The following is a 72089-nucleotide window of genomic DNA, read 5'->3' as shown; positions in this document are numbered from 1 at the left end:
AGAAAATCAGGGGCCTAAGAATGTTCTTTGAAAACATTAATGATAGTATTATAATAATAAAAATTATTGATAACTTCTGCCAAGACATATAAGTACCTATAGAGAAGCATTTCTCTTAAATAAAGATGAAAAATATCTTCAATATTATACTAGCAAAGCTAATAGAATTACATATAGAAAAAATACCACAACATAACTGAATGATGTTTATTCCAGGAATGGAAAGTTTGTTCAATATTTCAGTCAATGTAATCTATCATATTAACATAATAAAGAAAAATCACATGATAATGTCAATTGACACAGGAAATGAGCTTGACAAAATTCATCATCTATTCTTTCATCATAAAAACTCATCAACCTGGGAATATAAGACACTTCCTCCACATATTAAACAATATTTACAAAAGCCTACCCCAAATACCACTTTTAAAGTAAGAAACTGAGGGTTTTCCAGGTGGTAGTAGCAGTAAAAACCTGCCTGCCAATGCAGGAGATGCAAGAGATGTGGGTCCAATCATCAGTCAGTTCAGTCGCTCAGTCCTGTCTGACACCTTGCAACCCCATGAATCGCAGCATGCCAGGCCTCCCTGTCCATCATCAACTCCCGGAGTTCACTCAGACTCACGTCCATCGAGTCAGTGATGCCATCCAGCCATCTCATCCTCTGTAATCCCCTTCTCCTTCTGCCCCCAATCCTTCCCAGCATCAGAGTCTTTTCCAATGAGTCAACTCTTTCCATGAGGTGGCCAAAGTATTGGAGTTTCAGCTTTAGCATCATTCCTTCCAAAGAAATCCCAGGGCTGATCTCCTTCAGAATGGACTGGTTGGATCTCCTTGCAGTCCAAAGCACTCTCAAGAGTCTTCTCCAACACCACAGTTCAAAAGCATCAATTTTTTGGTGCTCAGCTGTCTTCACAGTCCAACTCTCACATCCATATGTGACCACTGGAAAAACTATAGCCTTGACTAGATGGACCTTTGTTGGCAAAGTAATGTCTCTGCTTTTGAATATGCTATCTAGGTTGGTCATAACTTTCCTTCCAAGTTTTAATTTCATGGCTGCAGTCACCATCTGTAGTGATTTTGGAGGCCAGAAAAATAAAGTCTGACACTGTTTCCCCATCTATTTCCCATGAAGTGATGGGACCAGATGCCATGATCTTCGTTTTCTGAATGTTGAGCTTTAAGCCAGCTTTTTCACTCTCCACTTTCACTTTCATCAAGAGGCTTTTGAGTTCCTCTTCACTTTCTGCCATAAGGGTGGTGTCATCTGCATATCTGAGCTTATTGATATTTCTCCTGGCAATCTTGATTCCAGCTTGTGCTTCTTCCAGCCCAGCATTTCTCATGATGTACTCTGCATAGAAGTTAAATAAACAGGGTGACAATATACAGCCTTGACATACTCCTTTTCCTATTTGGAACCAGTCTGTTGTTCCATGTCCAGTTCTAACTGTTTCTTCCTGACCTTCATATAGGTTTCTCAAGAGGCAGGTCAGGTGGTCTGGTATTCCCATCTCTTTCAGAATTTTCCACAGTTGATTGTGATCCACACAGTCAAAGGCTTTGCAATAGTCAATAAAGCAGAAATAGATGTTTTCCTGGAACTCTCTTGCTTTTTCCATGATCCAGTGGATGTTGGCAATTTGATCTCTGGTTCCTCTGCCTTTTCTAAAACCAGCTTGAACATCTGGAAGTTCACAGTTCATGTATTGCTGAAGCCTGGCTTGGAGAATTTTGAGAATTACTTTGCTAGCATATGAGATGAGTGCAATTGTGCCTTAGTTTGAGCACTCTTTGACATTGCCCTTCTTTGGGATCAGAATGAAAACTGACCTTTTCCAGTCCTGTGGCCACTGCTGAGTTTTCCAAATTTGCTGGCATATTGAGTGCAGCACTTTCACATCATCATCTTTCAGGATTGAAATAGCTCCACTGGAATTCCATCACCTCCACTACCTTTGTTCATAGTGATGCTTTCTAAGGCCCACTTGACTTCACATTACAGGATGTCTGGCTCTAGATGAGTGATCACACCATTGTGATTATCTTGGTCGTGATGGGGAAACAGTGTCAGACTATTTTTTTTGCGCTCCAAAATCACTGAAGATGGTGATTGCAGCCATGTAATTAAAAGACGCTTACTCCTTGGAAGGAAAGTTATGACCATCCTAGATAGCATATTGAAAAGCAGAGACATTACTTTGCCAACAAAGGTCTGTTTAGTCAAGGCTATGGTTTTTCCAGTGGTCATGTATGGATGTGAGAGTTGAACTGTGAAGAAAGCTGAGGGCCGAAGAATTGATACTTTTGAACTATGGTGTTGGCGAAGACTCTTGAGAGTCCCTTGGACTGCAAGGAGATCCAACCAGTCCATTCTAAAGGAGATCAGTCCTGGGTGTTCACTGGAAGGACTGATGCTAAAGCTGAAACTCCAGTACTTTGGCCACCTCATGCGAAGAGTTGACTCATTGGAAAAGACTCTGATGCTGGGAGGGATTGGGGGCAGGAGGAGAAGGGGACGACAAAGGATGAGATGACTGGATGCCATCAGCGACTTGATGGACATGAGTTTGAGTGAACTCCGGGAGTTGGTGATGGACAGGGAGGCCTGGTGCGCTGTGATTCATGGGGTCGCAAAGAGTTGGACATGACTGAGCAACTGAACTGAACTCATAGGCTGTTGATTAGATGAAAACATTTCCTAGATCTGAAAGCTGTTGGAGATTTTGTTGCAATTATAAAGAATTTTTTAGACTCTCTGGTTTCTCAAATAGGGTAGTTATTTAGCTACGATGCTATCTCATGCTTTGGGGTTGGGTAGACAATCTCAGGAGGACATTTTAGCTCTGAAATTCTTAAGCATTTATAAATGTTTCCAGTCCTCTTAAGTGTCATTGTAATAATCAGAATTTCATCTCTTTCCCTAGATACAGTTCAGCAGATTATTTTTATACTTTGACGTTATCAGTGTAAAGATCTATTGTCAGAGTGTCACTTAAGATTAAAAGCACATTATAAAGGCCAATGGTGTAATATTCTAAGAACTGAACTATCTCTTAACATTACTTCTAATTATGCTTGTAATATACATCTCCCCCAAGTCCAAATCAAAAATTGAATTGTGAGTAAATATTTGAAGTAGATATCAAAATGTGGTACATAGATCACAATTTTACTCTCTAAACGTGCTACTAGTAAAAGTTACCCTCTCTATTTGCTACTAGTAAGTTTAAAACCATGTGGGCTGTCCCTGGAAGTACTCTTTGTTATGCTTTTCAATTTTTGATCTTACATAGAACTAGATCTCAGTAATGGTAATAACACTGCATTAAATGATACTAAAATTTAACTTTCCATCAAATTCCCACTAAAAGTGACACTCCTAGTTAATTCTTTGTTCTTATGAAACATGCAGTTTTTATAAGGATGAGCTTAACTTGAACCATTATAACACTGCTAACATTATAATGCTGCTAATAATTGTAATGAAAGCTGCTATAACCTCTTATAATTGTTATATTGTACTTAACATGCTGAACCACAGATCATAAGTAATAAAAATTAGATGGTAGGTAGAGTAATTATTTTTATTATTATTTTGCTTCAGGGAGAATCTATTTTGCAATATACAAAATTTATCTGAAAGTGAACGTGCAGAGGCAGTCCACTATGCTGAGTTTAAAATGCTGTCATCTCAAGGACCTTCAGAAATTTTGTAAATTCTAGTGCACTTGAAAATATTTTATTTTTTAATACATGAAAGTAAACTTCTTATGATAGAGCATTGTTTACTAGAAGGATACGAAGTAGAGCAGGAGATTTCAGGTTAAGATTTTAGTCTGACCCACAGCCTCAAACTTGGCTTCAGAAAGTGCTGGAAGCTATAAGAGGAAGACATGAAAACCAGGTTCCACTCAGTCCTAAAATTGCCATTCCTTTCATCTGCCAGAAGCTTTACTTTCTCCCTCTGCTGACTTTGGTTTTCAGCATGAATAAGGCAGAATTTTTCTTGTTGGTAATAGAAGAACATTTTTTAACAGGATTTGTTCCACTTCTTATTTATTTTGTTTTGGGTGCCAGAAAATGAGTTAACTAGTATATTCTAGGTTTCAGGTATGAAGGTAAGGTGCTGGAGGAAATTACCACCATGAGTCTTCTTTCCTATGCAACAAATCCATATTCCTATCAATATGTATTTAAACTAAAGATATAATAGACAACTAAGGTGATGGCACCCCACTCCAGTGCTCTTGCCTAGACAATCCCATGGATGGAGGAGCCTGGTGGGCTGCAGTCCATGGGGTCGGGAAGAGTCGGACACGACTGAGCGACTTCCCTTTCACTTTTCACTTTCCTGCATTGGAGAAGGAAATGGCAACCCACTCCAGTGTTCTTGCCTGGAGAATCTCATGGACAGGGGAGCCTGGTGGGCTGCCGTCTATGGGGTCACACACAGTTGGACATGACTGAAGTGACTTAGAATAGCATAGCATGGTGATTCTTTAAATGACTGCAAGCAGCTGAAATTTTTTTCAAGTTTCTAATGTGCTTAAATACATAGTAACTATGGCAGTGATACAAGCTAAATATGGTATAAATAAAATAATATTAAGAAACTATAGGGAATCAACCCTGAATATTCATTAGAAGGACTAACACTGAAGCGAAGTTCCAATACTTTGGACACCTGATGTGAAGAGCCAATTCATTGGAAAAGACCCTGATTTGGGGAAAAGAGAGGGCAGGATGAGAAGGGGGCAACAAAGGATGAGATGGATAGATGGCATTGCTGGCTCAATGGATATGAGTTTGAGCAAAGTCCAGGAGATAGTGAAGGACAGGGAAACCTGGCGTGCTGCAGTCCATGGGGTCACAGAGAGTCAGACATGACTTAGCAACTAAACAACAAACAAAAACATGAAAAAACTTTATTTACAATTACTTCAAAACGCTGAGTAGAATTCTAATGATGAGATATAACACTTAAATTTACTCTTGTAGCATTACCTAACTTTGTAGAACAGAACTCTGAACTTTCACCTAAAGGGTAAGCCTGCCTGATATGAAATACTTTTAATTAGATTGAGCCAGATCCACAGGGTGTCTGAAAAAAAAAAAGAGGAAGAATCTTCCTCAGAGCTTTTCTTCCACCACTGTCCTCCTGAATAGGCCTAGAAAATAGCCCAAATTTTCTCCTCGGGACAAAAACATAAAGACGTACCTTGGTTTCACGGTCTTAACATGATTTTCAACTCTATTTTCCATTTGGTAATGAACTGACTTATTAGAAGTCATTCTAAATGAAGTATAACAATGGGATTCTACATAAAAGACATTCTGGATTTCTCAATGGGCACCAAAAAGAATTCACTTGAAATGATTAAAAGTAGAATTTCTATAATAAATCTACCTTGTAGATCAAGTATGAAGATGTTTTGTTGGTTTCTGTTTCAACCATGACTTGCTGAAGACATTTATTCCCTCTGAGGACTCAGGGTTATTGCTTAAGTTAGGACTTATAATACATAAACCTTCTGACAAAAGATACAAGTCATTCTCCATATTACACAGATGACTAACTCCAACCTTATTTGGGAATAGGGATTTTTGCAGAAGTAATTAGACAAAATGAAGTGATTCTGATTAGGGTGGGCCCTAAATCCAATGATTCATGTCCTTGTAACAAGAACAGTCTGGGTCACAGAGATTTACATGAAAGGAGGATGCCATGTGAAGACTGAGGCAAAGGTTGGAGAGTTTCCTCCACAAATCACAGAACGTCAACAACTGCTCACAGAGAAAGCCCAAGAGAAAGGCTTGGAACAGATTCTGTGTCTGAGTCTCAGAAGAAACTAGTCCTACTGACGCCTTCATTTTTAGATTTTAATCCTCCAGCCCTGTGAGAGAATAAATATCTGTTGTTTTGAGCCACCCAATTTGTAGTAATTTGTTATGGGACTCCTATAAAATTAATGTGATTCCCAATTATTTTTATAACCAAAATCTCCCAAGCCTCATTAACATTTGGGCAAGTAAAGAGTCACACAGGTAGTCATAACTCATTTAATTGAGAATTACTCACACTTTCTGATGCAAGGTACTCAGGCCCTTTGGAAAGATTTCCCCTTCCTCACAATCCAAACCTCGTATTCTGGGCACCTCCAGGGAGAGTTTCCTGCGTATGCACAGATGTCTGCCCTCAAAAGACCTTTCCATGGCTGCTGTGGATATCTCTCTTTGCCTGTGTGTGCATGTGTACTCAGCTGCTTCAGTTATATTTGACTCATTTGTGACCCTATGGACTGCAGCCAACCAGGCTCCTCTCTCCATGGGATTTTCCAATCAAGAATACTGGAGTGGGTTGCCATTTCCTACTTCAGGGGATCTTCCTGACCCAGGGATTAAGGCCATGTCTCTGCTTCTCCTGCATTGCAGGTAGATTCTTTACCATCTGAGCCACTGGGGAAACCCCTCTGCCTGTACTGTCATTGAAAAACTGAAGATGCCAAATTTTCCAGGAGTCTGTGACACTGGAGGTGGGTAATCCTCTCAAACTCTTACGTGTTTCATTGAGATAAAGGAGTTCTAAAACATTACTGATTCAGTAGAATAGCTTTTTAAATTTCTACGTATGCCTTTCTCTCTCTCTCTAGAAACTAGACAAGGGGTTATGAAGGAAATAGGAAAAGTTCAAATAATATACATCAGACTGAACTGATGATTGACTTCTTCATCAGTTAAGGAATTGAATCTGGTCAGCCCATCATTCTCTCTTGGGATCAGTTTTCTCTAGGTTTTTCATCTCCTATCAAATGGATCTTGGTCAGTCCACCTGCCAGTTCGAGTATATCCAAATTTTAAATGTGAATGAATGAGATGAAATCTTCCCTGAATGTTTGGGTGATTCTAGAGTAAATTCAATGTTTCCTTTCCTTAGCATAAAATGTTTAGGATTCTCTTCTATTTTCCATGTTTTCTCCCTCTATGAGATTTTATAGAGTTCCTGTTTTAATATTGTGGCAGGTTTCTTTTTTTGACCTGTCCTGTTTCTTGGGGCTGGTGGTGGGTGGGAAGTTGAGTGAAGAGAGAAAAAAAAATAGGTCAACTCTTTTTAAAAAGGTCACAGTCATTATTATAAAAGTAAATATTACCTCAGGTACAAGCTCTGTTGCTGCCACTCACTCACATCAGCTGCCCCTCTGCTCCTCCACAGCAAACATGAGAGCTACTGTTACTGCCCAGGGAATATTCTGTAATAGTTGGTCTTGCTGATTTGTTCTCTTACTGGTGGCTCAGATGGTAAAGAGTCTGCCTGCAATGCAGAAGACCTGAGTTCAATCCCTGGGTCAGGAAGATCCCCTGAAGAAGGAAATGGCAACACACTCCATATTCTTGCCTGGAAAATCCCATGGATGGATGAACCTGGTGGGCTACAGTCCATAGGGTCAAAAAGAGTCGGGCAAGACTGAATGACTTCACTTCAACCTTCAACAGATAGTACTAGACATGATCGAAAAGATGCTGAAGAGATCACAGTTCTATACTAATCATTACTTATAATTTTAACAACTCCTTTTCAGCATGTTAGCAGCTGAGGAAAATGGCCTATATGTGGTTGTGGTAGGTAACTCAGATAGGTCTGAAAATGGAAATGTGCACAAGAGAGAGTGCTAAGGCTTTGATCCTTCTTTCAGTTTCTACTGTATTTGATTCTGACTCTTTCTCTTCTTAACTCCAACCTCTAGACTCTGTGTAATAATGACCCCATCTGTACTATGCAGTCCCCTCTAGGATACAAGTTTCTATATACCCACAGCATTGAGACTGAATATGGTAAGAGGCAGACATGAGTTTCAGTTCATTTTCATAAGTGCCAGTTGCCATTCTGTGTCTTCTATTTTTGCAAGTTCCAGTTTGTCCTTGCTCTCATTCAACATCCATTTTTCCCACTGCCCCGCTGGCTAACTATTGTGACTTGAAGCTCACCATTAAACACAGAAACAATAGGCTGCTTCAACCACTCACACAATTTTATGATGTCCAATCCCTAAAATAAATTAATCATTCTAGATACTTGTAGCAGTTCTGTTTTTATGATGTAACCCTGACTGATATATTCTCTAATTAGGTAAATTTAAATATGCTTTAATTTCTAAACTAAGGGTATGTCCTTGATTTATATTTATTCTAATTGTTTTCATGAGAATCAGCAAATAATTCTCATATAAAAAATTTGAATAGTTATATAACATACAGATGAAAGCTATATGTGGGAGGGACAGAAACATGTATATATTTTTACATACTAATTAGTATATTGTCAGTGAGTTTTACTTTACTTAGGAATAAAATATTTTTAATTTAATGAAAGTTTTAAAGGCTCAAGTTAATTTTAAGACTTCGAAACAAGTGCCCTAAGCAATGTACTTGACACATGCAAATAATATTGAAAATAATTATGGAAGATAATGAAATGCTATAGAGGTGTCTGGAAATGTAAAATATTATTCAATTAAAATATTTTTTTCTTTTTATATAAATTTGACTTTGCAAACTAATTGCACTCAAGTTTTGATTTCTGACAATAAGAGACAGCCAGTCTTCCTGAATTTTCCTTCCAAGACTTTCTGGAAAATAATCAAAATCCAATTTGTCTGATCTCTTGTCTGTCCTGAATGGAAGAAATGAGAAATCTTTGTAATTGCTTAAAGTCAGAATGAGCACATATTGAAGGTCCTCTTTGCATGGCATATGATTTATAATACATAATGTTTGTTGAATAAATAAATGGATGGATGAACCAATCAATAAGTGAGAACATGGTCTGCACATATTGATCCCTTCTTACATTGCAGAAGAAGGGAAAGCACCAAACTTCTGATGAATTCCTGCCTCATTTTCTAGGTGGAAACTTTTCATAGACTCACTGTAGTTAACCTGGTCATAGGGTAAGACTAGAGACAACTGTGCCAAGTAGTACTCCAGTTAACAAAATAGGCCATAAGACTAAGAGAAGTTGATAATAGCAATATTTTATTTTCTTTGGTTTCTCCTTTATGTAATGAATTACACCTACTAAGATTCATCAGTGGCTTTTGTCTAATAATATAAAATATTGAGATGAGAGGCCAGACTATGTACATTTGATGATCTGGAGAATTTCATGAGTGTGAGCTAAAGGTAGTTTAGAGTCAGATGACTTTTGAATGAAAAGATAAAGGTCCTCCAAAATGCCAGTTCCTCTAATTCTAACTACCTGGATTTTTCTTAGTGTGAGGGAGTCAGAACCATAGAAGAATTTAGTTACTCCTTAAACATATAGGTAGATCTGATTCTGGCCAATTGTGTTAGAAGTTAAAAAGTGGAAATGAAACTGTGCTCTCATTAAAGGAGTAAAATTCAAGACAAGATAAAGATAGATAAAGGAGATCTAACCAGTCAATCCTAAAGGAAATCAAACCTGAATATTCATTGGAAAGTCTGATGCTGAAGTTTCAATACTCTGACTACCAGGTGTGAAGAACCAACTCACTGGAAAAACCCAGAGCAAAAGGAGAAGGGGGATGAAGATGGTTAGATAGCATCACTGACTTAATAGACATGAATTTGAGGAAACTCTGGGAACACACTGAAACCATACTCACAGAAAAGTAGTCAATCTAATCACACTAGGACCACAGCCTTGTCTAACTCAATGAAACTAAGCCATGCCCGTGGGGCAACCCAAGATGGGCGGGTCATGGTGGAGAGGTCTGACAGAATGTGGTCCACTGGAGAAGGGAATGGCAAACCACTTCAGTATTCTTGCCTTGAGAACCCCGTGAACAGTATGAAAAGGCAAAATGATAGGATACTGAAAGAGAAACTCCCCAGGTCAGTAGGTGCCCAATATGCTACTGGAGATCAGTGGAGAAATAACTCCAGAAAGAATGAAGGGATGGAGCCAAAGCAAAAAGAATACCCAGCTGTGGATGTGACTGGTGATAGACGCAAGGTCCGATGCTGTAAAGAGCAATACTGCATAGGAACCTGGAATGCCAGGTCCATGAATCAAGGCAAATTGGAAGTGGTCAAACAAGAGATGGCAAGAGTGAATGTCAACATTCTAGGAATCAGCAAACTGAAATGGACTGGAATGGGTGAATTTAACTCAGATGACCATTATATCTACTATTGCGGGCAGGAATCCTTCAGAAGAAATGGAGTGGCCATCATGGTCAACAAAAGAGTCCGAAATGCAGTACTTGGATGCAATCTCAAAAACGACAGAATGATCTCTATTTGTTTCCAAGGCAAAGCATTCAATATCACAGTAATCCAAGTCTATGCCCCAACCAGTAACGCTAAAGAAGCTGAAGTTGAACGATTCTATGAAGACCTACAAAACCTTGTTAAATTAACACCCAAAAAAGATGTCCTTTTCATTATAGGGGACTGGAATGCAAAAGTAGGAAGTCAAGAAACACCTGGAATAACAGGCAAATTTGGCCTTGGAATACGAAATTAAGCAGGGCAAAGACTAATAGAGTTTTGCCAAGAAAATGAACTGGTCATAACAAACACCCTCTTCCAACAATATAAGAGAAGACTCTATACATGGACATCACCAGATGGTCACACCAAAATCAGATTGATTATATTCTTTGCAGCCAAAGATGGAGAAGCTCTATACAGTCAGCAAAAACAAGACCAGGAGCTGACTGTGGCTCAGACCATGAACTCCTTATTGCCAAATTCAGACTTAAATTGAAGAAAGTGGGGAAAACCACTAGACCATTCAGGTATGACCTAAATCAAATCCCTTAGGATTATACAGTGGAAGTGAGAAATAGATTTAAGGGCCTAGATCTGATAGATAGAGTGCCTGATGAGCTATGGAATGAGGTTTGTGACACTGTACAGGAGACAGGGATCAAGACCATCCCCATGGAAAAGAAATGCAAAAAAGCAAAATGGCTGTCTGGGGAGGCCTTACAAATAGCTGTGAAAAGAAGAGAAGCAAAAAGCAAAGGAGAAAAGGAAAGATATAAACATCTGAATGCAGAGTTCCAAAGAATAGCGAGAAGAGATAAGAAAGCCTTCTTCAGCAATCAATGCAAAGAAATAGAGGAAAACAATGGAATGGGAAAGACTAGGGATCACTTCAAGAAAATCAGAGATACCAAAGGAACATTTCATGCAAAGATGGGCTCGAAAAAGGACAGAAATGGTATGGACCTAACAGAAGCAGAAGATATTAAGAAGAGATGGCAAGAATACACAGAAGAACTGTGCAAAAAAGATCTTCATGACCCAGATAATCATGATGATGTAACCACTGACCTAGACCCAGACATCCTGGAATGTGAAGTCAAGTGGGCCTTAGAAAGCATAACTATGAACAAGGCTAAAGGAGGTGATAGAATTCCAGTTGAGCTATTCCAAATCCTGAAAGATGATGCTGTGAAAGTGCTGCACTCAATATGCCAGCAAATTTGGAAAACTCAGCAGTGGCCACAGGACTGGAAAAGGTCAGTTTTCATTCCAATACCAAAGAAAGGCAATGCCAAAGAATGCTCAAACTACAGTACAATTGCACTCATCTCACATGCTAGTAAAGTAATGCTCAAAATTCTCCAAGCCAGGCTTCAGCAATATGTGAACCGTGAACTTCCTGATGTTCAAGCTGGTTTTAGAAAAGGCAGAGGAACCAGAGATCAAATTGCCAACATCTGCTGGATCATGGAAAAAGTGAGAGAGTTCCAGAAAAACATCTATTTCTGCTTTATTGACTATGCCAAAGCCTTTGACTGTGGATCACAATCAACTGTGGAAAATTCTGAAAGAGATGGGAATACCAGACCACCTGACCTGCCTCTTGAGAAACCTATATGAAGGTCAGGAAGCAACAGTTAGAACTGGACATGGAACAACAGACTGGTTCCAAATAGGAAAAGGAGTACGTCAAGGCTGTATATTGTCACCCTGTTTATTTAACTTCTATGCAGAGTACATCTTGAGAAACGCTGGACTGGAAGAAACACAAGCTGGAATCAAGATTGCCGGGAGAAATATCAATAACCTCAGACATGCAAATGACACCAGCCTTATGGCAGAAAGTGAAGAGGAACTGAAAAGCCTCTTGATGAAGGTGAAAGTGGACAGTGAAAAAGTTGGCTTAAAGCTCAACATTCAGAAAACGAAGATCATGGCATCCAGTCCCATCACTTCATGGGAAATAGATGGGGAAACAGTGGAAACAGTGTCAGACTTTATTTTTCTGGGCTCCAAAATCACTGCAGATGGTGACTGCAGCCATGAAATTGAAAGATGTTTACTCCTTGGAAGGAAAGTTATGACCAACCTAGATAGCATATTCAAAAGCAGAGACATTATTTTGCCAACAAAGGTTCATCTAGTCAAGGCTATGGTTTTTCCTGTGGTCATGTATGGATGTGAGAGTTGGACTGTAAAGAAGGCTGAGCACCAAAGAATTGATGCTTTTGAACTGTGGTGTTGGAGAAGACTCTTGAGAGTGTTTGGACTGAAGGAGATCCGACCAGTCCATTCTGAAGGAGATCAGCCCTGGGATTTCTTTGGAAGGAATGATGCTAAAGCTGAAACTCCAGTACTTTGGCCACCTCATGTGAAGGGTTGACTCATTGGAAAAGACTCTGATGCTGGGAGGGATTGGGGGCAAGAGGAGAAGGGGATGACAGAGGATGAGATGGCTGGATGGCATCACTGACTCGATGGACGTGAGTCTGAGTGAACTCCGGGAGTTGGTGGTGGACAGGGAGGCCTGGTGTGCTGCAATTCATGGGGTCGCAAATATTTGGGCACCACTGAGCTACTGATCTGATCTGATCTGGGAGTTATTGAAAGACAAGGAAGCCTGGCATGATGCAGTTCATGGAGTCACAAAGAATTGGACACAACAATGGAGGTGAAAGAGGAAAGTGAAAATACTGGCTTTAAACTCAACATTCAAAAAATGAAGACCATGGCATCTGGTCCCATTACTTCATGCAAATAGATGGGGAAACAATGGAAACAGTGACAGATTTTATTTTCTTGGGCTCCAAAATAACTGCAGATGGTGAAATCAGCCATGAAATTAAGACTCTTGCTCCTTGGAAGAAAAGTTATGACAAACTTAGACAGCATGTTAAAAGGCAGAGACATCACTTTGCTGACAAAGGTCCATCTAATCAAAGCTATGTTTTTTCTAGTAGTCATATATGGATGTGAGATTTGGACCCTAAAGAAGGCTGAGTACCGAAGAATTGATAATTTTGAATTGTGGTGTTGGAGAAGACTCTTGAGGCTCCCTTGGACTGCAAGGAGATCAAACCAGTCCATCCTAAAGGAATCATTCTTGAATATTCATTGGAAAGACTGATATTGAAGCTTCCACCTGACACAAAGAACTGACTCGTTAGAAAAGACCCTGATGCTGGGAAAGATTGAAGGCAGGAGGAGAATGGAAAGACAGAGGACGGGATGGTTGGATGGCATCACTGACTCAATGGACATGAGTTTGAGCAAGCTCTAGGAGATGGTGAAGGACAGGGAAACCTGACGTGCCGCAGTCCATGGGGTTGCAAAGTCAGACATGACAGGGCAACAAGCAACAATAATAGCGACTAAACAGCAACAACAAAGAATCTTTACTTTAAATTAATGCTCTTGTTGTGATACCATGATGGTTGTGATGGATGATGAGTAGTGAAATTAATTTGCAATGTACACATAATTCAAGAATTTTACATAATGATATAACATTTAAAGACTGTTCTTAAGGACTGAATGGTACTTCAATTACTTTATTGTCACTGAAGACTGAAACTCCAATCAGGTTTTCAAATAAAAATGACTAGATGAAAAAACCCAAAAGTTTATCTTAATGACTTAGTGTTGTTAAAAACATTTTTATTCGTATCTTGATGTTTTGTATTCCCTTAGGAAGAGATAAAATCAAAATTATTGAAACTGAATAGTCATCAGGATCACATTTATAGCCCATTAATATTAAGCAGCCAAAATGCCCTCTTTCACCTGTTATACTGAATGCATTTTGTGCTGAGTGATAGATATAATGAATTATCCTTTATTTCAGCCCTTTATAGGGGCAAAGAAGTTAACTGTATAATGGAAAAACTCTTCATAGCAAAAGGTCATGTTTTTCACTTAAAGATCATACCACTTAGTGTAATTGATTTAAAATATCAGGCAATGGGCAGAGAAGGGGAATAACTGAGAAAAGCAGAGAGAAGTCTTCACGTATAGGGAAGCTAGATCATTAGCATTTGAGTCCTTGTTTTAGGACGGCAGAAAGGACAAAGACAAGATGGTTAAGATACCCTGCTAAGTTGCTTCAGTCATGTCGGACTCTGTGAGACCCCATAGATGGCAGCCCACCAGGCTCCCCCGTCCCTGGGATTCTCCAGGCAAGAACTCTGGAGTGGGTTGCTATTTCCTTCTCCAATGCATGAAAGTGAAAAGTGAAAGTGAAGTCGCTCAGTCATGTCCGACTCTTAGCGACCCCATGGACTGCAGTCTTCCAGGCTTCTCCATCCATGGGATTCTCCAGGCAAGAACACTGGAGTGGGTTGCCATTTCCTTCTCCAATACATGAAAGTGGAAAGTGAAAGTGAAGTCACTCAGTCGTGTCTGACTCTTAGCGACCCCATTGACTGCAGCCTACCGGGCTCCTCCATCCATGGGATTTTCCGGGCAAAGTACTGGAGTGGGGTGCCATTGCCTTCTCTTAAGATACCCTACGTCATGTTATTTGGTGTTTAAAATTCCATGATATAGCTATTCAAATTAATTCTGTGGCCCTTTCATCCCAAGGTGAGAACTGGATTCCTGAAAAAATTTGTGGGAGACTTAGACTTTGTGGTTAAGAAACTTAAGACCTTATTTAACAAGCATGGTTAAAATAAGCCAAATTAACTGTAGCAGTTTTAAAATACAGCACTCAATTCGTTGAGAGGTGGGGGTGTATATTTCCCCTCTCTCCTTGAATTTGGGAGAACTTGTGACTAGTACTAGAGAAATGATGGTAAGTGACTTTTTAATCTAGATCACAAAAAGAACTGAGACTATTGTTTTGCTCACTGTAGCACTTGTACAAGAGCCCTGAGGTTGTCATGCTGTGAGAAGTCCATAGAGCATGTGCAAAATCACAGGGACAAGCTCCGAGACCGACTGAGAGTGGCCCTGCAGGCACTAGGTACTCCAGCCTCCTTCTCTTCCAGCTCCAGCCACTATTCAAGTGCAGCCTCATGAAAGACACCAAGATAGAACTTGCTGTCATGCTCTCTGGGAATTTCTGACCAGCAGAAATTGTGAGACATAACATAATGATCACTGTATTAAGCCATTAAGCTTTGAACTCATTTTCTGTGGGACAACAGATAATCAGAATATAATTTGGTATCTGGAATTGGGCTGCATTTTTAATATGAACCTAAAACAGCTGGCACTTGCTTTGGAGTCCAGTGGTGAGCATGAGTTGAGTGGACTTGAGGAGACTAAAAAGAAGCTAGGTGCACCTCAAGGAGACTGTTAGTGAAGGCCTAAAGGAAATTGAGAAAAACGTTATTCAAAGCTGGAGGAAAGGAAATTCATTCCATGCAGTGGCATAATGTTTAACAAAGCTCTTAATCATGGAATTATTAAAAAGAGAAAATGTACCTCATGAATTGATAGATCTGGCTAAGATTTGGGGGCAGGATATTGGAAGTGTGAGCTCTTTCAGCCATGCATGGTAAGTTATATTTAAAAACAGATGAAGCACGAAAAGGAATTACTCATTTTCAAACATAACTTGGAAGAAATATAAAGGATTCAGGGCTTTCTGAGTATTAAGGTAAAATCGTTTTTCAGTCCCAGTTTCTGCAGATAGCAAAAATAAAATACTACGATGTTTAAATTAAGAAATAACTTCAGGGCAAAGACTAAATCCAAAGTGAGCCTATAAGATTCCTTGTTAAAGAAAAGAAAGTGTTAGTTGCTCAGTGGTGTCCAACTCTTTGCAACCACATGGACTGTAGCCCACCAGGCTACTCTGTCCATGGAATTCTCCACGCAAGAATACTGGAGTAGATTGCCATTTCCTTCTCCAGGGGATCTTCCCAACCAAGGGACTGAACTTGGGTCTCCTGCATTGCAGGCAGATTGTTTACCATCTGAACCTCCAGGGAAGTCCTAAGACCTCAGAAAAATTTAACTGTGTCACATAAATCCTTTCCTTCCTTGTGCATGCTCAGTCCTGTTTGACTCTGCAACTTTTTGGACTGTAGCCCACCGGTCTCCTCTGTCCATAGGATTTCCCAGGCAAGAATATTGGAGTGGGTTGCCATTTCCTATTCCAGGGGATCTTCCTGACCCAGGGATGGAACCCTGGTCTTATGCATTGGCAGGCGGATTCTTTACCACTGAACCATCAGGTAAATACTTTCAAACAGAGAAACAAGACTTCTAAAGATTTTAAGGGCATCCCTGAAAGACCACCCCACCCCCTGCCTCACTGGTGGACAATAGGTCCCCAAGAATCTTAGGAGTATTTTCTCATAGATTCTTCATAGGGAAATCAAGGTAGAAAAGGGCTTATTGTGAAAAGATTGGTGAGTTTGATCTCTATCTGAAATAATCAGTTATAAATTGCTACACAGAAATCCCATAACATTTTCAAAGTAAGTGTGTCAGTGTGGATAGAATAGGACAAAGGAAACCAAAAATACAAAACGTGTTTGGATCTTTGAATCTCTGCAGGCAAGAGACAGTCTGAGAAAATGACTCAGTTCCATACACAGCCTCCTTTTTATGGGAAAGGATAACTCACATGGCAGAACAATGATCCAACAAGATGGAACCAAGAACTCTGGAAGATCAGCACCAGGTTGCAGCACTGGCTTCTAATCAAGGAACTGGAAATGTGTGACTGACTACCTTTAAATTGCTGTATGTCACTAACCCATGTGCTTCCCATTTCCACCTTCCCTCTCCTTCAGAATAGCAGTGTCTGTGGCATTTATCCTATGCCTAAACTACCATTACATATTTCATGTGTATAGGAGGAAAATAACTTTTCATTTTAATTCACACATCTTAAAATTAAGAGGAGCCACACCTGAAGAAATACATGTAAGGAAACTAACCCAGGGATATTCATGACATCTGTAATGAAGTGCTGGGCCTGAGACTGATGCTGTAATGAGGTCAAACTTGCAGAGACTATCAGGAGAGAGTGATTGTATTTTGAGTGTGGGAATAATGCAAATAATTTGAGGCCAAAGTGAAGAATCTGGAGATTTAAAAACATAACACCATTTTGTTTGGCACTCCACCTACTGAGAAGTGGAATCTATACCCTTTGCTTTAAATATTTAAAGTTTTAAACATTGGAAGCAGTATGATTAGGGCAGAAGTAATATTATGTGATTAACAAGGCTGGGTAATAAAAAGCTTCTGATTGTTCATCAGTTCTTTCATACTGGAGCCCTGAGCTGCCATGTAAGCAGTTCAACTGTCCTGAGCTCACCAGAGCTGGAAGAAAGCCAAATTAATTTAAAAAAGCAGACAAAATGGAGAAGATCTGGAACTGAATGATGAGAGAAAGAGAGAGAGAGATCCCAAGCTTGCCAGCCCTTAGATGTTCCTACTCTCCACTGTTATAGATCCAATTATAGTTTGATGGCTATGTCATGAGAGACCCCTGAATCAAGTCTATTCAGTCTAAACTCTTACAAAGTTCTAACCACAGAGATGATGATAGATGATAATAACATGATTGGTGATGTTTTAAAACACTAAGTCTTGGGATGATTTGTTACATGGCAGTATGGCAGAAAGCAAAGAAGAATTAAAGAGCCTCTTGATGAAAGTGAAAGGAGAGTAAAAAAGTTGGCTTAAAACTCAACATTGAAAAAACTAAAATCATTGCATCCAGTCCCATCACTTCATGGCAAATAGATGGGGAAACAGTGGAAACAGGGACAGACTTCATTTTGGGGGCTCCAAAATCATTGCAGATGGTGACTGCAGCCATGAAATTTAAAGACGATTGCTCCTTGGAAGAAAAACTATGAGAAACTTAGACAGCATATTAAAAAACATTTACAAAGAATCATTACTTTGTCAACAAAGGTCTATCTAGTCAAAGTTTGGTTTTTCCAGTAGTCATGTATGGATGTGACAGTTGGACTATAAAGAAAGCTGAGCGCTGAAGAATTGATGCTTTTGAACTGTGGTGTTGAAGAAGACTCTTGAGAGTCCCTTGGACTGCAAGGAGATCAAAGCTGTCAATCCTAAAAGAAATGAATCCTGAATATTCATTGGATTGATGCTGAAGCTGAAACTTCAATACTTTTGCCATCTGATGTGAAGAACTGATTCATTAGAAAAGACCCTGATGCTAGGAAAGATTGAAGGTGGGAGGAGAAGGGGACGACATAGGATGAGATGGTTGGATGGCTGTAGAATCACCGATTCTATGGACATGGGTTTGAGCAAGCTCTGGGCGTTGATGATGGACAAGGAAGCTTGGTGTGCTGCAGTCCATGGCATCACAAACATTTGGACATGACTGAGCGATTCAACTGATTGAATAAACAACCAGAATGGTCATATAATCAAATCATGGTCAGATAAGTCAAATAATGTCCTTTCATTTGTTGTCCCCTTAAATGCAAAAGCAATAACAGCCTTTTTAAAAATGACATATAGTTAATGTATGATATCATATGTTTCAGGTGTACAACATAGTGATTCACAATTTTTAAAGACTGTATTCTACATATGTGCTGTGCTCAGTCACTCAGTTGTACCCAACTCTTTATGACCCCATGGACTGTGGCCCATCAGGCTCCTCTGTCTATGGAATTTTCCAGGCAAGAATACTGGGGTGGATTACTATTTTCTACTCCAATATTCCACTTATAGTTATTATAAAATGTTGACTGTATCCCTGTGTTGTACAGTATATCCTTGTAGCTTATTTATTTTATACACAAAAGTTTATAGCACTTAATGCTCTATTCCTAACTTAACCCTCCCCCTATTCCCTTTCTGCAGTGGTAACCACTCGTTTGTTCTTGTATCTGTATATTTCTGTTTTATATTCACTAGTTTGTTTTATTTTTTAGATTTCACATGCAAGTGATATACTTATGTGTCTTTCTTTTACTCACTTATTTTTCTTAGCATGTGTATGTGTTTGTGTGTGTATTAGTCTCTCAGTCATGTCCAACTTTGCAACGTTATGGACTGTAACACACTAGACTTCTCTATCCACGGAATTCTCCAGGAAAGAATACTGGAGTGGGTTGCCATTCCTTTCTCCAGGGGATTGTCCCAACCCTGGTATTGAACCTGGGTCTCCTGCATTGCAGGCAGATGCTTTACAGTCTGAGTCACCAGGTAAGCCCTCTCTTAGCTTAATACCCTCCAAGTCCATCCATGTTGTTGCAAATGGCAAAATTTTGTTCTTTTTTATGGCTGAATAGTATTCTAGTGTGTGTGTGTGTGTATCATATCCTTTTTATTTAATCATCCATTGATAGACACTTAGGTTGCTTCTGTATCTTGGCAATTGTAATAATACTGCTATGAACATTGGGGGTGCATGTATCTTTTCAAATTAGTGATTTGGAGTTTTTTTCAGATATATACCCAGGAGTGGAATTTCTGGGTCATATGGTAGTTCTGGGGCTTCCCGGTGGCTCAGTGGTAAAGAATCTGCCTGTGATGCAAGAGCTGCCAGAGACACAGGTTCGATCCCTGAGTCAGAAGATCCCCTGGAGGAGGACAAGGCAACCCACTCTAGTATTCTTGCCTGTAGAATACCATGGACAGAGGAGCCTGGTGGGCTACAGTTCATAGGATCGCAAAGAGTTTGGACAGGTCTGAAGTGATTTAGCATGCATGCACATTGTGGTTCTATTTTTAGTTTTTTGAGACACTCTGTACTCTTTTCTATAGTGGCTGTACCACTTTACATTCCCACCAACAGTATACTAGTGTTTCTTTCTTTCTAAATCCTTTCCAATGTTTATTTATGTTCTTGTTGATGATAGCTATTCTGACAGGTGTGAGGTGATACCTCACTGTGGTATTAATTTTCATTTCTCTGATGATTAAAAATGCTGAGCACATTTTCATGTGCTTATTATCTGTATGTCTTTTTCAGAATGATGTCTATTAAGGTCTTCTGCCCATTTTTAAAATCAGGCTTGTTTGATACGAAGTTGTGTCAGCTGTTTACATATTTGGGATGAAAGTGAAACTGTTAGTGCTCAGTTGTGTCCAACTCTTTGAGATCCTATGGATTATAGCCCACCAGGCTCTTCTGCCCATGTAATTCTCCAAGCTAGAATACTGAAGTGGAGAGCCATTCTCTTCTCCAAGGGATCTTCCTGACCCAGGGATTGAATCCAGGTCTCCCGCATTACAGGCAGATTCCTTACCATTTGAGCCACCAGGAAGGCCCAATGTTTTGGATATTGACCTTTTAATGTGATATCATTTGCAAATATTTTCTCCCATTCAGGTTATATTTTCATTTTGTTGATGGTTTCCTTTGATGTGCCAAAGTTCTGGGTTTAAGTATGTTAGATTTTTTGATCTTTGCTTTATTTCCATTGCTTTAGGAGATAGACCTAAATAAGTATTGCCACAATTTACGTCAAAAGTGTTCTGCCTATTTTTATTTTATGAACTTTATGGACTTTAATTTTACATTTAGGTCTTTAATTCATTTTGAGTTTATTTTTATTTATAGTGTTAGATAATGTTTTAATTTTATTATTTTACATGTAGCCTCCAGTTTTCTCAGTATCTCAAGATACTCTCTTTACTCCATGGTGTATTCTTAACTCTTTTGTCACATATTGACCATAGGTATATATTGTTTATTTCTGGGCTCTCTATTCTCTTCCATTGATTTGTCTGTTTTTGTGTCCATACCATGCTGTTTTTATTATTGTAGCTTTGTGTTGTAGTCTGAAGTCAAAAAGCATGATGCCTTCAGCTCTGTCCTTTTTATCAAGATTATTTTGGCTATTTGAGGTCTTTTCTGTTTTCATAGAAATTTTTAAATTATTTGTTCTAGTTCTGTGAAAAATTCCCTGGGTATATTGACAGTGATAATAATAGGCCATTTAATTAAGAGATTATCAATTGCATTATACATATCTTAAATTAGAAATGCTAATTATTATCTGGGAGATTCCCTGGTGGCTCAGATGGTAAAGTGTCTGCCTGCAATGCAGGAGACCCAGGTTCAATCCCTGGGTCAGGAAGATCCCCTGGAGAAGGAAATGGCAACCCACTCCAGTACTCATGCCTGGAAAATTCCGTGGATGGAGAAGCCTGGTGGGCTACAGTCTATGGGGTCGCAAAGATTATTATTCATCATACATTACTCACTGAAAATGTTTCAGTGTGATGCTGTAAATCCTTTGCAGAACTATGTATATTTTAATGCATGTAGTTCTCCATGCAAATAGTAAATATGTTTATTTGACTTCCTCATTTGGATATGTTAACGACTGATTCAGGTTCTGGATGTCAGAGATAGTAATTTAGAGGTTGTTAATGGAGAAGACATTAAAATATTTGCAAGTAGTATCCCAGTAGAAGTTTCCTGAATTTCAAGTATACTAGAATTGATATCCTCTGAACTGAGAGTCATATAAAAGTTGTGTTTGTTTGTTTGCATAATCTACATTTTTGCAAAAGAGAAATCCAAGGTTACAAAGATATTGAAGAATCATGGCTAATAACAAAGTTTCCAACATTTATATCTATAAATTGTGAAAACTAGGATCCCCATACCTCAACAGTTTCAAGCAGCCCATATCTATCCATGGTTTCCCTTGAAGCAAAAGAGGCAATAGATATGAGATGAGTATCTCAGAGGCATGCAGGGATGAAAGGAGATGCAACTCTGGAGGGGTTGTGGTGTGGTTACATTCTCCCTGGAGAAGTGGAATATAAAACTTTCAGGTTAATATTGTACAGTAATTGTATTTCTTAAAATGTTATCTGCTCCCTTTAGAAATGGTATGATAGCAAATGATGTTGGTCTGTCTTTCTGAGGGACTAATGAGAAGAGGCAAGAGAACATTCCTGTCGGTGCTACTTCATCAAGGACTCAAGAGTCAGTGTGCAGAATGCTACAGAAAAGTGTTACCACAGCAGTGAGAAGTATAATGTGGTTAATGGGTGCAGTTCTCAGTACGAGGGTAAGTGTGATGTTTATGAGATTAATGTAAAGCCATGGGGAAAAAGAGGACTGATATCCTCCCCATCTTAGCTGTATGCCATTGAGCAGAAATAATGTCTGAAGTAGGATGAACATGAAGGAGGGGTCCCAGTGTTTTACCGGTGAATCTAGATGTCAGTTGAAGGAGAACAGGAGGAGGAGAAAGAAAACAAGTAGCTGAAGAATGAATACCTATAGCCCCTTGACTTTCTTGTTGGGCTAGGAAACTCTATGACCCTAACATATAGAGAATATGAATGTTTTTCCTTCTTCATTTTTTAAATGAACTAGAAGAATGGATAGCAAATCCATGGGAAAAACAAAGGGAAAACCTTGGGAAACCATCCACCAGATAATGAGTCTTTTAACATCAAAATTCAGTTTTTCCTTATCAGTATAACTGAAAGTTAGTGAGGAAACTTGCTTTACTGTTTGATGAGTTATTTTAAGTTCCTCTTATTCTTTTTTCCTACTATTATCCTGCTGTGCCTTAGATGTATATAGCAATTTATGTTCACAGAGCTCAAAATATTATATGTTATCTCATTTATCTTCAATCCCTAGAATTTTATACCCATGTGAAATTTTCCTAGGCAGGTCCTATAAATTCAATGATATATATTTGGGCACATTTTACCCAAGGGGCTCTTAGATGTTAAGAACTGTCAGGGGCTATTTTTAGATTACAGGGAATTTAGCATTTCTAAAAATAAAGATTCCACCGACTAGATTCCTCTGCATTGCTGAAAGCAGCCTTTGGAGCAGAATCATCAGCAGGAATTCAATAATCCCTGAGTAGAAAGGCCACAGAGTAGCATGCGAACTGACCTTCTCTCTTAGGAGTTGGTAATGAGGCAGATGGCTCCAAAATTAAAGGCATATTCTGCCCTATATTTCTGCACTGATGCTACAAAGAAGTGGATATATCACTTTTAGGATGACCTCTAAAACTATCTATATACCACAGTTGGATTTCAAATAGCAAGAAGCTAGATATATTAGACGGAGAAGGCAATGGCAACCCACTCCAGTGTTCTTGCCTGGACAATCCCAGGGATGGTGGAGCCTGGTGAGCTGCCATCTATGGGGTTTCACAGAGTCAGACACGACTGAAGTGACTTAGCAGCAGCAGCAGCAGCAGCTACATTAGAAAGAGTTTGGACTTTTGTGAGAATCCATATTTTAACTCTTACCAGCCCTTTTAAAAATGGAACAGATGCAGGAAAGAATGTATCTTATGGTTATGCCAAGGGACCTGAATTACTAGAGCATAGGACAAATGTGGTAAAGGTGAGTGATAAGTTAAGATGGAAAGGTAAGCAATGCCAAGACAATATATGGCATGAGAAAAATTCTGGATTTTATTCTGATATAAGGGAAGTTAGCAGAGAGTTTTCAGTCAGGAAGTTCTGGTCTACCCCTTGGAAACAGAGTCTAGAAAATTGCTAAGAGACATCTATGCCCAGCCCCATGTACACCCTTCACTTCTCCGTGCAAGAGCCTGATGCCCTGCCACCCACAGTGCAGCTGTATGAATAGACCACAGTCTTCAGTGAGTATTCCTTTCTTTGGTTACATTTGTGGAGTTTCTGACAGGCAGTGGAGATTACTGCCAGGCACAGCACAGCCTCTTTGGAGACAGGTGACATACAGAAATTCATCACTGTTTACCAAGAAGCACCCATAATATAAGCTAACCTGGAAAAAGTATTGAACTGAAATCTGCAGAATCTTTGCAATGAGTTCTAATCAAGATGGAATAAAAACGCAGTGTGCTTCCTATCCGTTGCCTTAGGATTACTGGACTGAAGGATTGCTGCTTCTTGTCAGGAAGTTCATTTCATTTCCTATTACTTCCAGCTTCATGCCCAAAGCACTGAGAATTTCAAATGGAGTATATTTAAATAGACCAGTTTCTTTGTGTTATTTTTTTCAATTTGTAATTTTTTTTCATAACCCTATTGGATGAGGGCTGGATGAAGCACAACCTGGAATCAAGATTACCAGAAGAAATATCAATAACCTCAGATACACAGATGACACCACTGTTAGGGCAGAAAGGAAAGAGGAACTGAAGAGCCTCTTGATGAAAGTGAAAGAGGAGAGTGAAAAAGCTGGCTTAAAACTCAGTATTCAGAAAACTAAGATCATGGCATCCAGTCCCATCAATTCATGGCAAATAGATGGGGAAACAATGAAAACAGTGACAGACTTTACTTCTGGGGTTCCAAAATCACTGTAAATGGTGACTGTAGCCATGAAGTTAAAAGACGCTTGCTCCTTGGAAGAAAAGCTATGACCAACCTAGAGAGCATATTAAAAAGCAGAATCATTACTTTGCCAACAAAGGTCTGTCTAGTCAAAGCTTTGATTTTTCCAGTAGTCATGTATGGATGTGAGTTGGACTATAAAGAAAACTGAGCACCGAAGAACAGATGCTTTTGAACTGTGATGTTGGAGAAGACTTGAGAGTCCCTTGGACTGCAAGGAGATCCAACCAGTGCATCCTAAAGGAAATCAGTCCTTAATATTCATTGGAAGGACTGATGCTGAAGCTGAAACTCCAATACTTTGGCCACCTGACTCATTGGAAAAGACCCTGATACTGGGCAAGATTGAAGATGGAAGAAGAAAATGAAGACAGAGGATGAGTTGGTTACTTGATGGACATGAGTTTGAGCAAGCTCTGGGAGTTGGTGATGGACAGGGAAGCCTGATGTGCTGCAGTCCATGGCATTGCAAAGAGTCAGTCATGACTGAGCGACTGAACTGAACTGAACTAAGTTAACATGGCTTAAATAAACCTTCCAGATCCTGTGGAAGTCTCATACAAGAACATGAGATTTCCTATTAAATTCAATCTAACCAATGCAACCTTAAAAATTTTTGTAGAGAAATTTAAGAAGTAAGGATTTATTGCAATAGAATAACACTGCCCTTGTGGATAAAGAAGGCATTCATGTTCACAAATGGCCTTTTGATGATGGTGTCCCACCATCTAGCCAGATTGCTCATGACTGGTTAAATATTTTAAAAAATTAAGCTTTGTGAAAACATGGAAACATGGTTTTTGTGTTGCTACCAATGTGCAGGTCTTAGCAGAGTCCAGTGCTTGTCATCCTGATATTAACTGAAAGTAGAATGAAATATGAGGATTCAGTGCCGTTCATAAAACAAAAGAGGGGGTGGGGATTTTAATAACAAGGAACTTTTGTACATGAAGTATTGTTCTAAAATATGAATGTGCTTCAAAACTCCAATGGCCATAGAAGCAACTGTTGTAATCAATAAAACCAGAATGCCTAATGTTGCCTTAAAAGTGGAATTTGAGATAGGACCTAATTTGCCCTTCTTATTAGCCAACACAGTGGTTTAGTGAATAAGTCTTAGAGAAGCTTCCATAGTAGTCTGAAAAGTAGTTTCACCAAATCACAAGCTTGGCATAATTATAATCTCTGTGTCTCAGTTACAGTCGGCCTATTTTGATACTTAACAAAAGATTCTCATTGTGCAGCATTTAAAATGTACCTATTACTTGTGCCAGTGTGAAATCATGCAGAATTGTGTTGTCTTTAAATTGATTCTCATCCAGAATCTTACCAAAGTATAAAAATTTCGGGCTGCTCCTATCTAACAGTTAGTCTCGTATCAGGTTATAAAATGGAAAGTAAACACTGTTTCCCAGAAAAAAAAAAAAAAAAGTTTGGGATATCAGCTGCCAAAATACCCAAACATGATACTTATGTTTTTTTTTTTTTTTTTTTTTTTTGCAACCCCATGAATCACAGCTCGCCAGGCCTCCCTGTCCATCACCAACTCCCGGAGTTCACTCAGACTCACGTCCAACGAGTCAGTGATGCCATCCAGCCATCTCATCCTCTGTCGTCCCCTTCTCCTCTTGCCCCCAATGCCTCCCAGCATCAGAGTCTTTTCCAATGAGTCAACTCTTTGGAGTTTCAGCTTTAGCATCATTCCTTCCAAAGAACACCCAGGACCAATCTCCTTTAGAATGGACTGGTTGGATCTCCTTGCAGTCCAAGGGACTCTCAAGAGTCTTCTCCAACACCACAGTTCAAAAGCATCAATTCTTCGGCGTTCAGCTTTATTCACAGTCCAACTTTCACATCCATACGTGACCACTGGAAAAACCATAGCTTTGGCTAGATGGATCTTTGTTGGCAAAGTAATGTCTCTGCTTTTCAATATGCTATCCAGGTTGGTCATAACTTTCCTTCCAAGGAGTAAGCGTCTTTTAATTTCATGGCTGCAGTCACCATCTGCAGTGATTTTGGAGCCCAAAAAATTAAGCCTGACACTGTTTCCACTGTTTCCCCATCTGTTTCCCAATGAAGTGATGGGACTGGATGCCATGATCTTCGTTTTCTGAATGTTGAGCTTTAAGCCAACCTTTTCACTCTCCACTTTCACCTTCATCAAGAGGCTTTTTAGTTCCTCTTCACTTTCTGCCATAAGGGTGGTGTCATCTGCATATCTGAGGTTATTGATATTTCTCCCAGCAATCTTGACTCCAGCTTGTGCTTCCTCCAGTCCAGCGTTTCTCATGATGTACTTTGCATATAAACTAACATGACATTGTTTATTTAACAATGTCATGTTAGCTTCTGCTGTATGACAACATGTATCAGCTATATGTGTACAAATATCCTGTCCCTTGAGTCTCCATCCTATCGGCCCCTCTGTGTGTATGAAGTTATTTAAAAACTTATTTCATAACTTCATATGTACCTCCTTTTATATTCTTATGGAAAATCTCCATTTTGAAAATCTACATTGTACAGAAGCACATCTTTAATGACTCCAGACAAAAAAGCTTTACACTTAATCTTCATATTTTATAACACAACTTAATTAACAGTAGGGATTTGAAAAAAAATTGGAAAGGATATTAAATATTTTTCATAAAATGTTACCTTTGTTTTATTATAGAACATATAGCATATGTGCTTTAATCTGATGAATATTTTTAAAAGGTAGAGATGCTTTATCATACCTAAAATAATTTCCAATTATTAAATTTCTGATAGTCATAATTTTCCTAAAACACTAGAAGTTTTTTACCAACTATTACTTTTCTTTGAAGTGTAAATTTTTCCCCCTCTCCTCCCAATCTCTCTTGCAAAAAAAAAAAAGAGTTTTCCAGTAATTGCTGCTGCTGCTGCTGCTGCTAAGTCACTTCAGTCATGTCTGACTCTGTGCGACCCCATAGATGGCAGCCCACCAGGCTCCCCCGTCCCTGGGATTCTCCAGGCAAGAACACTGGAGTGGGTTGCCATTTCCTTCTCCAGTGCATGAAAGTGAAAAGTGAAAGTGAAGTTGCTCAGTCGTGTCCGACTCTTCGTGACCCCATGGACTGCAGCCAACCAGGCTCCTCCCTTCATGGGATTTTCCATGCAAGAGTACTGGAGTGGGGTGCCATTGCCTTCTCCGCTTGAGTAGACATCAAATAATGTGTATATCTTTTGTGTTATATAACCTAATATTTAGATACTTGGTCACTTGCTTTATTTTTAACTGATAAAATAATGATGCATAGTAATGTTCAACCATATGTTTATAGTGTCTGGGAAAGTGTGGTTAGAGTTATGTGGGAGATATCATTTGTCAGTGTTCACCAGCTTGTAAAAACCCTAGTGTAAGAGCTTAGACATCTAATTAAAAAATAAAATGCAAAATATAAAATAAAATGTAAAGAGAGATTCTTGGCATTTATTACAGTGAAGCACTCAAGTTTATTTAATAATTTTATTTTACCCTTCCATTCAGGACTTGACCCTATGGACATGTCCTCTCTAAGGCATATGGATTTGATCTCCTTTTCCTTATTACATCCTCCTATCATGTCTCTTATATTCTGAATGCTCAGCTCTCTGGTACTAATAGAATTATCTGTTCTAAAATTGTAAATTCTTGTTTTATTTCTGTGTTTCCCTTTGGATAGTTTCTCCTCCTATGTCTTCAAGTTCATTAACCTTTTCTTCTATAATATTTAATCTTTAATTCACTCCATGTACTTTTTATCACATACATTGTAGTTTTCATCTATAGAAATTTGATTTGCAACTTTTTATGTATTTTATCTAAAATGCAGTTAAAAATTGTTTTAATATCTTTATCTACTAGTTTTAGCAATTATGTCATTCCTGGATCTTTTGCTATCTCTCTCCTCATTGTTGTAATATTTATGTGCATGAAAATGCATCATTTATTGTGAATTTTGCTTCAGTGGGTGTTACATATATTTTTGCGTTCCTATAAGTCTTCTTCAGCCTTGTTTTGGAATGTAGATAATTTGTTAGGAACACTTTGATTGTTTTAGGTTCTCTTTCAAAGACATGAGGTTGGAACCACAGCATTATTTAGTCTAGAGCTAAAGTGTTAGTTGCTCAGTCATGTCTGACTTTTTGTGACCCCATGGACTGTAGCCCATCAGACTCCTCTGTTCATAGAATTCTCCAGGCAAGAATACTGGAGTGGATAGCCATTTCCTTCTCCAGGGCATCTTTCCAACCCAGGGATAGAACCCAGGTCTCCTGCAGATGCTTTATCATCTGAGTCACAAAAGAAGCCTGTCTATAGCTAATTCGTCCCCAATACTGAAGCAAGATGCTTATGACTACTTCACATAATACTCTGTGAAGTAAGGAAGTGAGATATTTTCCAATCTGGAAGATGGAAATAGGCATTATTCACAGTTTTATATAAGTGACACATACTGTTCCCTATAATCCTTTTCTTCTTAGCTCTTTCCTGAGGCTCAGATAATTTCCTCACATGTGTATTTTAATCAAGACTCTAGGCTGAAAAATTGAGGAATGACCTTATGCAGGTTTACAGTGATTCTTTCCCTGTGCTGCTCTTTCCTCTTTGGTCATTTTTGTGAACTGTAGTTTCTTTAGTTTCTTGGTTCTCAGTTCCAGTTTGAGTTGTCTAGGTAAAGTGACCAGTTATCCCAGTATTTGGGTGGAAGGGGATCATGCGATGCAAAATTTTCATATTTAACACAGGGAGCCCTGCCCAGTGCTCTGTGATGATCTAGAGGGGTAGAATGAGGTAGGGGAAAGTGAGGGAGGCTCAATAAGGAGGGGATAGATGTATATATATATATATATATATATATATATATACATCTATGTATATGTATGTATGTATATATATATATACATCTATCCCCATATATATATGACTGATTCAAATTCTTGTAAGGCAGAAACCAACACAACATTGTAAACCAATTATCCTCTTATTAAATAAATACATAAAATTTAAAAATTAGTGCATAAGACAAAAATTAAAATAAAATTGAGAAAGAAAGTGAAAATGAAAGTCACTCAGTTATGTTTGACTCTTTGTCACCCCATCGACTATACAGTCCATGGAATTCTCCAGGCCAGAATACCAGAGTTGGTAGCCTTTCCCTTCTCCAGGGGATCTTCCCAACCCAGGGATCGAGCCCGGGTCTTCTGCATTGCAGCAGATTCTTTACCAGCTAAGCCACAAGGGAAGCCCAAGAATACTGAGTGGGTAGCCTATCCCTCCTCCAGCAGATCTTCCTGACCTAGGAATCAAACTGGGATCTCATGCCTTGCAGGCCAATTCTTTACAAACTGAGCTAAAATTGAGAAAGTCTTAGGCAAATTGGAACAAATTGGTTACCCTACTACAAGGCTATGTCTTGTTTTCCCTGTGGTTCTACAACCTGGAAACTCTCTCAAAATAATCAAATGGAGTACCTATAGGATGACCTCTTTGTTCCAATGTCTTTATGGTCACTGCCATTCATTGCCTGGTCTCAAAATCCACTGTCCCATATTGTGTCTGTTTATTTTTTCTTTTGATTGTTTCAAATGGGATGTAAATCTTCTATCTTTGCTGGAAGTGAAACTCATTCTGTCTTTATTTCAGTCTATCAGATTTTCTTCACCATCTCTCCCCTGAAAGTGTTCTGATTAGAAGTCACCAATGAGCTGTATGCTACAAAAATGTTATGGTCAGTTTTCAAGTTTCATTTTACTTAACCAATCAGCTGCATTTAACAACTGATTACTAATCTTCTTTGAAACAATATTTTCAGTTGGCTACCAGGATAAAATTGTCTTGGTTTTCCTTTAAGAAGTTATTCCTTCTTAGACTCCTTTGCTGAATCATCCTCATATCCTCAACCTGTAAATGTTATAGTGCCCTGGGGATTAGTTCTAGGACATCTTCTTATTTCTCTCTACACTCATTCTCCATATGACCTTATCAAGTCTCATAGTTTCATATATCTTTAAACACAAACTCCTAATTTTGTCTCTAACTTTCCAAAATTGTGTACTTAAGTGGCTACTCAAAATTTACACATGGAGAAGGTATCTCAAACTTAATATTTCCAAAACTGAACTCTTAATTCTCCCCAGTTCCTGAAACTGTTACTTTCAGATCCATCTTATTCTTAGTAAATGGCAGCTCTGTTATTCTGATTTCCTAAGCCAAAGTCTTGCCATCATCTTTGGTTACTTTTCCACACTTCTGATCCATCAGCAAATCTAGACAGCTCTATCTTCTCACTATCTTTACTTGCTTACATCCTATCCAAGTCATCATTACCTCTCATTGACATTATTATTATTACCTTACTTATACTAGGTAAGGTAACTCCTTACCTAGTTTCTTGGTTCACATGCCCATGTGTGTTTTTCACATGGTTTCTAAGTTACTAATCTCAAATTGTGAACTGGATTATGTTATTCCTCTGCTTAAAATGCTTCAGTGTCTCTTATATCACTCATATTAATATTTAGTCCTCACCTTGACCTTCAAAGGACTATATGACCTAACCCAGTATTAAAAATACAATCCCCTTTCTTTTTCCTCTATTCCATCTACAATGTTCTCCTTATTTTCTTCAAATATGGAAAGCACACTCCTGCCTTCAGATCTCTGACCACTGCAACTTAACTCTTCTTTCTGCCTAGAGTGCCTGCTCAGAGATGGGTGGTTCACTCCATTATTTCCTCCAGATCTTTACTCAAAAGTCACCTTATCAGACGGTCTTCCCTGACCATCTAATATAAAAACACATTCTCCAACACAGTCCCTGTCATCTCCCTTAATTATTTTATTATATTTTTCTTCATAGAACACATTCCTATCTGCCCTGTTTATTGCACTGGGTTATTCCAAGAGAACAGGAATGTTGTTCGCAGAGACTTGCCCAACACTGGCACACAGTAGGTACACAATAGGTATTTGTTGAGTGAATAAGTGAGTGGGTAGAACTCTATAGTTGTGGACATTTCTTATTTAGGATATTAAACAATGCAACTGACACAAATTGACCCCTGATTACCAAGTAACTTTTCAGGTTGAATGTAGCAGTGTTCTTCTGAGGCCCTCTCAAGTATTCTTATATCAGTTGCTGCTGCTGCTGCTAAGTCGCTTCAGTCGTGTCCGACTCTGTGCGACCCCATAGACAGCAGCCCATCAGGCTACCCCGTCCTTGGGATTCTCCAGGCAAGAACACTGGAGTGGGTTGCCATTTCCTTCTCCAATGCATGAAAGTGAAAAGTGAAAGTGAATTCGCTCAGTCGTGTTCGACTCTTAGTGACCCCATGGACTGCAGCCTACCAGGTTCCTCCGTCCATGGGATTTTCCAGGCAAGACTACTGGAGTGGGGTGCCATCGCATTCTCCAAAGATATCAGTTAGTTAAGCCTTATGTGTATATGGCTTTTATTGTTGGTTGAAATATCAAAGGATATAAATCAATTCAAAGAATCGTCATGCAGAAGGACTTTCATAATTCGAAGGAAAGGAAAAAATCTTCTTTCAAATGAATAAAGTTTGACCTTTAAGTTTCCAGATTTTCAGCTATTTTCTAATGTTTTGATTAGGGCAAACTGGCCCAATTCCTTCCAAAAGTATTATTCACCTGGACACATGATAACAGTATTTCAACAAAACAAAAATTGTACATTTTTCTCATTCAGTTTTAATCAGAAATCGATGTTTCACTTTTTCAGAAAACACTGAAATCATCAACCTGATTTCATTCCTTTAATCTCCAAAATATTCTTTCAATTTGGGTCCTACAGTTTATGAAACATTAAGTTTGAATATTTGTTATTATTTTTGATTGATGAAAATCTCCCTCCTCAGTTTTAGCAATAGAATTTTTTGCAAAGACAATATTTTAACAAGAGTTCTTTGTACTAGGAATTATATGGTTTCTTCTGTTGTAATGGGTGATTTTTGCTGCATCTCCCAGAAAGGTGGTATCAATAGCGGTGATTATAAGGGACAACAGATTCAAAACCTACTTATATACATTTTCACATCTACTCTGAAAATTTTCAGGGTAAAAATATTTGTGCCTTTTATTTAGGTATTTATATGTATGCCTACATTTTGTAGAAAATGTATATGTATATTTCAAAGTCATAGAAGATGACTTTGAAATATATATATTCTGCAATATTATATATTATATATATATATATATACACACACTTGAATCAAAGGCTGCTTAAAATTTAGTTCATTGTAAGGAGTCATCATAATCTCATAATTATAAATAGATGTCACTTTATTGTGGAATTATTTTAATTTTAGAAATCCTATTTTTATCTAACACTTAATTTTCTCTCCATCACTCATTAATGAGTGACAGCTATGCAAGTGACAGGGCCTTAATCCCTGGGTCTGGGAGATACCCTGGAAAAGGAAATGACAACTCACTCCAGTATTCTTGCCTGGAAAATCCCATGGACAGAGGAGCCTGGAGGGCTGCAGCTCATGGTGTCGCAAAAAGCGACTGAGAGACTAACATACACAGTTGATTAACAATATCGTGTTAGTTTCAGACGTACAGCAAAGTGATTCAGTTACTTATATGCATGTATCTATTCTTTTTCAAATTCTTATCCCATTTAGGTTGTTATATAACATTAAACAGAGTTCTCTGTGCTATACAATAGGTGTTTGTTATCCATTTAAAATATAGCAGTATATATATGTCAATACTAAACTGCCTAACCATCCCTCCCTTTCCCCACACCCCCCCTTGGTAACCATAAATTCATTCTCTAAGCCTATATTTCTGTTTTTTATATAAGTTCATTTGTATTTTTTTTTTTTAGATTTCACAAACAAGTGATATGATATATTATTTCTTTTCTGACTTCACTCAGTATGCCAATCTCTCGGTCCATCCATGTCACTGCAAATGGCATTATTTCACTCTTTTTTCTCTTTAATAGATTGTAGGACCAAGTTCTCAGGTCTCTGTTGATCATCAAAATTATGATCCTTTGCTTTGATGAAAACAGGGAAAAATTGATAAAACCCTTTTGACTTTGCCTCAGCAAGACTTAATGACTTGCACTGGGTGAAAAAACAAAGGGGAAATGTTAACATTTTTTAAATGAATTTTTGTCTCTCTCTAGTTCCCAACTTTTTCTTCAGTAAGGAAACAGTCCCAATAAGTGAGAGCACTTTTCTCTGCTCCAGACTGTGTAAATATAGAATCACAAACTGGTAGTTTATTAACCAGTACTTGTCCCCTAATGTGTGTGGTCGATGAGTCAAAGCCCCTAACATTCCACGTTCTATTACACCCTCTGTTCATAAACTTGCATAACCTGTCTGGTCCCTGAAGGCATCTGAGTCTGGCCCAGAAGACCCATAGACCTTCATCACTGCTGTTCTCTGTTTTTCCTCTCTGGGTTGCAGATCATCCCTCCCTCACCTTTATTTTGCCCGTGACTAGAGTTAATGCCAGACTGTTGACTGTACATCAATTAGGAGACTCTATTGCCATATTCCAGAAACGTCAGCTAGAATGCCTCCCTCTAGCATTACAGAGAGCTCTTTCTGAACAAAACTTATTTTTAGAAATGCAACATAGTGATTTTTTTCGAAAAGTAAAGTTTGAATTTCTATTTTATTTAGAAGCCTTAGGGACATTATGGCTGAGGAAATGCATTCTTCAGCCAAGAGACTTGATCATATTGTCCTTACAAGATGACAGTGGGTATTTTGCTAGAGTAAGGGTAATAAAATTAGACCTGTCATTCTTGCTTAGGTATCTGAGAAGTAAGTGTACAGCATGAACGATGCTGGCTCAGGCTTTTAGACCTGAGAAAAAGGAGCAAAAGTCTTCATTTTCAGTACTACCTGCACTTAGCGCCTGTTCTAGGCAAAGCCACTGCTCAAGGTCACAGTCTCAATTTTTCCTCAAACACGCTGCAGTGTGTAGAGATTCTAGCATCTCTGTTGAATCTATTCATAGCTACAGTCTTTCTATTACAGCCAAGTGTCCCCCAATACAAAGTGAGTCCTGGATGAGTCTCCACTATACCTAGCTTTGTTTAGTTGCTATGTCCTGTCTGAATCTTTTGTGACCCCCACAGACTGCAGCCAGCCAGGTTCCTCTGTCTATGAGATTTCCCAGGCAAGAATACTGGAGTGGGTTGCCATTTCCTTCTCCAGGGGATCTTCCTGACCCAGAGATTGAACCCACATATCCTGCATTGGCAGGTGTGTTCTTTACCACTGAACCACCAGGGAAGCTCATATACCTAGCTTACCTTTCATTAACTACCACTCAAAATAAGCCTTGAGCCTGCACTTCCCTCTAAACACTGCCTTGATACCAGGACTGATCTCATGGAAGAAAACACTGGAGTTTGTTTTCAGCAAGATTGGTTATCAAGCAGGGAAAAAATATTCAGGCAAGATTTAGAGAGAGACCCAAGCAGGATTAGAGTCTCAGTGGGCACACTTATTTAAATGCTTTATTAAAAAAATGTTCCAAAAGTTTAACAAGACACATTTTTGCCCATTGCCATGGTTTGAGTTACTTTATAATAAATATTTTTCTATGTAAATATATGATTTTTATAGTATGCTTCTGCTAAATCACTTCAGTCGTGTCCAACTCTGTGCAACCCCATAGACGGCAGTCCACCAGGCTCCCCCGTCCCTGGGATTCTCCAGGCAAGAACACTGGAGTGGGTTGCCATTTCCTTCTCCGATGCATGAAAGTGAAAAGTGAAAGTGAAATTGCTCAGTCGTGTCCAACTCTTAGTGACCCCATGAACTGCAGCCTTCCAGGCTCCTCCGTCCATGGGATTTTCCAGGCAAGAGTACTGGAGTGGGGTGCCATTGCCTTCTTCGTTTTATAGTATACACTTTGATATTTATTTATACTCTGCTGTCTCATACTCAGGACTTTACTCATGTAATACAGAAATATGAAAGAGAGGCTGATACATGAAGGCTGATGTCCATTAACATACTCCCCCATTTTACAACACACAGAGCTTGTTTTAGTTCTTGCCTGATAAGTGATGGTATTCTTCAATGAATTGTTTTGTTGCTGTTTAGGCTCTCAGTCATGCCCGGCTCTTTGCAAACCCAGGGATTGGAGCATTCCAGGCTTCCCTGACCTTCACTATCACCCAGAGTTTGCTCTAATTCATGTCCATTGAGTTGATAATACCATCCAGCCATCTCAACCTCTGTTGCCCCCTTCTCCTCCTGCCCTCAATCTTTCCCAGCATCAGCATCTTTTCCAATGAATCAGCTTGTCACATCAGGTGGTTAAAGTATTGGAGCCTCAGCTTCAGCATCAGCCCTTCCAATGAATATTCAGGGTCGATTTCCTTTAGGATTGACTGGCTTGATCTCCTTGTAGTCCAAGGGCCTCTCAAGAGTCTTCTCCAGCACCACAATTCAAAATCATCAATTCTTTGGCATTCATGCTTTTATTATGCTTCAAGGTCCCCATAGGATGATGAGTTTGCACTTGATAATTCTTTGGTTTGAGTATTATTAATAGCTCCTCTGTCCATGGGATTCTCCAGGCAAGAATACTGGAGTGGATAGCCATTCCCTTCTCTAGGGGATGGTCCTGACCCAAGGATTGACCTTGGGTCTCCCACTTTAGAGGCAGATTCTTTATTGTATGAGTCACCTGGATGCTTGGGGCTGGGACTCTGGGACGACCCAGAGGGATGGTATGGGGAGGCAGGAGGGAGGAGGGTTCAGGATGGGGAGCACATGTATACCTGTGGTGGATTCATTTCCATGTTTGGCAAAACTAATACAATATTGTAAAGTTTAAAAAGAAAATAAAATTAAACTAGGAAAAAAAAGTTCACTAATCATTACACCATACATGTGAATGTGCATGAGTTTTATCATTTTGTAAGTGAACATGCTTATTTTGTCTGTCCATTCTGAACAGTGAAATTTTCAATAATAATTTTATTTAGGTCTATATCTACTTAACGGAGAAGACAATGGGACCCCACTCCAATACTTTTGCATGGAAAATCCCATGGACGGAGGAGCCTGGGATGCTGCAGTCCATGGGGTCGCTAAGGGTTGGACACGACTGAGCGACTTCACTTTCACTTTTCACTTTCATGCATTAGAGAAGGAAATGGCAACCCACTCCAGTGTTCTTGCCTGGAAAATCCCAGGGATGGGGAAGCCTGGTGGGCTGCCGTCTATGGGGTCACACAGAGTCAGACACGACTGAAATGACTTAGCAGCATATCTACTTAAAGGACTCTAAATTAGGTCTTTATAAACAGAACTTATTAGTTAAGAAAAACTAAATTCATGAAAGAATCAACCATAAACACAGAAATAGAAAATGCCAGCATATATCTGGATATACAAATGCATGTATGCTCACACGCTAACCCTAATAAGTTACAATAAACATGCAGTAGGGAATTCAGAGACAACCACAAATCTCTCTTCACTACTGCATCGATGAGGATCCCTGCATTGGCTACATATGGGAAATTACTTTTTCCCTTATTATCCTTGCTGTGGTACTCATTTATCTTCAACTGTATCCTCAGAAGTTCAAATAAGATTCATAACTTCCTTGCATTAGAAAATATATACCAACATATATTCTAAGATTGGTTAGTTTCTGTTACAAGTGCTTATAGGTTTGACTTTTTAAAGACAAAATATTTTCAAGGGTCTAACTATTTTTGTTTCTGTGTAAGAATATGAAGATTTGAATAAGAATAGCAACTTCAGATTATAAGACTCTCTTTTACTTGCTGCAAAATGGAAAGGACTCATACTCCTCTCTGGTTCTCCACAGAAACAGGAAAAAATATTGGTTTCAGAATTCTCAAGAGGAGAGTTTCCCATTTATAAGTATTTTTTAAAGTTATTTGCTTTATAATCATTCCCAACTATTTTTTAAGTATTTCCTATATCACTTCTCTCTAACCCAACACAGTAGCAGCTGAGATACCAAACTCTCAAATTTGTACCTCTAGAGTGTTTTACTATTTAACAATTTTGTTATAGGTATCAGAATTTATCTTCCAAAAAGTTTTAGCTACTTAAGTTTTTTAAGGCGAGAGCATAATTTATGAGAGATACCAGTCTTGTCTACGAAATTCCTGACACTGGCAGAGTAGAGTAATGAACCTAAAAAAAAAAAAAAAAAGCACTTACAAAGATGATTCCGTTCAGTTCAGCAGTTCAGTTCAGTTGCTCAGTCGTGTCCGACTCTTTGCAACATCATGGACGCAGCACGCCAGGCTTCCCTGTCTATCACCAACTCCAATGGAGATGATTAGGCACAATGTAAATTTTTTTTCTTTCTGTGTCTTCCTGATTCTTCCTCTACTTCCATTACCTTGGAAACCCAGATAACAGGAGACAAGATCAGTTTCTGGTGCTTCTCTAACTACTGGGGATTTTACATCCTTTAATAACTATAATTTTGCCAAATAAACTAGGGCTAGATTACTGAATCTCCCGCCATGGATTTAAAATCCCAACTCACCCATATTTTGTATATTAGAGAGAAGAAGCCTGCATTATTCACTTTCATCTATACATTTGCATGCCTGCAACTGACTCCAAGAGCAGTAACTTCAGATCCACAGAGAAGCATTCATTCTGAAGCGATTAGCTCGAAACAAAAGGAACAGTATGTCTCTCTGTTACAGGCCACCCAAGGCAGAGATTCTCTTGGTCTCTGTCTGTCCCTGTTTAATCAGTCCCTGCTTCCCCTACACCATGCTCAAATGACACATCTTCCCTCTTTATCATAGGTTGCTGCTGTTGTTTTAGTGTCTAAGTTGTGCCCGACTTTTTTGTGACCCAAAGGTAGCCCACCATACTCCTCTGTTGATGGGATTTTCCAAGCAAGAATACTGGAGTACGTTAACCTTTCTTTCTCCAGGGGATCTTCCCCATCCAGGGGTCAAACTTGCATCTCCTGCTTTGGTAGGCGGGTTCTTTACCACTGAGCCACCAGGAATACTTAAACATAGGGCCTAATGTAAATGCTATGTATTTGCCTCTGCCCCCAGCTAGTGATTATTCTAATCGTTAGACCAAAACTAATTCTACAGTAATAGTTTATCAAAGGAGCAGTGAGGGTCATTGACATGATTTTTACTGATTTCCCTGGTAACTGATGAGTCCAGCCAACCTGATGTCGATTCCCTCTGTAACCCTCCCACCCCCAACCCCACCATCTACAGTGAAGATTGCTGCTGTGTCCTGCCTGCAATCTGCTGCATGTGGTGGGATGCCCCTCCAGGATCTCACTTCAGATGTGTAAGATCCCCTATCTGTTAAACCGTTGATGTCTCTGTCACTGATTCTGGGCTCTTTCTTCAGTCTGAGGCTGGGCAAGTACAGGGCTTGTAGGCCAGCTTGGGTGAGCCCAACAGAGACGATTCAACTATTTCCTTTTCATATTCCATTTTACTATTCATCTTCCCATATGATTAGAATATGGTTTTCTGTATTTGCAGTACTCATTGCACTTTATAACTCTCATACTTCTCAAATATGGTCCATAAGAAACCTTACTCAAAAGGAACAATCCTTTCTAGATGGACTATGTCAAGTGGGGCAGAGTTGTAAGAACCTGTAAGCATTTGTCTGAAAGCAAAATCTGCTTACCTTGCAATCTAGTCTTTTAAAAACTTTCTTACTCTGAAGTAAAAAGAATTGACATGATCCACCTGTACACCAAGACTAAGGCCATACTAGAGCTTTGGTGTCTGTTTCAATTATTTTCCAAAACTTGAACATGTCAGACAAACCCATAATGACACTCACTGTGCATCTCTCCTCCACATCTCAATCACTTGCCACTGAGAAGATTTAAGCACACAATGCTCCATTCACATCTATAATTTACATTCTTGCAATGAGTCACCTGCTTTATATTCTATAGGCATTTTCTTGGAGCGTTCACCATGGCTGTCCATTGAAGTTTCTGTGTTGGAAATAATTCAAGTATTGAGACAAAATTCACTTCCTCAAAGTGCAAGATATGCTAAGTAGTGACAGAGAAGTTCTGAGTAATAAATGTCAATCATGTGGCCACTTAATAGATACTTAACAGAGTAACTGTCAGAGTTCTGGACTTAGCTGCCTGTATAGTTCTGGACAAGGAGATGTCCCACAACAGGAAGTGCTAGTGAGTAGGATAGACCATCTCCCTATAACACAACTGCCTTGATTTACTTTCTTGATTTCATTGGACACGGAGGGTGCCAGTGACCAAAAATTTCTGTTGAAATAGAACCCATATCCCACCTCCATGAAAATGAATGATATCAAAAAAAGGCCAGCCACCTTTAACAGTTTCATAAAGAAAGTGGAGACCTTCTATTACTCCAATATATAATATAAAGTTTAAAAAAAAAGAGGGTGGAGACATTTAATAAACCTGATTTATTTTTTTTAACTAAGTTAAAACTTCTGTCAGATTCAGAATATATTCTGAGGGATTCACCTCTAAAAGTTATCCCAAGGTACACATCCCTCTCTTTCTGGGGTTCTGAATTGGTGCCCTGGAATATCTGTGTCTAAATCTGATTTACTGCTTTTTCAACCTTACCCTGTAATTTTCAACTCTTCTTTTTCACTTTTTCTTTGACCTTGTAGTGTAAGCCCTGACAGATAGGTTTTCTTTCAATTTTTTTTTTAAATGAAATTTCCTGATTTAAGCTTTGATTACCCAGGCATGTAGTTCAAAGATGACCATGTTAAATAAACATGTTGCCAACCTTGGGTCTAGATAAAGAGCCAGGCCACCCCTCCCTGAATCCCAAGGCCTCTTTAAGTATCTTGGCTGAGTTCAATAATGATCATTTAGACCACTTGTTTTTCTCTTCCTGTGCTTTAAATTCCTACTCATATGTTATAAATTTACCAATAAATAGTGAGCATGTGAAACTCTCGGCCTCAACACTTGACCCAAGTAAAACCAATAAACATGGAACCCAGGCCCAAACCCTCTGTCCGTCTCTGCTTCAGTCTTGCTGTGTGGCCCCAGGAAAACTGTGCAGGTCCCAGGACTTGTAAGTGATAAGCCTTTTTTCCTTTTCTTAAAGTTTCCTAATGGTTATATCGGAGGGTATCTTGCAGTCAGAATAAGAACCATGAGGGCCAGTCTAGCCTCAGCATTGTTTACCGATAGGCTGAAGGCTGAACCCATCAAAAAATAGACCTCATCTTTTCATATTTTGGATACTTCATATAGCTTGTAAATGTTCCCTCTGCCTTAATGTCTAGCCATCAGTCTGCTTACTTATCCTTATCCGCAGGCACTAAGAGGTATATTAACTGAGAATACCATCTCTTTTATCTCCCTTAATCAACACCCTGCTCCAAGAGCACTATTTTAAGCAGTGTCTCTGACTCTCCTAGAGGCTAAAGGGGATTAGGTTCAAGAGGGAGGGGACATATGTACATCTATGGCTGATTCATGTTGATGTTTGACAGAAAACAACAAAATTCTGTAAAGCAATTATTCTTCAGTTAAAAATAAATTTTAAAAAAGGAATCTGAATACTTAAGACATAGGCATATGGTTCATTCATTGACAGCAGTATATCCTTCAACTATCCAAGGAAAATAAACTACATGAACTACCCAAAAGGATTTCCAGTTCTGTACTTCAAGAAGTAAATCCTCCTTCAGTTTGACTAAAAAATTAATTGGACCCAGGATTTACTTAGACTTTAGAGTGAATTTGTCTGTTTACAAAAGTACTCCTAAATACAGTTAGGATTAAAAGTTCAAAATTCACAAAAAAAGGTGTAGATAATAATATAATGGCTATGAGGATGTCTTACTGTGTGGAGTTTTCTTGAATTAGAGAATCATGGAGCCACCAATGGAGACCTAGAAGCAAGAAGATAATCCTCCAGCTGCAGCCAAAAGGCAAAGGTCCAGGCATCTAATGGAATACAGAGATCAGCCAGGACAAGCTTTCACAAGCAAAGAAGGGAGAACTGGACAGTAATCTCAGTATCTATGTGAACAAATATCAATACATACCTGAAGCTGAGATCAACTCAATACCAGTTTGGGTACGAAAATTTGGTATTTGACGCTGGGTCAGCATTCAACTCTTTTCAAACTTATTTTAAAGAATTGTCTTTGTACTTATGTGTTCCTTTTCAGGGTAATTTTCAATACTGAAATGAATGTCTTTGGAGTTTAAATAATTTAAATCATATTCATAGAGTTGAAGCAGAAATAAAGTAGATAGGCACTGACAAAACTTAGCAGTGCTGTGAAACCATTGCGGCTGAAAATAGTACGAAAGCTATTAGTAGTATTAGTGTTACTGTCATTAAAATAATTTGAAAATAGAGTGCTTTGTAAGATGCAGTTGGTTGACCTGTTTTGAAGACTGTTTGTTCTCCTAAGTCATACAACACAATCAACATAGATATAGAAACGTTTAAACTTGAGTAAGTCAGGTGAAATAAGAAGCCTGTTAACTTATAACTCCATATGTATATTAAGGTGAAAATTTAATTGACTTCCCTAAGAGTTTAGGTCCATGTAGAGTGCAAAGATCTTACATTCAATTGGTACTGGCTTTAAAAAATGATGAAAAACACCTTTTTCCACACCCCTATATCATTTCAACCTCATTAAGAGTTTCTTCCTTTACCTATCTAGGGATAAAGGCTTGGCAATATCACAACTGATTGTTTTGTATAAGCTTTTCATTTTAGCTGGATACCTTACTGTGGAACAGACATTAGAGTCAAGCAGCACATTGCTTATTGCTTTCTGGAATATCAAGTTCCTTGTAAAACAATGTGTTCCATACAGTATTGGTTTCTGTTATTAGACTATGTATTATTACCTAAGGGAGGAGACAGGGTGCCACTCTAACAGAAATAGTGCTGATTAAGAGTTGCTGGTCAGTTTACCTTTCCAAATTAAGTGTGATTAAGTGTGATAATGACAGATACAGCACAGTATCATATGCAGCTCTTAAATACTAAGGGAACTTGGAAGTTTGTTTCAATTGATTAATTATAACAATATTCACTTTTCTAATCTGTTGCAGACTGTAATGTGGAGGGTTTTACATTTAACAACCCTCTTTCTGATCTTAAAGAGAAAAATGTCTACCTTAAGTACTTCAAATGATTTATGTTTCTGTTTTGCTCTGTAATAGCTTTAGAGTATCATTTTCACAGTTTTCTCATGAGATAGAAACTACACTGTGCAAATGTTTTCTTTTTCAAATGCTCGTCAAGTAAACAATGTTACCCGGCACCATACTGTTTTTCTTCCCGTTCCATTTTACCAGTTGAAGGTCCATTTCATATGAATTGTGAAAATGAATCATTAGGAAGGACATATTACACAGGACAGCAGGCAATTACAAGAGACTTCTAGGAAGGAGCAGGCAAATGCTTCATTTCATCCTAAAAATTTTGGGTGTGCTTTGCAACAAGTGGCTAACCTGAAGGAGAGATGATCTCTCTTGCTGGGAGGGATTGGGGGCAGGAGGAGAAGGGGACGACAGAGGATGAGATGGCTGGATGGCATCACTGACTCGATGGACGTGATTTTGAGTGAACTCCAGGAGTTTGTGATGGACACGGAGGCCTGGAGTGCTGCAATTCATGGGGTCACAAAGAGTCGGACATGACTGAGCGACTGAACTGATTGACTGACTGACTCATTGAAAAAAACAGTTTTATATTGTCCAGAACAGGAGAAGCTATAATCATACACTTTCAGTTCAGTTCAGTTCAGTCACTCAGTTATGTCTGACCGTATGCGACCCCATGAACTGCAGCACGCCAGGCCTCCCTGTCCATCACCAACTCCCGGAGTCCAGCCAAACCCAAGTCCATCGAGTCGGTGATGCCATCCAGCCATCTCATCGTCTGTTGTCCCCTTCTCCTCCTGCCCTCTATCTGTCCCAGCATCAGGGTCTTTTCCAATGAGTCAGCTCTTCGCATGAGGTGGCCAAAGTATTGGAGTTTCAGCTTCAACATCAGTCCTTCCAATGAACACCCAGGACTGATCTCCTTTAGGATGGATTGGTTGGATCTCCTTGCAGTCCAAGGGACTCTCAAGAGTCTTCTCCAACACCACAGTTCAAAAGCATCAATTCTTCGGTGCTCAGCTTTCTTTATAGTCCAACTCTCACATCCATACATGACTGCTGGAAAAAACATAGGTTCGACTAGATGGACCTTTTTTGGCAAAGTAATGTCTCTGCTTTTTAATATGCTGTCTAGGTTGGTCATAACTTTTATTCCAAGGAGTCTTTTAATTTCATGGCTACACTCACCATCTGCAGTGATATTATATATGTATTATATATATATATATGCAATAATATATATAATTATATATAATTATAATTAGTATAATATATATATAATATTATATAATAATAGTTTTATTATCTATTATAAATTTACACATATATTTATATAATATAAATATAATATAAATATATACAATATATTTATATATTATATATATTATCATATATAATAATATTATTATTATTATTATATAATATTATATGTATATAATATACATATATCATGGGCTTCCCAGGTGGTGCAGTGGTAAAGAATCCACCCGCAATGCAGAAGACACAAGGTATGCAGATTTGATCCCTAGGTCAGGAAGGTCCCCTGGAGTAGGAAATGGCAACGTGCTCCAGTATTCTTGCCTGGGAAATCCTATGGACAGAAGAGCCTGGAGGGCTACAGTCCATGGGATTGCAAAGAGTTGGATGTGACTGAGCACATACATACATGTATCAGAATTAGATGCGGCATCTCTTTTACCCAACTTTTATAGTCATATTCTATAGTTTTGAAAGAAATGAAGTGATGCATTTACATATAATAATTTAAATTGCTAAAAGTTATTTAATAGACATTAATTAGATCACAATTTTCTGGCTTGGAATTTTATAAGCCACTAAAGTTAATGTTTCCCTTATGATTATATCTAGGGATTCAGATGATAATCATCAATATTAGCAGAGGCTAAAGCAGCAAACTAATTTAGGCATCTTTGGTACAGACAGTATTCCTATCAACATACACATGCCATCTGTAATGAGGAAAGGACATGAGTTAAGTTAAATGCAAAGAGGGCTGCCTAGAAGGTTTGAATACATTTTTGTTCAGGTGTGTAATTGATGTTCTTCTAATGCTAAGTTTCTGAAATGATAAAAAGATGTTGGTGTCTCAATAGCATTATCCTTATTCTCTCTGCAAAATCGTTAAGAAGAGCTCTATCATCTCTGATAGCACATCAATGCCTTTGGATAAATTGACCTGTTAAGGGCAATGGAAATGGTCAGCATTTTCCTCACAGCCATAGATAGACATGTTGCCCAACTTTCAATGAGAAATATCTTCTGTGGTAGAAAAAAAAATTTAAAGACCTACAGTAATTTTGTTTTGGTTATATGTAAGAATATAGTAGGGATTATTAATAACAAGTTTGATGTACTTTGCACAATAAAGATTTGATATTAGTTCTGAAGTCCTAACTATGTAGATATTCTAGGCAGCTTACTTCAATGTTTTGCTTCTCTCAATCTGTAGATTTAGAACCCCAATTGCTTTATTAATTACCACACAAGTAAAAATGATCTATCTTCTTATTTCCTTGTTGTTGTTCAGTCTCTAAATCATTTATTTACTACACTGACTTGATAAGAGAGACTATATATATAATATACATAATATATATATATATATATATAACTAGTCAGAGTAGTAAATAAGAAGTGAGCTATATAATATAAAAGTATAAATCAGATGAATAAATAAGACAATTATATAATATAAGTTATATAATACATATATAATGAGTCAGAGTAGTAAATAAGGCATAACATACAGTATATATCTGATATGTATATTATAGATATCAGATATATATTATATGTATAATATACATATATATATATAAATAATGAGTCAGAGTAGGAAATGTGATACAACTTACATAATAAACATATATCACCTTGCTGACAAAGGTCCATATACTCAAAACTTTGGTTTTTCTATAGTCATGTACAGATGTGAGAGTTGGACCATAAAGAAGGCTGAGCACCAAAGAAGTGATGCTGTTGAACTGTGGTAATGGAGAATACTCTTAAGAGTCTCTTGGACTGCAAGGAGATCAAACCAGTCAATTCTAAAGGAAATCAACCCTGAATAATCACTGGAAGGACTGATGCTGAACCTGAAGCTCCAATACTTTGGCCACCTGATGTGAAGAGCCAACTCATTGGAAAAGATGCTGATCCTGGGAAAGATTGAGGGCAGTAGGAGAAAGGGGTGACAGAGGATGAGATGGTTGGGTGGCATCATCGGCTCCATGGATATGAGTTTGAGCAAAATTTGGAGGATAGTGAAAGACAGAGAAGCCTGGTATGCTGCAGTCCGTGGGGGCACAAAGAATCAGACACAACTTAGTGATTGAACAACAGCAATATTTTAGATTCAGTTCAGTCGCTTATATTAGTTTTGATAGAATTGTGTCCAACTCTTTGTGCCCCCATGGACTGCAGCACACCTCCCTGTCCATCACCAACTCCTGGAGTCTACTCGAACACATGTCCTTTGAGTTGGTGATGCCATCAAATAATCTCATCCATGTTTTCCTCTTCTCCTCCCACCTTCAAACTTTCCCAGCATCAGGGTCTTTTCAAATGAGTCAGTTCTTCACATAAGGTGGTCAAAGCATTGGAGTTTGAGCTTCAGCATCAGTCCTCCAATGAATATTCAGGACTGATTTCCTTTAGGATGGACTGGTTGGATCTCCTTGCAGTCCAGGAGACTCTCAACAGTCTTCTCCAACACCACAGTTTAAAAGCATCAGTTCTTCAGTGCTCAGCTTCCTTTATAGTTCAACTCTCACATCCGTACACGACTACTGGAAAAACCAAAGCTTTGACCAGATGGACTTTGTTGGCAAAGTAATGTCTCTGCTTTTTAATATGCTGTCTAGGTTGGTCATAACTTTTCTTCCAAGAAGCAAGCGTCTTTTAATTTCATGGTTGCAGTCACTATCTGCAGTGATTTTGGAGTCCAAGAAAATATAGTCTGTCACTGTTTCCATTGTTTCCCCATCTATTTGCCATAAAGTGATGGGACCAGATCCCATGATCTTAGTTTTTTAAATGTTGAGCTTTAAGCCAAGTTTTTCACTCTGTTTTTTTACTTTCATCAAGAAGCTCTTTAGTTCTTTGCTTTCTCCCATAAGGGTAGTGCCATCTGCATATCTGAGGTTACTGATATTTCTCCTGGCAATCTTGATTCCAGCTTGTGCTCCATCCAGCCCAGTGTTTCTCATGATGTACTCTTTATATATACATATATATGTGTGTGTGTGTATATATATATATATATATATATATATATATATATATATATATATAATGAATCAGCAATAAATAAGACACAACTTAGAAACTGAACAACAAGAAGCAAATAAGAACAGGGGTCAATTTTATTCATGTGGTAATAGATAAGACAAGTGGGATTCTAAATCTACAGTCTAAGAGAAGCAAAGCATTGAAACATTTAAGTAAGCTGCCTATAATATCTGCAAATTGTATGACTTCAAAACTAATATAAAATCTTTATTTTGCAAAGTACATAAAGGTAGTTATTAATAATCCCAGATATATTCTTACAACTAACCTAAACAAAATTGCTGTGGTTTTTAATTTTTCTACTATGGAAAGTAGCATACATACTCGAAGCAATGTTTCCTTGGCAGTTTACACCCTCTTTTGTTGTTTGTGTTCAGTCACTCAGTTGTGTTTGACTCTTTGTGACCCCATGGACTGCAACCATACCAGGCTTCCTGGCCCTTCACTATCTCCAGGAGCTTGCTCAAACTCATGTCCATTGAGTCGGTGATGCCATCCAACCATATCATCCTCTGTTGTCCCCTTGTCCTCCTGCCTTTAATCTTTCCCAGCATCAGCGGATTTTCCAGTCAACTTCCCATCAGGTGGCTAAAATATTGGAGCTTCAGCATAGTCCTTCCAATGAACATTCAGGACTAATTTCCTTTATGATTGACTGGTTGGAGCTTCTTGCAGTCCAAGGGACTTTCAAGAGTCTTCTCTAACATTGCAGCTCAAAAGCACCAATTTTTCAGTGCTCAGCCTTCTTTATGGTCCAATTCTCACATCCATACCTGACTACTGGAAAAACCATAGCTTACACTGTATGATGGAGAAGGCAATGGCACCCCACTCCAGTACTCTTGCCTGGAAAATCCATGGACAGAGGAGCCTGGTAGGCTGCAGTCCATGGGGTCGCTAGGAGTCAGACACGACTGAGCGACTTCACTTTCATTTTTCACTTTGTTGCATTGGAGAAGGAAATGGCAACCCATTCCAGTGTTCTTGCCTGGAGAATCCCACGGACGGCGGAGCCTGGTGGGCTGCCGTCTATGGGGTCGTACAGAGTTGGACACGACTGAAGCGACTTAACATTAGCATTAGACTATAAGGACCTTTGTCAGCAAAATAATGTCCCTGCTTTTTAATATGTTGTTTAGGTTTGCCATAGCTTTTCTTCCAAGGAGCAAGTGTCTTTTAATTTCACAGCTACAGTCACCATCTGCAGTGATTTTGGAGCCCAGGAAAATAATGTTTGCCGTGGTTTCCATTGTTTCCCCATCTATTTTCCATTAAGTGATGGGACTGATGCCATATCTTAGCTTTTTGAATGTTGAGTTTTAAGTCAGCTTTTACACTATTCTCTTTCTCCTTCATCAAGAGGCTCTTTAGTTCCTCTTCACTTTCTGCCGTGAGGGTGATACCATCTGTATATCTGAGTATATCTGAGGTTATTGATATTTCAATATCAAAACCTGCTGTACAATGTTATGAAATTCTGTCCATAGTTCTTTGGGCACTCTATCAGATCTAATCCCTTGAATCTATTTGTTACTTCTACTGTACAGTCATAAGGGATTTGATTAGGGCATACCTGAATGGCCTAGTGGTTTTCCCTACTTCAATTTAAGTCTGAATTTTGTAATAAGAAGTTCATGACCTGAGCCACAGTAAGCTCCATGTCTTGTTTTGCTGACTGTATAGAGCTACTCCATCTTTGGCTGCAAAGAATATCTTCAATCTGATTTTGGTATTGACCATTTGGTGATGTCCATGTGCAGAGTCGTCTCTTGTGTTGTTGGAAAAGGGTGGTAACTATGGTCAGTGTGTTTTCTTGGCAAAACTCTGTTAGCCTTTATCCTACTTCTTTTTTACTCCCAAGTCAAACTTGTGGTTTACTCCAGGTATCTCTTGACTTCCTACTTTTACATTCTAGTCCCCTATGATGAATAGGACATCTTTTTATGGTGTTAGTTCTAAAAGGTTTTGTAGGTCTTCATAGAACTGTTCAACTTCAGTTTCTTCAGCTTTAGTGGTTGGGGCATAGATTTGGATTACTGTGATATTGACTTGTTTGCCCTGAAAATGAACTGAGATCATTCTCTCATTTTGGGGATTGCATCCAAATACTGCATTTTGGACTCTCTTTTTTTGACTATGAGGGCTACTCCATTTCTTCTAAGGGATCTTTCCCACAGTAGTAGATATAATGGTCATCTGAATCAAATTCACCCATTCCACTCCATTTTAGTTCACTGATTCCTAAAATGCTGATGTTCTCTCTTGCCATCTCCTGTTACTCCTGTTCTCTCTTGCCATCTCCTCCTCTAGACGATGAATAGATTGGAAAAGAGACCATGTCTTTCTCTTCATACTTCCCAAAATATAGAACATAGCATACCAGGGGTATAAATATGTTTTTTAAAATGAAAAATGAAATGCAATGCTCTTATTTTGGAAGTATAAAACTGAAAATGAAAGTATTTTGGAATGAAATCTGTATTATAGAAAGCTTACACTAGATAACTTTTGAGAAAACTGAAGCAGACAGGAAAATAATACATTTTCAAAGCTCAGAGGAAAAAAAAAAGCAAATTATGAAATATATTACTGTTCATATCTGTTACATTTGAATAAGTTATTTGTCTCAGGGAATGACAAGGAATTTTAAAGTATATTAATGTTGTATTTTCTACTCTTTTTGGTCTTGAGGTGATTCAACTGGTAAAGTATCAGCCTGCAACGTGGGAGTCCTAGGTTCAAACCCTGGGTTGGGAAGATCCCCTGGAGAAGGGAACAGCTACCCACTTCAGTATTCTGGCCTGGAGAACTCCATGGACTTTATAGTCCAGGGGGTCACAATGAGTCGGACACAATTGGGCCATTTTCTCTTTTCAGAAATATATGTGAGCTGTAGCTGGGGTATCAGTTTCTTAATATGATATAGGTAGAAATATCTGCAACTAATTGAATTTTAGACATAGTTGAACTAATTCTGGGGGTGAAAGAAAGAACAAAAAACCTACCTTCAGGAAAGAGGTCTCAATTGGTATGCTTTAGATAAAGATGCACTTACAGATGTGCTGAGGAGTTGATTTCGTGGGTTCATGATGTAGCCACATCCAATTACTTTTGTGTAATCTATAAATCGGAGAAGGCAATGGCACCCCACTCCAGTACTCTTGCCTGGAAAATCCCATGGACGGAGAAGCCTGGTAGGCTGGAGTCCATGGGGTCGCTAAGAGTCAGGCACGACTGAATGACTTCACTTTCAATTTTCACTTTCATGCATTGGAGAAGGAAATGGCAACCCACTCCAGCATTCTTGCCTGGAGAATCCCAGGGACAGAGGAGCCTAGTAGGCTGCCATCTATGGGGTCACACAGAGTCAGACATGATTGAAGCGACTTAGCAGCAGCAGTAATCTATAAATATTATTTTCTACATGAGCCAAAATATGAAAATGGTTGAGAACTACTTCTTTATGGCATAAGAGTAAATTGTAATGTTGACCTAAGCCATTTATTATGAATAGCAAAACAAAATTTTATTATCCATTTGTACATGAATAGAAACTTTAAAAACCTTTCTGCTGCTTGTTTATATTGACAAGATAATACATGGTTTATATTGGCAAGAAACAAGCCTTACCTCAGTAGGCATCAAGTTTTGGAACAATATTAGTTGTCTTTCAGGCATTATCTATTTTTGCTTAAATTAATTTATCCACTTTAATGAAGTCAATTACACACTAGGGATTCATGACACCAGAGACTGAACTCTGGAATCAGGATCAGGGCCAAATAGCAGGTTATTCCCAATTGTTATTTCCAATTAAGGACTGAGAAAGGCAGGTAGCTATATTTGAACCATCTGTGTGAAAGGAGATAGTATTCAGAGCTCAAGAAGTCAGGAAATTAGGATAGAACACAACCATATGCAAAGTCCAGAGATCAGGAGCCAGTTAAGAATTGGAAGTTCAACTAAGAATTAGCAGTCAGGGAGGCTGTCTATAGTAATTGGTTGTCAGTGGCCAGAGATCTGGAAACCAATCAAAAAGAGGTCAGAGGAAATATGAGGTTCAAAAATCAGACTCAGAAAGCCTAAATTAGTAAGACCAATGTCAAAAAAATTGGCATGCTCTAAAGTCAGAATTCTTGATGACTATTTTTCCTACTTTCTGTCAGGACAGAGGTAAGTCTCAAAAGGCAGAGAGATCCATTCCTAGATCTAAGATCCATTCCTAGAGTCTATTTATTTGATTAGTTCATCATTTATGTGGCCTCTTTCTCTAAGATTCATTCCCCTAATATTTCTGTGGTAGGTTCACTGGGTTGCTAGGTAATCTTTGAAGATGCCAAACACTTCCAGGGTATACAGATTTGATGTTGCCTTGAAAAGCTCCCTCCCAGACATTTGAAGGGTTCACTTCCCCATTTTGTTCAGGGCTCTGTTCCAATCATAGCTCCTCAGCAAGGTCTTTTTTAACAACCCTATGTAAAATAGAACCATGTATTACCTTCCATCATTTAACTATCTTCATTTTCATTCATAGATCTTATCCCTATGATACTGCATTACATCTTAATTTTTGTTTGTAAACAGGATATAAATTCTATAAGGGTAGAAAATGTATTGTGTTTCTCATCTTATCACAAGAATGTAGACTAAACCCTGGGACATAATATTTATTAAAGAGTAAATAATAATGAACATTTTGAGTAGAAGCTACAGGTAGGTGGAAACTTAAATAAGATGAAGTTACAGATAAATTTGTAAGCTCATTGATGATGATTCTGTCCTTGGGTAAAATTAAGATGACCATATGTTAGAGTTTGAACACGAATTGTTATACAATTATCAGTTCAGATCAGTTCAGTTCAGTTCAGTCACTCAGTCGTGTCCAACTCTTTGTGACCCCATGAATCGCAGCATGCCAAGCCTCCCTGTCCATCACCAACTCTCAGAGTTCACTCAGACTCACATCCATTGAGCCAGTGATGCCATCCAGCCATCTCATCCTCTGTCGTCCCCTTCTCCTCCTGCCCTCAATCCCTCCCAGCATCAGAGTCTTTTCCAATGAGTCAACTCTTCGCATGAGGTGGCCAAAGTATTGGAGTTTCAGCCTCAGCATCAGTCCTTCCAATGAACACCCAGGGCTGATCTCCTTTAGAATGGACTGGTTGGATCTCCTTGAAGTCCAAGGGACTCTCAAGAGTCTTCTCCAACACCACAGTTGAAAAGCATCAATTCTTCGGCACTCAGCTTTCTTCACAGTCCAGCACTCACATCCATACATGACCACTGGAAAAACCATAGCCTTGACTAGACAGACCTTTGTTGGCAAAGTAATGTCTCTGCTGAATATGCTATCTAGGTTGCTCATAACTTTCCTTCCAAGGAGTATAGTCCCAACAAATTATTGGCAATGTTTCTGTTTATTTTCATAATATTTTGGTTTACATGGGTAAGGAAATGGCAACCCACTCCAGTATTCATCCCTGGAAAATTCCAGGGACAGAAGAGCCCGATGGGCTACAGTCCATAGGGTCACAAAGAGTTGGACACAACTGAGCACACAAGAGGAAGGGAAGTCATAAAATCATTTGTTTTGATTTGTTCTTTTCCCATTGAAATTGCATGTGCCTCTACTGGTGGCCAATTTCTAAGGTAATGGCTATAATCTCAAATGCTCCAGGAGATAACCAGGTAACCTGAGTGTATGTAATGGGCAAAGTGAAAGAGAATGGGGAACTGTGAAGACTACATGAAGCTGAATTTCCATGTCCCATTGAAACAGAGAAGCTGCTATCTGACCACAGCCAACTGTATTGCCATGTTACAATACAGGTCCAATAATATAATTCTTACACATTTCAAATATACACATTTATATATATATATAAATCCAGGAGAGGAGATCATGATGGCAGAGTAGGAGGATGTGGAACTCACCTTCCCCAATAAACATCAAAAATACATCTAGACATAGAACAAGTATCACTGACAGCTAACTAGAAATTAGCAGAAAGATTCCTGTACAACCAAGGCTGTGAAAAAGATCCACAGAGAATTGGGTAGAAAGGGAAGCAAGAGATCAGGTTGGGACCTGTGCCATAGGGAAAGGACTCAGAGGAAAGGAAGGTTACATGAAAGGAGATCCTCTCTTTGGTGTGAGTAGTTAGATCCATATATTGGGTGCTCTGCCCTGGGATCCAAGATAAGTTCTCTTGGCTGGTGGTAGCAAGGATTATGGGACTAACAGGAGGCCTATGGGCAGCCTGGATTCTATTCCAGAGGAGCATGTACACACTTTCTTACTCCTAAATGAGGGAAGAAAGGGCAGATTGAAACTGCAAGGATGGCTGGTTTCCCTGACCACACTGGCACATGCCCTGCACCAAGCTAAGTGACTGCTCTGGTCTCACTTGCTTTGTGACACAACTCCACTTGGGCAAGGGCTGTCTCAGCCAAAAAGAAAGCTCAGACGTGAGACACCAAAGCAGCTTAGATCCAAAGTAATGTATAAGCAGAGTGGGTGCATCCGTTGTGCTTATACAGGTAGTACATATATAAGTATGTGAATTTAAAAATTAATATAAAAAAACTCATTCTGGCAAACTTTGGTAGCAGTTACAAGTAATCTACAGAGGTAGTGGTAATAGGCAGACCAATTCTAGTATGTGCTTAGGGACATTATTATTGGTCTGATCTGGCCCATTCTGCGATTGAGAGCTATTTAATATCAATTAATAAATTCTTCTTCAGCTTAAAATAGTCAATTTATATAGTTTGCAATTAGAAAGCTTGATTAATAAGACCCTTCCAAAATAATACCTTTCCATTATTCTTTCTATTTTTTCCCATGGAAAGGCATTGCATTTTAATCCCTTCTCCCAATCCAACCCAACTGGTAACCATAAGTTTGTTCTCTAAGTCTGTGAGTCTGTTTGTAAATAAGTTCATTTGCATTACATTTTTTTTAAATTCTACATATAAGCAGTATCATATGATATATGACTTTCTCTGTCTGATTTATTGCACTTAGTATAATAATCTCCAGATCCATCCAAACTGCTACAAGTAGCATTATTTCATTATTTTTAATGGCCGAGTACTATTCCATTATGGGCTTCCCTAGTTGCTCAGATGGTAAAGAATCTGCCTGCAACATGGGATACCTGGGTTCAGTCCCTGGGTTGGGAAGATACCCTGGAGGAGGTCATGGCAAACCACACCAGTGTTCTTGCCTGGAGAATCCCCATGAACAGAGGAACCTGGCAGGCTACAGTCTGTGGGGTCACAAAAAGTCAGACATGACTGAGCGACTAAGCACGCACAATATTCCATTGTATATATGGATAAATGTGACATATTATCATATTTTCTTTATCCACTCATCTGTCAAAAGACATTTAGTTTGCTTCCATGTCTTGGCTATTGTAAATAGTGCTGCAATGAACACTGGGGTGCATATAACCTTTCAAGCCATGTTTTTCTTTAGATATTGGGCATATATATATACAGAAAATCCACCTACTCTTTTAAATGACTAATATTTTTGAAAACCCACTACATATTTGTCATGATGCTAAACATTTGGATTCCATTACTTCAGTTAACTCCCTTGGAATAGGTACAGAACTGCTCTTAAATGCTCACTATATGGCCTCTCCAAGACCTATGCATGATTAATGTGTATGGTGTCTAAGATGGTGGTTTGCACTGAGTTGGCACTCAATAGATATTAGTGATATACTAAAAAATTTCATAGAGATTTTGTTTTAGTCTTCTCAAGATGCCATAATGATACCATAAACCAAAGTGTATTTTCTCACATTTCTGGAGGCTGGAAGTTTGACATCAGAGTGTTGGTATGGTTGAGTTTCGATGAGAGCTCTTCTGGCTTGTAGGTGATTGCCTTCTTGTATCCTCGCGTGGAGAAACAGAAAGCAAGCACTCTTTGGTGTCTCTTCTTATAAGGGTCCCGCATGACCAGGACCCCACCCTTATGAGTGAGTTACCTCCCAAAGACCCTGTCTCCAAACACCATCACATTGGAGGGTACAGCTTCACTGTGTTAATTTTGAGAGGATACAGGCATTTCGGAGAAGGCAATGGCACCCCACTCCAGTGTTCTTGCCTGGAGAATCCCAGGGATAGGGGAGCTTGGTGGGCTGCCATCTATGGGGTCATACAGAGTCGGACATGACTGGAGTGACTTAGCAGCAGCAGCACAGGCATTTAGTCCATTGGACTATGAACAAATATAAATTTTGTGGATTTTACATTGGATAGAGGCAGTAGAGACATATGAGCTGAGACATAAAGTGGAACCCATTGGAAGGAGTTTTCTCTTTGGAGAGATGGTTCGAGAAAATGTGAATAGAATAATACAGTTACTTTGATTAAGCAACTGTAAAAGCTTGCAGATTGGTAGACCTATAAAAGAAAAAGATTTCAATCATATTTCTGTTGTTCAAATTAATGAAGTAAGCTTTAACATAAAAGGCTTATCTTTAGAAATAATGCTATTATTTTTCATACCTCTCATTGTGAGTCTCCATTTATTTGGAATTTTCTCACCAGATCTTTTAGAAGGATCTGAAGATATAGTAATGGAGGGTTATGAAGCTTCCTCAGGCAGTATAAGAAGAAATGGAGGAAGCGTTAAACATCCATCTCTATGCAATTTTTGCTATTCATCCCACTTGCGTCTCCTGTGGCTTTTGGCTCTCATCTACTTGAAGATTTGGATTAGATAATACCCTCTGAGTTATTATTTAAGTTCATTATTTAGTCTTATTCCCACCCCTGGCTTCAATCTAGTGAGCTAGAGAAGGACAATGAATAGAAATTGGGATTTGTTAATATCTGTGATTCTGCATTAATGAGACAAGATTCTGGAGCTTTGAACCATCGCTGGCTCAGGAGGGGAGAACAGCAGTATCTCTTTAACGAGTATGTTCTGGCAGCAGCTAAGCCAAATCACAGTGTAGCCCTTCCAGCTACCCCATGACATGGATCACAGTGCAAGCTGGCAGAGTAACAGGCATTTCATAGACTTAAGCTGGAAAAAGCTTAGGCATTCCCTATTGTGGTGACAAAAATGGGGCTTATAGCAAACTTCATTTCAAATCCCAATTAAGCCCCTAACTAATTGGGAACAATTCATTCATTGTCCTATGGCTCAGGATTTCTTCAATAGATGGGGGAATAGTGCTTGCCTTCCTTGTATGGATGTTATGAAGATTAAATATGTGTTGTGGAACACACCATGAAAAGATGCTCAAAACATTATTTAACCAGTCTAATGATTGAAAGGGCATGTCTAATGTGCTTGTACTTATATATGGCATATATATATATATATATATATATATATATATATATATATACACACACACACACACACACACACACACACACATGTATATGTTCAATATATGGTAGCATTTGTAGGCCAGACTAGGGAAGGATCCCATCTCCTAACCTTATCTTCATGGTTGGTTGATGTTGCTGTTCAGTTGCTGGTCATGTCTGACTCTTGGCAACCCCATGGACTGCAGCATTTCAGGCTTCTCTGTCCTTCATTATCTACCAGAATTTGCTCAAACTCATGTACATTCTCATCCAGTCACCCCATCCTATGCTGCCCCCTTCTCTTCCTCCCCTCACTCTTTCCCAGCATCAGGCTCTTTTCCAATGAGTTATCTCTTCCCATCAGGTGGCCAAAGTATTGAAACTGCAGCTTCAGCATCAGTCCTTCCCATGAATATTCAGGACTGATTTCCTTTAGGATTGACTGTTTTGACCTCCTTGCTGTCATAGGGATTCTCAAGAGTCTTCTCCAGCACCATAGTTTAAAAGCATCAATTCTTTGGCACTCAGCCTTATTTATGGTCCAACTCTCACATCTGTACATGACTACTGGAAAAAACCATAGCTTTGACAATAAGGACCTTTGTTGGCAAAGTGATGTCTCTGCTGTTTAATATGCTGTCTAGGTTTGTCATAACTTTTCTTCCAAGGAGTAAGCATCTTTTAATTTCATGACTTCAGTCACCATCTGCAGTGATGTGAAGCCCAAGAAAATAAAGTCTGTTACCATTTCCATGGTTTCCCCATCTCTGCCATGAACTGATGGGACTGGATGCCACGATCTTAGTTTTTTGAATGTTGAATTTTAAGCCAGCTCTTTCAATCTCCTGTTTCACTTTCATCAAGAGGCTCTTTAGTTCTTTGCTTTCTGCCATAAGGGTGGTGTCATCTGGATATCTGATATTCTCCAATCCAGATATCTGGATTACTGATATTCTCCCAGCAATATTGATTCCAGCTTGTGCTTCATTCAGCTCAGCATTTCACATGATGTACTCGGCACATAAGTTAAATAAGCAGGATGACCATATACTGCTTTTATGTACTCCTTTCCCAATTGGGAACCAGTCCATGGTTTCATGTCCAGTTCTAACAGTTGCTTTTTGACCTGCACACAGGTTTCTCAGGAGGCAGGTGAGGTGCCTGCCTCTGAGAATGCCCAACTCTGAGAATTGTCCACGGTTTGTTGTGATCTTCATGGTTAACATCCTTAAATGGAGGAGAAATTCATTCATCTGTTTCCTCAGATTCCAACATGCACACTGAAGTGTTACATAAGAGCTCATGACAAGCTCCCTTCTCTTTCCTATAATCCATGTCACCCAAGTAGCAAGTGACAGGCTACTCTCTCCATGTGCCTATTCTTTGAGTCAGGAAGGACAAGGGTACATTGGCTCTGAATCAAGTCTAGGACCCTTCTTTTCAGTTTGTTCTTTCGTGTACCTAGAATAAGATAGGACTTGGATTTCAGCTAGTGGATGAGAAGGAGACCTCTAGGCCCTTACTCACATGTTCCTCTCCAGCTTTCCTTAGATTCTTAGGTACTTGATATATCTGGAATATTGTGGACCCTCTTTTTCTTGCCATCAACTTGAATTGCAACAACTATACTTAATTCAAATGTTAGCTTGGATCATATAGAACTGCTGATTACATTTTTGATCAGCAAAAACAGTGATTTCATGAAGCTTAATAAAAACAAATAGAATTACCCCCAAACAAACCCCTGAAGCATGATACATGTTTACTGAACAGATTTTTTTCAGAAGATAAAAAGGGAGCAATATTCCTTAATAAACCCTTTTACCCCCCACTTCCTCAATCCCAACCTCTAAGGCTGTTCTTACATCTCTCATGCTTTCCCCTCTTTTTTCATTGCCTTTCTCTGTCACCACTTTTCCAGGACCCTCAATATCCATTTTTAAACACTTATCTCTCTCCCATTCTGGTATTAGGCAATTTTTCCTTAAGTAGAAGAAGTTGGCTTTTTTAGCTTCCTAATTTTTCCTCTTCATCTGTCACCCCACTAAACACAATAAAAGTCTGATAATTACAAAAACAAGGAAATCTCCCTCCCTACCAAAGAGGAGGGTGATAGGATTATAAATATTTATAATTCAATATATTCCCCTGACAGTACAAAAGATTTCAGGTGAATTATAATTATCATCCTATTTGTAAGAAACATATGTAGATAGAGGGGAAACAAACCCTGTTATTTTCCAAATACGAGAGGGGATCTCACCTTTTCAGCCTCCAACCAAGTCATCGCTGCCTCTCTGCTGCAGTATCAGGCATTTTGTGCCCTGAAACTTCATTAGCACAGTAAGAGAAGATGGCTGTAAAAGTGAAGTTGCTCAGTCCTATGCGACTCTGCGTCCCCTACCAGGCTCTTCCGTCCATGGAATTTTTCAGGCAAGAGTACTGGAGTGGGGTGCTATTTCCTTCTCCAGGGGATCTTCCAGACCGGAGGAGATTGAACCCAGGTCTCCTGCATTGCAGGCATACACTTTACCCTCTGAGCCACCAGGGAAGCCCCATCTTGACAGCCATGGGGCTCCTGAAAAGTGACCAACTGTCACTTTTTCTGTGCAGTGAGGTGGGTAACTAAAAATCTAACAATTTTAGAAGTACAGAATATATTTGCACATGTAAATGTGCAAACACACCAATAATGTATACATATAAACTATATGCACATAATCTCACCATTGCAGGCTGAATTGGGCCTCCCCAACCCCCCCAACCCCCCAACCATCAAATTCATATGTTGAAGCCCTGACTCTCAAAATGGCTATATTTGGAGTTAAGGATATAATAAAGGTTAAATGAGGTCACAAGGGTGGGTCCTTAATCTGACAAGACTAGCTCCTTATGAGCAGAGGAACAGATTTCAGGGGTGTGAGAATACAGGGGGGAAAAAAAAAAACCTGCAAGCCAAGAATAAACAAATCTTTAAATAAATTGACTGGTCATGGTGGGTCTCTTTTGAAGGTGCATTTGAGTAAAAATTTGAAGGAGAGAAGGGAGTTAGTTGACCACAAGTATATTTTGAAGAAGAGCAATTCTGGTCAGAGGAAATATTAGTGCAAACGCTCTGAGATAGGAGTGTGTCTGGTGTCTGAAAGACCAGCAACAAGCCCTATCCTGGCCTATAAATCAGATTATGAATTTTAGCTACATTCTCTGATTGTTGATATGTACATTAACATTTGAGAAACCACAGCAGAAGTCTCTTCTTTCATGGTACGCTAAGTCACTTCAGTCATGTCCAACTCTTTGCAACCCTATGGGCTGTAACCCACTAGTCTCCTCTGTCCATAGGATTTTCCAGGCAAGAATACTGGAGCAGGTTGCCATGCCCTCCTTCAGGGAATCTTCCTGACCCAGGAATCAAACTTGTGTTTCTTATGTCTCCTGCATTGGCAGTTGGATTCTTTATTACTAGTGCCACCTGGAAAGCCCCTCTTTAGCATGGTAGTAACAACAATCACATTTACACTTTAAAATTTTGAAAAGCTCCTATGTTTGGAGAAGAGTTTCCAGGGGGCCATTATTTAGTCCCACCCTGGCTACCCCAGTTTATAGGGTACATTTTGTGAATCTCTGGTGGGGATTTGTGCTCCTTTTTCCCTGATCTACATTTGTATTAGAGGGACATGACCTTACCAAGAAAAATATTTTCTGATCCTGTTCTTATCTAAATACAAACAATTCACCAGTTCTCAGCAATGAAATATGAGTGGAAATGATGTGTGCTACTTTCAAGACAAGGATTCTAAGATGTTATCAGAACTTCTCTACTCTTTTTCTCCATCCAGGTAGAACTACACAGAGAACTGAGGCTGTAGTCAGAGAAAAGAGTTTCAAGATGGAAGGTGTCTGGCTGCCTCAATCATCACATGGGAAAAAGCAGGCCATGACTACACTGAGCCATTATGTGAGTGGAAAATGAATGTTTATTATGTTAAGTCACTGAAAATTTAGAGGTTTTCTTCTTTAGAGTGGCTAAAATTATCCTAACTCAAAGATTGTCTAAATTTCGGGTGCATCAGAGTCACCTGAAGGGCTGGATAAAGCACTCATTGTTGGACTCCAGCATTTCAGATTCTCTAGGTCTGGGGTCAGAGATCAGATCAGATCAGATCAGCCGCTCAGTGGTGTCCGACTCTTTGTGACCCCATGAATCACAGCACGCCAGGCCTCCATGTCCACCACCAACTCCCGGAGTTCACCCAGACTCATGTCCATCGAGTCAATGATGCCATCCAGCCATCTCATCCTCTGTCGTCCCCTTCTCCTCCTGCCCCCAATCCCTCCCAGCATCAGAGTCTTTTCCAATAAGTCAACTCTTTGCATGAGGTGGCCAAACTACTGGAGTTTCAGCTTTAGCATCATTCCCTCCAAAGAAATCCCAGGGCCGATCTCCTTCAGAACGGACTGGTTGGATCTCCTTGCAGTCCAAGGGACTCTCAAGAGTCTTCTCCAACACCACAGTTCAAAAGCATCAATTCTTCGATGCTCAGCCTTCTTCACAGTCCAACTCTCACACCCGTACATGACCACAGGAAAAACCATAGCCTCGACTAGACCGACATTTGTTGGCAAAGTAATGTCTCTGCTTTTGAATATGCTATCTAGGTTGGTCATAACTTTCCTTCCAAGGAGTAGACGTCTTTTAATTTCATGGCTGCAGTCACCATCTGCAGTGATTTTGGAGCCCAGAAAAATAAAGTCTGACACCTGTTTCCACCGTCTCCCCATTTATTTCCCATGAAGTGGTGGGACCGGATGCCATGATCTTCTTTTTCTGAATGTTGAGCTTTAAGCCAACTTTTTCACTCTCCTCTTTCACTTTCATCAAGCGGCTTTTGAGTTCCTCTTCACTTTCTGCCATAAGTGTGGTGTCATTTGCGTATCTGAGGTTATTGATATTTCTCCCGGCAATCTTGATTCCAGTTTGTGTTTCTTCCAGTCCAGCGTTTCTCATGATGTACTCTACATATAAGTTAAATAAACACAGTGACAATATACAGCCTTGACGTACTCCTTTTCCTATTTGGAATCAGTCCGTTGTTCCATGTCCAGTTCTAACTGTTGCTTCATGACCTGCATACAAATTTCTCAAGAGGCAGATCAGGTGGTCTGGTATTCCCATCTCTTTCAGAATTTTCCACAGTTGATTGTGATCCACACAGTCAAAGGCTTTGGCATAGTCAATAAAGCAGAAATAGATGTTTTCCTGGAACTCTCTTGCTTTTTCCACGATCAAGCGGATGTTGGCAATTTGGTCTCTGGCTCCTCTGCCTTTTCTAAAACCAGCTTGAACATCAGGAAGTTCACGGTTCACATATTGCTGAAGCCTGGCTTGGAGAATTTTGAGCATTACTTTACTAGCGTGTGAGATGAGTGCAATTGTGCGGTAGTTTGAGCATTCTTTGGCATTGCCTTTCTTTGGGATTGGAATGAAAACTGACCTTTTCCAGTCCTGTGGCCACTGCTGAGTTTTCCAAATTTGCTGGCATATTGAGTGCAGCACTTTCACAGCATCATCTTTCAGGATTTGGAATAGCTTAACTGGAATTCTATCACCTCCACTAGCTTTGTTTTTAGTGATGCTTTCTAAGGCCCACTTGACTTCACATTCCAGGATGTCTGGCTCTAGGTCAGTGATCACACCATCGTGGTTATCTGGGTCGTGAAGATCTTTTTTGTACAGTTCTTCTGTGTATTCTTGCCATCTCTTCTTAATATCTTCTGCTTCTGTTAGGTCCATACCATTTCTGTCCTTTATCGAGCTCATCTTTGCATGAAATGTTCCTTTGGTATCTCTGATTTTCTTGAAGAGATCCCTAGTCTTTCCCATTCCATTGTTTTCTTCTATTTCATTGCATTGATTGCTGAAGAAGGCTTTCTTATCTCTTCTTGCTATTCTTTGGAACTCTGCATTCAGATGTTTATATCTTTCCTTTTCTCCTTTGCTTTTCACTTCTCTTCTTTTCACAGCTATTTGTAAGGCCTCCCCAGACAGCCATTTTGCTTTTTTGCATTTCTTTTCCATGGGGATGGTCTTGATCCCTGTCTCATGTACAATGTCACGAACCTCATTCCATAGTTCATCAGGCAGTCTATCTATCAGATCTAGGCCCTTAAATCTATTTCTCACTTCCACTGTATAATCATAAGGGATTTGATTTAGGTCATATCTGAATGGTCTAGTGGTTTTCCCCACTTCCTTCAATTTAAGTCTGAATTTGGCAATAGGGAGTTCATGGTCTGATCCACAGTCAGCTCCTGGTCTTGTTTTTGCTGACTGTATAGGGCTTCTCCATCTTTGGCTGCAAAGACTATAATCAATCTGATTTTGGTGTTGACCATCTGGTGATGTCCATGTATAGAGTCTTCTCTTGTGTTGTTGGAAGAGGGTGTTTGTTATGACCAGTGCATTTTCTTGGCAAAACTCTATTAGTCTTTGCCCTGCTTCATTCCATATTCCAAGGCCAAATTTGCCTGTTACTCCAGGTGTTTCTTGACTTCCTACTTTTGCATTCCAGTCCCCTATAATGAAAAGGACATCTTTTTTTGGGTGTTAGTTCTAAAAGGTTTTGTAGGTCTTCATAGAACCGTTCAACTTCAGCTTCTTCAGTGTTACTGGTTGGGGCATAGACTTGGATTACTGTGATATGGAATGATTTGCCTTGGAAACGAACAGAGATCATTCTGTCGTTTTTGAGATTGCATCCAAGTACTGCATTTCGGACTCTTTTGTTGACCATGATGGCCACTCCATTTCTTCTGAGGTCTTCGTGCCCGCAGTAGTAGATATAATGGTTATCTGAGTTAAATTCACCCATTCCAGTCCATTTCAGTTCACTGATTCCTAGAATGTTGACATTCACTCTTGCCACCTCTTGTTTGACCACTTCCAATTTGCCTTGATTCATGGACCTGGCATTCCAGGTTCCTATGCAATATTGCTGTTTACAGCATCAGACCTTGCTTCTGTCACCAGTCACATCCACATCTGGGTATTATTTTTGCTTCGGCTCCATCCCTTCATTCTTTCTGGAGTTATTTCTCCACTGATCTCCAGTAGCATATTGGGCACCTACTGACCTGGGGAGTTTCTCTTTCAGTATCCTATCATTTTGCCATTTCATATTGTTCATGGGGTTCTCAAGGCAAGAATACTGAAGTGGTTTGCCATTCCCTTCTCCAGTGGACCACATTCTGTCAGACCTCTCCACCATGACCTGCCCATCTTGGGTTGCCCCACGGGCATGGCTTAGTTTCATTGAGTTAGACAAGGCTGTGGTCCTAGTGTGATTAGATTGACTAGTTTTCTGTGAGTATGGGTGGGACCCCAAAACTTTCACTTCTAACAAACTTCCTTGTGATGGTGATGTTAATGGTGTGAGAAGCACATTTTGAAAACCACTGCACTGGCTAACAAAATAGACATAGGAGAGTGGGAAAGCTCATAACCTCAAAGGATATATCTCCAAATCAAAAATATGAAATTAAAAGTAGACCAACTTATCCCTACGGGGGACCAATTAGTGCTGCTGTATCGGCTGATTCTACTTAGCGTTGCACTGTACCATGTTCAGTTCAAAAAAGGATATGGAAAGGAGTCCATTCAGCTTAATTTGGAGGGATGATTTTACCAATAGTGGCATCTCTGCTCTTCTAATTTCCCTGCCTTTCGTCCTGCTCTTCCAGTCCCTGAAGAGAAGCAAGCAGTTGATTTATGAGCCTCATAGAGCTCTTAGCCCAGGTGGTCTTGTTTGCATCGGTGGAAATACTACTGAGCTTCAGGTGACAGTGAGAAGCCAGAGGGTCCTCTGCCTCTTATGGGAGGTGAGGGCCATGCAACTCTTTTCCTGGCCCCACCTTTTACAAACCACCCCAAAATTTCACTGTTACTTAGTGCTATAATTTAAGTTGAAAGGTTTTTGCCTGTCTCTGCTGGAGTCTTTTGGACTAGGCTGACGTGAATTAACTTCTTCACTTAGAGAAAGTTGCTTCACTTTTGGAAGGAATGACTGTAGGTCTTTCCAAATTGGACTTAGACATTTTAAGTTGGCTCGTATAAATAAGCCTTGAAATTCTTCAGAGAAACTTTGATAGCTCTTCTCAGTGAAGACTATTATTAAATTACCACTCTGGATCATTTCCCTGACAGTTCCACTTCTTAAAATAGAGAATAGCTATATTCCTAGACACTAGCCTCAAAAAGCTGAATCTCAAATTCTAATTTTCAAATGGTCACTGGTTTCTAACTACTACTTTTCTACTTTACAAGTTCGCTTGATTTAGAAAACATGGCATGTATCTTCTTGAAATATCTTTTGTTCTCAGTACCTACACATAACAAGTACCATTTTTATTTGCTTCTCTGTTGCTAATTGGTGTCTGGGCCCCATTTTCTTAGCTAGGTGTTTTGCATCTCTGACTCCCACTTCCAGCCATATTGATATCAGGGCAGAGGTTTGGAATAAATTTGCTTTGACACTGGCAAATGCCCTCGGGTATAACCTGACTGGGTCCTATCTTGGGAAATGCTTCCCTTCACTCCTTTCCATCTTTAATCACTTAGTTACTATCTACTGTATGCCAGACTCTGTTGAATCTTGAATAAACAAGGTGAACAAAATTATGAACCTTATATTCTAGGGGAGCACAGGAAACAAATTTTGCAGACAAATTTAAATAGCATTAAATGTTCTGAAGAAGATGAAGCAGGGTATAGTGACAGTGTGTACTGGTCTAGAGTGGTATAGTTGATAGCGAATGGTGAAGAAAGTCTTGCTTGAAGAGGTGCTATCTGAGCTGACCATTAGTGATAAGTGAGTCACAGGAGGATCTGAGGGAAATGTGCTCCAGACAGAGAGAAAGGCAAGTGTTAAGACTGAGTTGGGAGCCATTTTGTTGTACCCAGGGAACAACAAGGAGGCCTTTGTGGTTGGAGTCTAATCAACAAGTGGGGGGAAGGGCATTGTCTGATGAGTTTGGATCTGGAGGTCAGATCACATGGATCTTAATTAGTGAATTCCTTTAAATCATTTCATTCAAAATCTTGATAGTTGAAAGGACTGAATTCTTTTTCATTATTTTTATTTGTGTGACCTGCTTAATAAGCTGTTTCATTTCTTAGATGACACTCTGTCTTAACTAGTGGGTGCTTCGAGAGTAAAAGCCTGCTTTAAATTTTGGTACTGAGAGAGCCAATTCGTAGGCAGGTTGATAAGAAATCTGGGGTCCCCAAGGAGGAGAAAGGGGTCTGGGGCTCTCAAGGAGGAGATAGGTGTCGAGAATTCTCGAAGAGTAGGAAAGGACAAAAAATTTTTTTTCTACATTCCTTAGTCTTAGCCACATAAAATGTTTTTGTTTTTGTTTTTTTCTTTAAACCAGGAGCTGATGATTATACAACAAAACAACTCAGCTTAAACTCTGCACTAAGGATTATGTACCAACAATGTATCCTGCTTGAGGACAATTTCTCCTTGAAAATCTTCTAACTAATCCTATTATCTTAGAATTTAAATTGTGAGGGTGGGTCTGGTAAGATCTTTACAAACTTGAGACATGCTTTTGATTTATTGTTATAACCAACTGAAAAAGTATATAGCTCCCTTGCTAAGACTAGCAAGAGGGGCACTTTCAGTCCCTCTTCTGATGCCTATGGCAGAAGCTTTCTCTATGCCTTTTATGCTTTAATAAAACTCTGCTACAAAAAAAAGCTCTTGGTGGGAATGCAAACTAGTACAGCCACTATGGAGAACAGTGTGGAGATTCCTTAAAAAACTGGAAATAGAACTGCCTTATGATCCAGCAATCCCACTGCTGGGCATACACACTGAGGAAACCAGAAGGGAAAGAGACACGTGTACCCCAATGTTCATCGCAGCACTGTTTATAATAGCCAGGACATGGAAGCAACCTAGATGTCCATCAGCAGATGAATGGATAAGAAAGCTGTGGTACATATACACAATGGAGTATTACTCAGCCATTAAAAAGAATACATTTGAATCAGTTCTAATGAGGTGGATGAAACTGGAGCCTATTATACAGAGTGAAGTAAGCCAGAAGGAAAAACATAAATACAGTATACTAACGCATATATATGGACTTTAGAAAGATGGTAACGATAACCCTGTATACGAGACAGCAAAAGAGACACTGATGTATAGAACAGTCTTATGGACTCTGTGGGAGAGGGAGAGGGTGGGAAGATTTGGGAGAATGGCATTGAAACATGTGAAATGTCATGTATGAAACGAGATGCCAGTCCAGGTTCAGTGCACGATGCTGGATGCTTGGGGCTGGTGCGCTGGGACGGCCCAGGGGGATGGTATGGGGAGGGGGGAGGGAGGAGGGTTCAGGATGGGGAGCATGTGTATACCTGAAATTTGAAATTAAAATTAAAAAAATAAATAAAAAAAATAAATAAATAAAAAAAAAAAAAAAAAAAAAAGCTCTTGAGTGATCAAGCCTGGTCCCTGGTCCTGAAGCTAAATCTTTGGAGATCATGAATCCAACAGCGTTAACCGTAAGCTTTCAGCACTAGTGTTCTAAGTACTCCTGCTCTCCTCCCCTTTCTGTTTTGGGGACCAGGGCATGCATAAGCCAGCTGCAGCAGGTTGAATGGTATTGCACTGGATAGCCATTCAAAGTTATCCTGGTTGGAGTAATGGAGATTTCTGGTTGAAGGAAGCCGACAGGGACATTCCAGGTATAGCAAATCAGTAAGGATTTCCTGAGGAGAGAAATTTCTAGTTGTCACATGCAAAATATGTTTAATTTTTTTTGACTCAAGTAAATGTTTCCATTGAAAATGAAATGTTTTCCAATCAAATTGAGTTAATATGAAAAGAAAATATGAGCTTTCTAATGAAATACTGTGAATTAAAAAGAATATAGGATTTCTTAAATTGATTTTTTATTGGAGCATATTTTACAAAGTTGTGTTAGTTTCTACTAAGCAGCAAAATTAAGCAGCTATACATGTACATATATCCCCTATTTTTTGGATTTCATTCTCATTTAGGTTTTTGTAGAGCACTGAGTAGAGTTCCCTGTGCTATACACTAAGTTCTCAGTTGCATGATTGATAATATGTATGAAATACATGGTGTATGTATGAAATACATGAAATATGTATGAAATAGATGAATGGTGATGGACACGGAAGCCTGGCACGCTGCAGTCCATAGGGTTGCAAAGAGTCAGACACGACTGAGCGACTGAACTGAACTGATGAAATAGATAACTAATGAAAAGAGCACAGGATTTAGAATCAGAAGACTTTGCTGGGTCACATCTTAGCAAGCCCTTTAGCCCTATAATGATGTGAACCTTTGTTTCTGTGAGCCATGTAGCTTGGGGATTAAGGTCCCATAAAGAATCCACCTGCAATGCAGGAGACCCTGTTTTGATTCCTGGGTTGAGAAGATCTGCTGGAGAAGGGATAGGCTACCAATCCAGTATACTGGGCTTCCCTTATGGCTTAGCTTGTAAAGAATCTGCTTGCAATGTGGGAGACCTAGGTCCGATCCCTGGGTTGGGCAGATACCCTGTAGAAGGGAAAGGCTACCCACTCCAGTATTCTCGTCTGGAGAATTCCATGGACTGTATAGTCCATGGGGTTGCAAAGAGTCAGACATGACTATGCGACTTTCACTTTTATTTTCACTGCAGGCAGAATGTGGTAAACTCTTGGTTCTTTCATCTACTAGCTATCATCTGAGTAAAGGAACAAAACCTCTCAGTGACCCTGTTTTCTTACCTATACAATGGTGAGCTGTTATTGAAAGTATTAAATTATGCTTTTAATTTCATGGCAAATACTCAAGAAATACTTGGGTCACTATGTCTAACTCATGGTAAATGTTGTTATTGCCATTATTGCTATTACATTGCTTTACATACTAGTGTTGTTTAGTCGTTCAGTTGTGTCTAACTCTTTTGCAAACCCATGGACTGTAGCCTGCCAGGCTTCTCTGTCCATGGGATTTCCAGGTAAGAATACTGGAGTGGGTTGTCCTTCCCTTCTCCAAGAGATTTTTTCAACCCAGGGATTGAACCCATATCTCCTGCACTGAAGGCAGATTCTTAACCAATGAGCCCCTGGGGAAGCCATTTTATCCACTAGACTAAGCACTTGATTTTATTTTTTTAATTTTGAAATCTTATTTATTTATTTTTGGCTGTACTGAGTCTTTGTTGTTGCACATGGGCTTTCTTTAGTTGTAGCCAGTGAGGGCTACTCTGCCTTGGAGTGTGCGGGCTTCTCATTGCAGTGGCCTGTCTTACTGTGGAGGATAGGCTCTAGGCATGTAGGCTGTGGTAGTTGCAGCACATGGCCTCAATAGTTGTGGCTAGCGGACTCTAGAATGCGGGCTTCAGTAGTTGTGGTACACGAGCTCAGTTGCTCCAAGGTATGTGGAATCCTTCTGAAGCAGGGGTGGAACCCACGTCCCCTTCATTGGCAGGCAGATTTTTTATCAATGGACCACCAAGGAAATCCCTAAGCACTTAATTTTGACTGAAAGAAAGTGAAGTTGCTCAGTCGTGTCCGACTCTTTGCGACCCCATGGACTGTAGCCTACCAGGTTCCTCTGTCCATGGGATTTTCCAGACAAGAATACTGGAGTGGGGTGCCATTGGATTAGTACTTACGGGATTTCTTTGGAGGGAATGATGCTGAAGCTGAAACTCCAGTACTTTGGCCACCTGATGCGAAGAGCTGACTCATTGGAAAAGACTCTGATGCTGGGAGGGATTGGGGGCAGGAGAAGAAGGGGACGACAGAGGATGAGATGGCTGGATGGCATCACTGACTCGATGGATGTGAGTCTGAGTGAACTCCGGGAGTTGGTGATGGACAAGGAGGCCTGGCGTGCTGCGATTCATGGGATCGCAAAGAGTCAGACATGACTGAGTGACTGAACTGAACTATAAATTTATCAGAGTAATTCATTGAAATAGTTTAAAAACTTAAAATACAGTAAGACATTTGACAACAAAAAACAAAAGTCTCTTGCTCTCAAAACACCACACTCCATTCAACTTTTTAATTTGTATCTAAATATTGTACTGTTTTATTTGTAGGCTTAACAATCATCTGGAGAAGGCAGTGGCAACCCACTCCAGTACTCTTGCCTGGAAAATCCCATGGGTGGAGGAGCCTGGTAGGCTGCAGTCCATGGGGTCACTAAGAGTCAGACACGACTGAGCGACTTCACTTTCACTTTTCACTTTCATGCATTGGAGAAAGAAATGGCAACCCACTCCAGTGTTCTTGCCTGGAGAATCCCAGGGATGGGGGAGCCTGGTGGGCTGCTGTCTACGGAGTCGCACAGAGTCGGACACGACTGAAGCGACTTAGCAGCAGTAGCAGCAGCAGACTTTTACCATGGTGGATCTACTTTCCCTCCCCTACTGCCTTCCCCCAGCACTGCTCCTCAATCCAGTATGGATACATTCCAACATAGCTATATCAGTATCATTACACAGACCATTTCCTGCTCAAATAGTGTACTCTGATTATGCCCTTTTAAAAATAACTTTTTTCCCCTGAAGCTATAAAGGGTCTTTTTCTCTTTGGTACATCTCTCTCTTACACTGGTGTGTTTAGATTCCTATGTAAATAACTATTATTAATTTTTCACAAATTCTTTAATAAAATTGTAAACTCCATGGAGTTATGTTTCCTATCAGATCAAACAAACCAGCTTATCTATCAGGTTTCCTTTTCTTCTTAGGAGTATACTTCTTATATTTTCTGTTCTCTTGAACACTAGAATAGTTGCTCTCTTGACCTACTGCTACTGCTGCTAAGTTGCTTCAGTCGTGTCCGACTCTGTGTGACCCCATAGATGGCAGCCCACCAGGCTCCCCTGTCCCTGGGATTCTCCAGGCAAGAACACTGGAGTGGGTTGCCATCATGACCTAGGGCATATGCAATCTCTCAGGACCTTCATTTTTGGTTTCCTGGATTCAGTGTATTCCTCTTTGGCTCAGTTAAGTATTTCTTGCTATTTAACTTCCTGAGAAAGTGTACAGTTCAGCTCAGTTCAGTCATGTCCGACTCTGCAACCCCATGGACTTCAGCACGCCAGGCTTCTCTGTCCCTCACCAACTCCTGGAGCTTACTCAAATTCATGTCCATTGAGTCAGTGATACCATCCAACCATCTCATCCTCTGTCATCGCCTTCTCCTCCCACCTTCAAACTTTCCCAGCATCAGCAAATTTTCAGATGAATCAGTTCTTTCCATCAGGTGGCCAAAGTATTGGAGTTTCAGCTTCAGCATCAGTCTTTCCAATGAATAATCAGGACCAATTTCCTTTAGGATGGACTGGTTGGATCTTCTTGCAGTCCAAGGGACTCTCAAGAGTCTTCTCCAACACCACAGTTCAAAGCATCAATTCTTTGGCACTCAGCTTTCTTTATAGTCCAACTCTCACATCCATATATGACTGCTGGAAAAAACATAGCTTTGACTAAACAGACCTTTATTGGCAAAGTAATCTCTCTGCTTTTCAATATGCTGTCTAGGTTGGTCATAACTTTCCTTCCAAGGAGCAAGCATCTTTTAATTTCATGGCTGCAGTCATCATCTGCAGTGATTCTGGAGCCCAAGAAAAAAAAAGTCTGTCACTGTTTCCATTGTTTTCCTATCTATTTGCCATGAAGTGATGGGACCAGATGCCATGATCTAAGATTTCTGAGTTGAGCTTTAAGCCAACTTTTTCACTCTCCCTCTTCACTTTCATCAAAAGGTTCTTTAGTTCTTCTTTGTTTTCTGCCGTAAGGGTGGTGTCATCTGCATATCTGAGGTTATTGATATTTCTCCTGGCAATCTTGATTCTAGTTTGTGCTTCATCCAGGCTGGCATTTCACATTATGTACTCTGCATATAAGCTAAATAAGCAGGGTGACAATTTACAGCCTCAACATATTCCTTTCCCAATTTGGAACCAGTCTGTTGTTCCATGTCCAATTCTAACTGTTGCTTCTTGACATGCATACAGATTTCTCAGGAGGCAGGTCAGTTGGTCTGGTATTCCCATCTCTTTCAGAATTTTCCACAGGTTGTTGTGATCCACACAGTCAAATGTTTTGGCATAGTCAATAAAGCAGAAATATATGTTTTTCTGGAACTCTCTCGTTTCTTCCAAGATCCAACAGATGTTGGCAATTTGATCTCTGGTTCCTCTGCTTTTTCTAAATCCAGCTTGAACATCTGGAAGTTCATGGTTCATGTACTTTCATGTTGAAACCTGGCTTGAAGTATTTTGAGCATTACTTTGCTAGCATGTGAGATGAGTGCAATTGTGCAGTAGTTTGAGCATTCTTTGGCATTGCCTTTCTTTGGAATTGGAATGGAAACTGACCTTTTGCAGTCCTGTGGCCACTGCTGAGTTTTCCAAATTTGCTGGCATATTGAGGGCAGCACTATAATGGCATCATATTTTAGGATTTGAAATAACTCCACTGGAATTCCATCACCTCCACTAGCTTTGTTTGTAGTGATGCTTTCTAAGGCCCACTTGACTTCACATTCCAGGGTGTCTGGCTCTAAGTGAGTGATCACACCATTATGACTATCTGGGTCGTGAAGATCTTTTTCGTATAGTTCTTCTGTGTTTTCATGCCATCTCTTCTTAATATCTTCTGCTTCTGTTAGGTGCATACCATTTCTGTCCTTTATTGAGCC

The 72089-nt window shown here is 39.4% G+C and overlaps 1 long non-coding RNA gene across 1 annotated transcript; it reads left to right on the top strand.

The window, feature by feature from the left end:
• The first annotated feature begins 22059 nt into the window (after window positions 1–22059).
• Window positions 22060–66060, top strand: LOC113899532. The gene is made up of 3 exons (XR_003512929.1): window positions 22060–22238; window positions 60184–60302; window positions 65777–66060. It is a non-coding gene; the product is annotated as an uncharacterized LOC113899532 (long non-coding RNA).
• The last annotated feature ends 6029 nt before the right edge of the window (window positions 66061–72089 follow it).

This window comes from Bos indicus x Bos taurus, chromosome 10 (assembly GCF_003369695.1).
Source record: "Bos indicus x Bos taurus breed Angus x Brahman F1 hybrid chromosome 10, Bos_hybrid_MaternalHap_v2.0, whole genome shotgun sequence".
NCBI lineage: Eukaryota > Metazoa > Chordata > Mammalia > Artiodactyla > Bovidae > Bos > Bos indicus x Bos taurus.
This window is presented reverse-complemented; position numbering and strand designations above follow the sequence as displayed.